This window comes from Carassius gibelio, chromosome B25 (genome assembly GCF_023724105.1).
Source record: "Carassius gibelio isolate Cgi1373 ecotype wild population from Czech Republic chromosome B25, carGib1.2-hapl.c, whole genome shotgun sequence".
In the NCBI taxonomy this organism is placed as follows: domain Eukaryota; kingdom Metazoa; phylum Chordata; class Actinopteri; order Cypriniformes; family Cyprinidae; genus Carassius; species Carassius gibelio.
Window position 1 is genome coordinate 15,135,866 of NC_068420.1, and position 71,525 is coordinate 15,207,390.

The following is a 71,525-nucleotide window of genomic DNA, read 5'->3' on the forward strand; positions in this document are numbered from 1 at the left end:
TTCTTCCACCATTAAAGGCAGATTAATTTCTTGTCAATACTGATATAATACAGAGAAACAAAAACGTTCATTTTTTAATAGTAAATAAACCTTTTTTATTATATAACAAATATTAAAATAGATTACGTTTATTTAAAAAAAAAGCTGAAAGTGAAAATGTACAAGCACACTCTTGAATCAGAACATTTGACAAAATGTAATTTGGTAGCTTTTTCAGCTAATTATGACAATAAATACACCGTTCAAAATGAAGACAGAGACTCTTTGACTGTTTCTGGCTGTCAGTCTTTGTGTATCATGTTTATTGTTGTCATAATGAACTGCACCCGTGATCATTCTGCTGGGATATCTATGTGCACTTGAGAGGAAAAGGACTTCAGATGTAACTGGTTAAAAATAATTCAAGATGACTCTCAAATAATTGAAGTTAGTACAAAATAACTTAACAGATAACCTTTGAATTACAGATGTTGAATAACACAGACCACATCTTTGTCCATGAAATCCACTGGTTACTCCTCAAGCGTTCATTAAAACCTGTGATCCTCAGAGAAAGTTCATTCAGAGCACAAGGAGAGACAAATTATTGCTCGGAGAGCGGCAGATCAGTAGGCCTGAACAGTTATTGATAAACAAGTCCGTTAACATGTCTGTCCGTTGAGTCCATCATTAGAGTTCGATTCCAGAGTTTATGAAGTTTGAACTCGATATTTGACAGTCAAGAGGAATCCCAATCTTTCGATCAGAAGAAGGAGAGTCTGACTTCTGTAGTGAGCTGTAGCTTAATTCAGATGAACATGTTCATGATCATGGTTAGTCCTCAAGTGCTTTTTTTTCATAAATTTGTGATACACTGAGAAAGTCCAGTCGGAGCAGAAGTGAAGGGATCTTTGTGTTTGAGATCGGCATTCACTGATATTATCTGAAATGTGAGCTCTAACAGTGTCCGTCAACTTCGTCGAGTGTCAACAACAGTTCCGTGTTGAAGCTCACTTCACGTTCATAGTCAAAGCAAAGGACTAGTGCTCAGTTATTTCCAGAAAGAGATTGAGCGGAGCCTCCAAGAAACGCTGGTATCCGAGATCTGTGTCAGAAGTCTGTTGAGAGTGAAGTCTTTCTTTCTCTTCCTCATATGAATCTTTTGTGTCATGTGCTCCAGCAGGTTGAAGCTTGTATGCATCTGAGCACAACACAACACAGGGGTGGAGCTTCAGAAATATCTGCGTGGAAGGGGGTGGGGCTTCGGAAATCTCAGGCTTGGAAGGGGGTGGGGCTTCAGAAATCTCTGTCTTGGGAGGGGGTGGAGCTTTAGACTCGAAGATCTTCTGTGTCATGTGCTCCAGCAGGTTGAAACTTGTATCGTGTTCAGTTGTAGCAGGTGAGTCAGCGCACAAAGTTGAGTTGAGTTCAGTTTCCGAAGCTCGCTCATGTTCACAGCGGGGCCATCGGGGGTCAGAATTCGGCAGCTTTGGTACTGACTGGTGTACACAACTGATTTTGTGTGCTGACTCACCTGCTGCATCTGAGCACAACACAATACAGGGGTGGGGCTTCAGAAGTCTCGGCTTGGAAGGGGTGGAGCTTCAGAAGTCTCGGCTTGGAAGGGATGGGGCTTCAAAAATCTTGGTCTTGGGAGTGGGTGGGGCTTCAGAAATCTCGGTCTTGGGAGGGGGTGGGGCTTCATAAATCTCGCTTGGAAGGGGGTGGAGCTTCATAAATCTCGGCTTGGAAGGGGGTGGGGCTTTAGAAATCTCGGATTGGAAGGGGGTGGAGCTTCATAAATCTCGGCTTGCAAAGGGGTGGGGCTTCAGCAATCTCGGCTTGGAAGGGGTGGGGCTTGAGAAATCTCGGTCTTGGAAGGGGGTGGGGCCTAGAAAAATCTCGGCTTGGAAGGGGGTGGGCTTCAGAAATCTCGGTCTTGGCAGGGGGTGGGGCTTTAAACTAGTTATAAGTTTAGCTCCGGAGATGAATAAAACTGGACTTGACATGAGAGAGTCAGGTGGAGCTACAAACTTTCTGTAGCTGTTAAAGGGGCAGGACAAAGCAAAGCCGCACTCCAGACATTATAAACCAAGAGTTTACACAAGCTCAGCTGTTCAGCTATAACTCTGAGAACTTTTTTGTTAAAGAAACTGCACTATAGAGACTATGAACTCCTTCACAGTGAACTTGAATGCTCAAATCTTTGTTACTATCAGTGCACTTTCACTCAGACACTTCAGACATGTTGATGTTCATATAGTACAGAGTCTTGCAAAAGTATTCATACCCCTTCATTTTCTTATGTTTTGTTATGTTGCTGCCTTTTATTATCCTGCTTTAATTGAATTTTTCCCAAACATTAATCTACACTCCATAAACCATCATGACAAAGCAAAAACAGAATTGTCACAACTGCATAAATTTATTCAAATAAAAAAATAATTAATAAAACAAATCGAGCGCAGCATTAGTTCAGTCAGGCCATGGAGGCATATGCTGCGACCAGCTGATGCGGTCAGCTGTCAAATCGCTCCAATCACTACCACTCACTTATTAGACTCAGGACTTGCAACCCTCCCTTCCTCCCCATTATAAGCATGAGCATATTACCATGCACCTTCTGGTTCTCTTCTTCTTTGTTTCAGATCAGCTAGATAGCTGGCATGGACCTTACTGCTGAGAGACATTCATCTTCATAACCAAGCTACAGGATAGACGTCCCGCTGCCACATCTACACGATTACCACTGTTCGCTTTTAAAGACATTATTAAGTGTCTTAATTGTCATTTATTTCCAAGCTGATGGTTCCGGGGGTTAATGTGTGCTTCCTGTCCGAACTGAAATAAGTACATTGCACTAAATATTAGCTAAATATTTAGGTGAAGCACCTTTACAGCCTCAAAATTTTGGTGCATTGAGTGTTTCTTCTACTCTGATGAGTCCCTCAGTCCCTGCTGCTGTAAAACAGCCCCAAAGCATGAAACACTTTACTTTTGGGATGGTACTCTGCAGGTGATGAGCAGAGCTGGTTTCCTTCAAACATGATGCTTGGAATTGAGGTTCATCAAACCAGAGTATCAAGTTTCTCACAATGTGAGAGTCCTTCAGGTGTTTTTTTTTTTTTTTTTTTTTTTTTTTTTGTGTGTGTTTAAATTCTTAGTGTGTTTTTATGTGTCTTCGCTGAAGAGAAGATTGAGTTTGGCCACATTGCAATAAAGCCCAGATCGGTGGAGTGTTGGAATGATGTTTGTCCTTCTGTATATTTCTCCTATCTCCACACATGATGCTGGAGCTCAACTAGAGTGACCATCAGGATCTTGGTCAACACACTAACAAAGCCCTTCTCCATCAATTGCTTAGTTTGGCCAGGAGGCCAGCTCTATGAAGAGTCCTGGTTGTTTTAAACTTCTTCATGCACTACATGCTTCTGTGAATCTTCAATGAAGCAGAATACTTGTCTGAACTCTTCCACGGAAGTGTGGCTAGACGCAAACCTGTTTCTGAGCTCTACAGGCAGTTATTTTGACCTCAGAGCTTGGTTTTTGCTCTGATATGCATTATGATCTGTTAGACCTTTTATTAAGACATGTTTGCCTTTCCAAATCATGCCCATTCAATTGAATATGCCACAGGTTAACTTCACTTGAAGTGTAGTAACATCTATAAGCAAAATGAATACTCCTGAGCTAAGTTTGAACTGTCCCAGATAAGGGTATGAATACTTATGCAATGGAATCATTTAAGTGATTTTAGTAAATATACCTTTTTTATTTTATAACAAATATTAAAATAGATTACATTTATTTTAAAAAGCTGACAGTAAAAATGTATAAGCACACTCTTAAATCAGATTTGACAAAATGTAATTTGGTAGCCTTTTCAGCTAATTATGACAATAAATACACAGTTCAAAATGAGGACAGACTCTTTGACTGTTTCTGGCTGTCAGTCTTTGTGTATCATGTTTATTGTTGTCATAATGAACTGCACCGGTGATCATTCTCATGGGATATGTGCACTCTGCCACAAATCAGTGGAACATGAGCTCGATCTGTGAACATGTGTTTCTACACGCTTGTACATCACTGCTGGATCACATCATACAAATGCTCTTCTAAACATCACAATACAGAGATTTCTGACAGAGAAGAGCTGGAGAACTCAATCAGCATCTACTCATCCGTCTATGAAACACAGTTGAACTAACGGCTGTTTTCTGGATGACAGAGAATCTACCATCCTTAAAATCACTGAAACTTTGACCCAACAAATTGAATTATGTGATTCTTTTAACAAAACCAATAAAATAATGTTACACCACTATTGTTGTTGGTGTTTATTTCTAATAAACTGATTGCCAAAACAGTTTTGTGAATTTCTTAAAAATAAAAATAAAAAAGGAAGATGAAATCTCTAGACACTAAATTAATAACTGAAAATCAAGAAATTAGACAGTAAACTTTTGGAGGCATTGGCTTCTTAATAAACTGGGGAAAAGTTTAAAAGCCAGGTTAACATCTAAACAAAGTGATATATAATACATTTCACTTTAAATGTTTCACAAGCTATATAAACTTTATAGGGCAAAACTGTTGAACTAATAAATATGTTTTTGTTATATTAATAGGAGGTAAATAGCCCTAATCCTCATTCAGATTCATATTTCTGTTGCTTGCAATAAAATGAACAATAACTAAAATAAAATATGAATAAACTGTGTCGTTACAGCTAATTGCCTTGGTAACCGTTTCATTTACTTTAATGTACTAACATTAAATTTAATTAAACTAAACCAAGCAAATAAAAAAATAACAAATAACACAATTGTAAATAACATGCCTCATCTTCGTTTAGCCTGCTGAAAAGTTTACTTTGTTACAGAGCGACCTCTGCTGAGCAATTGGCTAATAGATTTTTGCAATGACATTTTCCATTAGTTAAAAGCAAGAATGATGTTCCCGTTAATCCCAGTAAAGCTGCTTTTAAAACGATCTGTAATGTTTTGTTTAAAGCGCTATATAATTAAATCTGAATAGACACATGTGGGATCTAGATTTACTTTGCTTTAGTAATGACTTGCTACGTTTTAAATCTGATACACGTGCTATAACATTCTTTTCTTTACATTAATTTTGCAGTATTTGCACATGCATCCTACATTTCTTTAAAAATAAAATCTACTTTGCATGTTACTGTAAATTAAAACATCATGCAAACCCATTCTAACGTACAAAAAGTTAGGTAGGACTTTAATGCATAATTGCTTTGATACCAACAACATCTCATGATTTCACTTTGCTTAAGTAATAACTTCTATATCTGATACACGTGCAATAACTGTCTTTTTTTGCATTCATTTTGCAGTATTTGCACATGCAACTTACATTTCTTTAGAAAATGTATCTCTCTCTCTCTCTATATATATATATATTTGCATGTCCCTGTAAATTAAAACATCATGCAAACCCATTCTAACATACATAACGTTAGGTAAGACTTTAATTCGTATTAGCTTGGATACCAACATCTCGTGATACCAAGCTGCATGCCCTTCTTCCATCCCATCATCCCGTCTATTCTTCGCATGGAAGGTTCCAGCGCCGGAGCTCGAGAAGAAATAAATTATACTTGAGTTGACACATGTTGGATCTAGACTTAATTTGCTTTAGTGATGACTTGATACGTTCTATATCTGATACACGTGCTATAACTTTCTTTTCTTGTTTTGCATTCATTTTGTAGTATTTGCACATGCATCTTACATTTCTTTACAAAAAAAAAATCGATTTTGCATGTAACGGTAAATTAAAACACCATGCAAACCCATTCTAACATACACAAAGTTAGGTAGTACTAGCCTACTTTAATTCATAATTGCTTGGATGCCAACATCTTACTTTGCTTTAGTAATAACTTGCTACGTTCTATATCTGATACATTGCTATAGCTGTCTTTATTTTCTTTCTTTCTTTTTGCGTAGGCTAAATTTTTCAGTATTTGCACATGCAACTTACATTTCTTGAAAAAAAAAACTAACTTACTTTGCATATCACTGTAAATTAAAACATCATACAAACCCATTCTAACATACATAACGTTAGGTATGACTTTAATTCATAATTGTTTGGATACCAACATCTGTTGATACCATTCTGCATGCCCTTCTCCCGTCTATTGTTCTCGTGGAAGGTTCCGGCGCCGGAGCTCGAGAAGGTTCTGGAGCACCGCGGTTTATATAAGAGCGACAGCGCGCGCTGCGCTCAGCAGCAGTACAACAGTCACACAAGCAGAGAGACGAACCCAGCGACACAGCGAGCCGGCTTTAACTCTTCCTTTATTCCTGTGAGTATCCTCACACTCATAACGTACACGAATACAACCACGAAGATTTATTTGAGGTGTTCTCTCTAGAGCCATTCATTAGTGTAAAGGACAGTTTGAGTACCACGTTAGCTTTCAAGTAATAACAGTCCGTTGTAATTAAAGTGACCGCGTCTATTAACCTTCTCTAATATTGTTTTATGCGACCTTCTCTAAAATTGTTTTATGCGACCTTCTCTAATATTGTTTTATGTAACACATATATGTTTAGTGGCATTATTAAACACTGTATTCAGCTTTAATGTCTTTTAACTGTCCTAGGCAGGACTGTTGATATGTTGTGTTTCTGTACTCTGTAGCTGATTCTGTCAAAGATGGTTCGAGAAACCGGCTTCTACGATCTGCTCGGCGTCAGTCCCAAAGCCTCGCTGGACGAGATCAAGAAGGCATATCGGAAACTGGCGCTGAAATATCACCCGGACAAAAACCCGAACGAGGGCGAGAAAGTAAGCGGAGGCTGTGTCATGTTTCACGTCGACTTCTAAATACAGCGACAGAAACACGAGGAACCCTCTGGAAGTGTCCTGAACACTCCTGCGAGATGCGTTTCTAAACACGGCTTTGAGACCCATCCACATATATGGATGCAAATAGTTCATGATTTGTATTTGTGTTATTATTAGATTTTTTTAACCTTTTTATTATTTTGAATGAAGCGGTAAACGGTGCAGAATCCATTGACAGTAATGGAAGAAGATAAAACAAAACAATTTAATTGAAGTATTTTGTTTAATGATTATATTTTATCTTATTTCATGTTGTTACACTGTAGTATAGGGACCGATTCTCACTATTTACTAGTTTCTCATTAGCATGTCAATTATGAACACATTGGCTGTTTACTAGAAATTATAAAGCACATATCTTTCACATTTCAGGGTTTCTCAGCAGTGGAAGTCATCAGTTGGGATAATTTGAAATTGTCAAATTGACCGTCCCTCCCATAGACACTGCATTAGAAACACCCTCACTTTAGCGTTAACTAGTCATTGCTTTTTTTGTTTTTATTTTGTAATTTGATGCAAAGGTGATATAATGCAAAGTATAGTGTTATACATGTACATGCATGCATTTAAAAAAAATCTAAATATAAAAAAAACTAAAGGATTTACGATGCTGATGAATGTTAAACGCGTATATTCAGTCTTGTGAAAAAAAATTAACATCTATAATATTATAGATACTTAATTTTCAGGAAAGTTGCTTTGCTAACAATTTGAATCATAAAAAGCACTATACAAATAAAATTGAATTGAATTTCATAACACTTGCATAACACAGGCAGCAAAATAGGAGATTAATTACAGCAAAAGTTGTAGTTTACCTTAAAATAAAGTGTGACCATGTTGTCTTACTTAGATATTTGTTGGGATTTTAGAGAAGGAGACATAAATAAAAACAATGGCGAACAAAATTACAAACAATCAAATATATGAATAAATACAAATATTAAGTAAAAAATTAAGCAATTTAAAAGATAGTATATAACAGTACAGGATAATAGACTCGTGATGGGAAGTGGGTTTATGCATGCATTATTAAAATGAATCTCTTTCCTTTCCTCCAGTTTAAACTAATATCACAAGCCTACGAGGTCCTGTCCGATCCCAAAAAGAGGGATTTGTATGACCAAGGAGGCGAACAAGCCATAAAGGAGGGAGGCATGGCAGGAGGAGAATCTCCCATGGACATTTTCAACATGTTCTTCGGCGGCGGAGGCAGAATGCAGAGAGAAAGGAGAGGTATTTAGTCTTAAATACAGTTTATGCACTTTAATGTTTCAAATCCTGGTGGTTGGTAGCTAATACGGCGTGCTATCTGTTTTCTTTATTCAGGTAAGAATGTGGTTCACCAGCTGGGAGTCACACTGGAGGAATTATACAATGGCTCGACAAGAAAACTTGGCCTTCAGAAGAACGTGATCTGTGAGAAATGTGAAGGTAAGAAGGTTGCAAGAGTTCCTTTAACGGGAAAATTGTTCTAATAATATTGTAATCCAAAATGATCTGTCTTGCAGGTTATGGAGGCAAAAAAGGCACAATTGAAAAATGCTCAACTTGCAAAGGAAGAGGGGTTCAGGTCCAGGTGCAACAGATCGGACCGGGAATGATCCAGCAGATCCAGAGCATGTGCTCCGACTGCCAAGGACAGGGAGAGAGGTTCAACTCCAAGGACCGCTGCAAGAACTGCAATGGACACAAAGTAGAGCGCAAGAAGAAGATTCTTGAAGTCCATATCGACAAAGGTAGAAGAACATGACGTTTGCTGAATTCCAGGCGCTTCTGTAATCTAATGAAGTATACTAATAATGGTCTTTATCACAGGTATGAAGGACGGCCAGAAGATCACATTCAGCGGAGAAGGAGATCAAGAGCCTGGACTGGAGCCTGGTGATGTTATAATCGTACTGGATTTGAAAGATCACCCCGTCTTCCAAAGACAAGAAGACAACCTGATGATGAAGATGAAGATCAAGCTGGTGGAGGCGCTCTGTGGGTTCAAAAAGACGATCTGCACGCTAGATAACCGATCGTTGCTCATTCACTCACCTCCAGGTATGTCCTATATGCTATTTATACGTGCGTAATATTCAAGTGATATTTCATTTGATATTTAGGACATCAGATTTCATTCTTCTTTTTATTTTTTAGGTCAAGTAATAAAGCCTAATGATCTAAAATGTATTCATAATGAGGGCATGCCTGTGTACAGAGACCCTTATGAGAAAGGGCTTCTCATCATAAAGTTTGAGGTAAGTCAGTACTTAATTACATTACTTATAACATGTTTTATTATTTTTATTTCAGTAATTTCAGTAAGTGCTTGTTTTTTGTTTGTTTTTTAATGTCGCTTTGCATCTTCAAGAAACAAACCATAAATGAATTACTGCCAAAAAAAAGTAATTACTAATAATTAATTGAAATCATTATGGGGGGAAATAGACAATTTACTCTGATTTGTGATCATTAAAAATCTTACTATTATTATATTTTATTCTATTTCTTTCATTACTATTTGGACTTAAGTTTTGCTGTGCAAAACATTAAATATACTTCTAAAAAACATTACATATACATTTAATTAGCTCTAAATGAATTAGACAATCTATTATACTGAAAAGAACGTAAAAAGAAATGTGTGATTATCATTATATTTATATATATATATATATTTGCATCTTATAGGAACAAAAATTTCTTACGTCTAAAAAACCCATTTCTAATTAAATAAAGTTATTTAATATAATTAAATTTTCATCTCTTATTTTTATTTTAGAGTATTTTGCTTGGAATCTTCTATTAAAAAAACTAAAACAAATTGCTTACAGCCAAATCACATTGGAGATAAAAGGTTTAGTAAATATATAATAAATAATGGAGGGAAAAAAAGATCACGTGTGAAAGCAAACAGTGACTGAATTATAATTTGTGCTGGGAGCATCACATCTTACTGAAGCCTTTCTGTTCTCTCAGATCGAGTTCCCAGATAAACACTGGCTACCTGAGCACATGCTGCCTGACCTGGAGAGGCTACTTCCTGTCAGAGAACATATCATGATGTCAGATGATATGGAGGAGGTGGACCTGTGTGAAGTAGACTATGAAAGACAGGAGAGAAACCGCAGCGGGGAAGCCTACGATGAAGACGAAGGGCCCAGGCATGGTGGCGTCCAGTGCCAGACTCAGTAAACGTCATGGAGAAGAAACACTGGAGCATTCCTCGTGTCGCTGCACATGTAAACTCAATATTAGGCTGGTTTAATGTAGTTCGTGCGGAGCTATACGTACAGCAAGAGTTTCCTCACCAAGCCTTACGAAACGGACCACTTTCTTTCATTGCAATTGTTCTTTCTGAAGTGTCCGAGGAGGAACCAGGAGTGTTTGGCAAAAAAACACCAGAAATGAGTATTAACGGACATTCAATTAAAGCAACTATTTTGGATAAAAATGTCATTTACAAATGGTATTTAATAGTGACGGAAATGTGCATGTAAACTATTATTTATGTTCGAGTATGTTGACTTTTGTATGTTAATCTATAGATGTGCTTTGGTCAAGAGCGGGGGACGCGTTTTTCTGCCAGTTGAAAATCTGTATTTGTATATTTTCTAAGAATGAGACACACCATATATTTAATGTGTTGTTTCCTTCTTTTCACAAATCAAACATTTCATTAAAATTCATCCTTTAATATACTGTACATAATTGCAACTGAATAAAATCAATCTCAAAGATCTTTCCAATGTAAAAGTCTGTTTATAGTATTCTAGCTAATTTTATATCGTACACAAACCCTCTCATACGATTTATAGCCTAGGGTCGGTGAGATAATTATAAAGTTTTACAAGAAAATACACAAGGATACATCAAATTGATCAAAAGTGATATTAAGAACAAGGAAAAAATCCACTTAAAGTGTTTTTTGAACTTTCTATTTAAAAAACAATGAAAAATAGCTTCCACAAAAATATTAATCAGGAACTGTTTTTTTTTTTTTTTTTGTATGTATAATATGAATAAAAAGAAAACTCAAAATGATTTCTGAAGGATCTTGTGACTGAAGACTCGAGTATTTGATACTTAAAATTCCATTTTACATCCCAGGAATAAATTATATTATTAAACAATTTACAATATAACAATTTTATTGTAAATTATAATAATATTTCACTATATGTCTATATTTTTTATCAAATAAACAGCCTTGCTGAGCACTAACAGAATTAAAATATCCTTGTTATCCTCTAAAGTTTGAATGATAATGTTGATGGTTTCTTAACCACAAAATATAGATGTTAAAGATTACATAAGATGAGATCATGGAGCATTGCATGAGCTGAGAAATGAAACTGCACTGACTGTTCTGGAAATGTTTGAATTCAATTGGAGGATGCAGCTGTATCATGCAGAAGAAACTTTATTCAGAAGCACTGAACTGATAGCACGGTAGAAAGAACCTGCCATGCACCATTCATTATCACATTATTCAAGATCATTCATTGTAATCAATGAAAAGTAAGGCATTAAGAAGATGCACCACACCTTCTTCATCCTCCTCAGTGTTGCTTTCTTCTGAAAGAACAACCTATTTGAAAAAAAAGAAAAGAAGTAGCTTAAGATACTGTATCAATTATTTTGATTTCTAGACAGGCTGGATGTTATACAATCATTCAGCAAACACACACCTTCGGTCAGCCTTGCTTTTCCTCCTGTGGGCTGGCAGAGCACTGTTGAACACCCAACGCACAACACAACCGTCTGCGCATGACTGAACACAGTCGTGATCTTATAGCAACCTGCGTAAAGAGAAGCAGAAAAAGATTACATTTCCTGCAAGTGATAAGACAAACAAATGGTTCTTCTAAAGATCTCAAACCTGGGCACTTCACATCCATGAAGTACGAGTTGGGACTCTGCACAAGCCTTTTCTTCTTATGCTGCCTTCTCTCAAAATCAAAGGACGGGTTCAACAGATCTTTGGCCAGCTGGCAAAAATATAGTTAAAATATTATTCTTATATATATATATATATATATATATAAATAATGTAAACATTTACATTTTCAATACTTTTAGTTAGAATTTAAATATATATATATATATATATATATATATATATATACACACAAAGCAGCAGCAGAACATATAATATATAAAAATATATTAATATTTAAAATTACACAAACACACAAATATATATATATATATATATATATATATATATATATATATATATATATATCTGAAAATATTGACATTTTCAATTTGAGTTTTTGACATTTCAAATATTTACATAAAATCACATTTAAACATTTACGTAATAAATGTATGTCAATTATATTTCATTCACACACCCCATAAATGTTACTAATACACACACACACACACACACACACACACACTCACTCTCTCTCTCTCTCTCTCTATCTCCAACAATATGACAGTCATTTTACTCTCTTAGCTATAAAATCTACAATCTAGGCAACACAACATTTATGAAGGCACTACCGTAATATCATTACAAACTGACACTGTGTTTCTTTGCACACGAAAACAACTGTTTAACAGCCATATTGATCACTCCCATCACTGTCAGTCTGAAAACTATAAAACCTTACTTTTAAAAAGACAAATAAGACATGAATCTTGTCCAGCCTCGCGTTTTACTCGGTGCCCTGAAACAGTTTAAACATGTCTCGTGTCAAGTGAAACATTAGGCCCTCTCTGAACCTGCGCAGCGCCACGTGAAATCACAAACTTTCCCATGTTTACCGCACGGTTAAAACAATCAACAACCGGAACAGACGACAGAGCATATATGAACAGCTGTCAAATGCGAGAATCGTTGTCTAGTTGAGCACACGCACTTACAGGCATTGTCGGGAGCTGCTGATAATCGCATTCGTGGCTCTGCTGCTTTGAGTATTTTTCCTCGAGTCTCTAGATGACTGCAAGAGTTGCCAAGTTCAGCTTCATAAAGCACATCTGAAGAGACATGCCCAGGCATGCTCCACAATAAAACACGCCTTTATACATTAGACCCTATAAAACCTGACAACATTACAGGGATTTCCCGAATATTACATCAGCTCGACAATAAGTGATAGCGAAATGATGCTATCGGTCACCTTATAGGCTATATCTCAACAAAGAACACTGACGGCCATCAGCTCTGGGACATGATGTGATGATTATATTAATAATAATAAAAATAAGAAGAAGAAGAAGAAGAAGCTGTACAATTAAAATTTTGTAATTTAAAAGAAAGAAAGAAAGAAAGAAAGAAAGAAAGAAAGAAAGAAAGAAAGAAAGAAAGAAAGAAAGAAAGTCAACCTTGTGGGTGAATTGTTCCCGTATTGGCAACCTTGATAGTCATAGTGGGGCACCTACTGTTTTTATTAGCAGCCATCCACACGGGATGCATTTCGTGGTGAATTTTTTGTTTATTTATTTATTTTTGCGTTATTATGTATTCTTATTCGAATGCAGTGCAATATTTGAGTATCCCTGTACCTACTATTTAAATTCAGCTGGCAGATCTTGTGACTTCGCCCCCTAACGGTTGTTCAATGGCAGCACCATTAGCATTATTTTCAGTTCTGGACAGTTAATGTACAAGAACTGTTATCGAATATATGAAGCACATGATCCATTTGTTGTGTTTATTATTATTATTGATTCATGAGTTGTATATATTTGGAAATTGGAATTTCTACGTCTTAATAGTATTAACAAAAAATTTAAATGCAATAGTTAAAGAAAGGGTATGAAAAGATCAAATACATAAAAGCTTTATAATAATTTAATTATTTTTATTTAAACAGTAAAAAGTAATTATTATAAATGTGCCTTTAAAAAAATAAAAACACTTACTGGTGTGCATCTCGAGACAAAACAAAGACACTTTTATTTCGTTGAAACATCTAAGACTTACATTTTAGTCTGGGACAAGGTTTAAGCCTTGTCTGTGAAACCGGGGGTTAAGACAAAATTATTTATTCTTAGTGTTACGTATCAAATCAATATATCAGTATAACATCTTTAAATATGTTTTAAGAGTCTACACTAGAATAATTCTTTTAAAACCTTTTTTTCTTTCTTTCCGTATCACTGACTGTCCTCCTAGAAACTACACTGACCAATCACGCAGCAAGCACGCGCTGACGTCACACCACGAGGCTCCGCCCTTGCCAGAGACGCATGACTTGTGTGTCAGTGCCTCGAACAAGGGAGACTGTGCACTGTCAGTCAATAAGGAAATACCGGCTCGGTAAATGGCGAAGACCTACGATTACCTCTTCAAACTCTTGCTAATAGGAGACAGTGGAGTGGGAAAAACATGTCTGCTGTTCAGATTCAGCGAGGACGCGTTTAACACCACCTTCATCTCCACAATCGGTCAGTTCACCGGTGATCTGGGTTGAAGGTATTGGACTGTGTCCCGTTATGTGCAGGACAGTAGTGCAGTAAATCTGTTCTAATTCAGTTTCTAGGGGCATTTGTATTGATAAAGTACGTTTAAAAACCACCTGTGTTTTTTTTAAAATCAATAATGTGATTATGTGTAAAACTAAAACATCTGGATTCATTTACAAATGCATAGGCCTTTGAGTACATACAACTGTTAAGCTTGTTATTGACAAATACTTATTACACATACACACACACGCACTTTATTTGTTTAAATTAGTAAATCTGTATCTGTTTTAATATAAAACTAGTATTAATTAGTATTAGTATTAATATATAGACATCTATATCTAGACATCTATCTATATTTGCCTATATATATATATATATATATATATATATATATATATATATATATAGATAGATAGATAGATAGATAGATAGATAGATAGATATGAGTTAGGTAGTCTGCTCTGGAAACAATGCCGTCAGCTCTGTAAAGGTGTGAGAGTCATATTTTGCTGACCAGAGCTGTATCTACTTTTATCCTGTGAAACCCGTTCACTAGTGGCCTTACAAGCTCATACAGGAGACTACACAAGGGAAACATAAACGGTGTATTGAGTTATATGTATTCATTTTGTGTTCACACTGGTGGACTCAAGCCACTCAGTACATTGCTGATAGATGTTTTGTTGTAGACCTTTTTAGAAAACTTCTGGTTCCAAATGGGGCTTTTCAAAGCAGAAAAGAACCATTCTGGGTTCTTTAGTGAACAGTTCTTTAAAGAACCATTTTTTTTAGTGTAAAGAAGATTTTAATAATCTTAAGAAACCTTTTACGGTATAAAGTACTGTGAAGGTTTTTTATGGAACCATGGAAGCTGATAAAGAACCTTTATTTTTATGAGTGTACAGTATATGATTAAAATGACATCTACTTTTAAATAAAAAACAAGTATAAGTGTCAAAATTATATATTTTTAATATCTTAAAGAAGTACATTTATCTTGCGTTAAAGATTTTTAGACAGGATACTGCATGAGAAAATAATTTTGCAGTGTGTGTGTGTGTGAATGTTGCACAGTTGTCTTTCGCCTGCCTGCACAGAGAGTTTAGTCATTTCCTTTGTCAGTTTTTCCATCTGATTAAAACGTCACCAACGCCTTCTCTGCCTTTGTATGCAATGCTGTCTTGCAATAGGGTCTCTGAGCCTTGACTTTCTTTCAGACTTTAGTTGTATTTGCAGCCTGTTTATCAGTTACAATCCCTGGTGAAAAGCAGCAGTTTTGCTGAAAGTGTTGATGTTGGGATGCTAGAATTCGTCACGGTCAGTCTGCATGAACAACATTTTGGTGACAACATCAGGACGGGGTGCTGGGGAAAGTACGGTTCCTTTGTGCGAGGTCATAGTAGACTTGACCATGAACAGAGGGCTGTACTGTTTGAATGCCCATCATGCTCTCGTGATGTTCACTCAGCCCATCTCAGCATTCTTCCGCCAATGCAGCCGAGCATTTGACTGGCATCTGCCTTCTTGTGCCAGGACGTCCATGACCCCAGTTGTGGCCACTCTGCATTCTTCCCCGCACTCCTCTGAGCGTCCCACCTCCGCTTCCTGTGACTGCGTGTGTGTCTCTCAGGGTTGTGATATTGCTTAACAAAGTTGCTTTGGCTAGATAAGTGAATGTAAATGTCATAGCTATGTTTCCACCCACATATTTGTATGCACATTTTTGGATATCGCATACAAAATCTGGATGGAAACGCCAAGATGCACATAAATGTTTAAAAATGTGCAATAAAAATGAATGCACTCAACTAAACCTGTTGAAAAAAAAAAACAGTTTAGGTATGTTTTGAAGAATGGCTGCTGGTTTGAGCTGGTCCTAAGCAACTGGCTCCTACTCAGGACCAGCTTAAACCAGTTCATGACCAGCTAAGAACCATCTTAAACCAGCTCAAACTAGCAGCCATGCTTCAAAACATACCTATCCAGCATATGCTGTTTTTTGTTGTTGTTTTTTTCAACAGGGAAGTAGGATACATTTCTTATCCAGTATGAAAACATGTGATGGAAACACTTTAACCAAATAAATTCCATTGTGCACATCAAAAAAGACGTGACTTTGCGAAGGGACATCATACCTGGATCTCATTGATGGATTTCACTGCGAAGCATCTGAAATGATAGTTTTGTCATTCTACAATGCTTAGTATAGTCAAAGTGCTTTGTTATAATTAACTCCCAGAACTGCGTTTCCAAACATCAGGCTCCGAAAATAAGATAACATGACCGCGTTTCGTCTGCATGCTATGAAGCTTGTAATTTTTTTGTATACAAACATAATTATATATACAGTGCCTACTCCTACTGAAGCAAATTAAAAATGTCTTTGTGATATTTCGCGCAAGTTAATCAGGAAGTGATGGTTTTGTTCTTTTCAACTCACTGGAAGGAAACGGTGCTTTATTTGCAAATGTTTTATGCAACATTCCAATTGTCCTAAATATTTCTACAGGGTTTTAAAAAAATGCTGGGTAGCTAGTGTTTTGTAAGCGTTTGGCCAATCAGTGGACCTTTATTTATCTCTTTGATTTCTCTTTGAGTTTCTACTGAATGCCACATTTTGCATCATCTGAATCCTCCATCTTGATTGATTTATTGATTGGAAATCGCTCATCTCTCAACACCATCAATAGGCTTGAGATGTCATATATACAGAGCAACCTAAAATGTTGAGTTTGTTGTTGCGTGGCACACAGCATTTGTGTGAAGCAACCTGGAATACAGAAAAAAAGCAATTTTCCACCAACCAGCAGGGCAAAAGATGTCTAGAGGAGCAGCTTAACCCCAGGAACTGGAAACAAGTCATTATATCTTCACCACTGCCGTGCAACATTGATTGTACCATTGATTCCGTGTGGTGTCAGTCACTGAAGATCTGACGATGTTTCTCTTTTTCTCTGTTGCCAGGAATTGATTTCAAAATCAGAACTGTTGAGCTGAATGGGAAGAAAATCAAGCTGCAGATATGGTGAGGTGTTTGTCTGTCATGAGTATGCAGCGATAAGTCCTGTTTTATTTGCGTCCCGTTATGTCATTTACACTTCATCTTCAGAGATATTTAAAGCTGTGTAAACTGTTGGTGTTTTATTCACATCTTAAAAAGACTGCCTGAATATAGGGAACTCAAGTTTTTGCCCTTAGGCAGAGTTTTGTTGCTTGTAAGTAGCTCTGAAGCTATTAAGCTATTGTAGGCTTCTAATAAAAAGTTTAAGAAAAGACACACTTTTTAATAAAGCTGTGACTTAAAACATTTAAAATATATTAGCTTTGTAATAGCTAAATGTACTATTAAATAAGTCCAGTATATAATCAAGTACAGTGTAATCAAGTACTTAAGTAATTGTGTACTTTTTAAAGCACACCAAATAGTAATTAAATGAATGATTATAACTAAACGTACGTTAAAGTAAAACTTTTAATTTGACTTCATTACAGAGTAAACCTTTTGAAAGTGTGTTAAATTCACTTAAGTGGATTTTTATTTCAGGAAGATTATATTATCTCCAAGTAATATACTATATAAGTGCACATTCAGTACGGTTAAGTGCAGTTTCTTTCCCATCTAAACTACACCTTGCCTGTGATTAGCAAAAACAATGCTGATATATCAGTTAGAACTCCTAAACACAGAGACCTGGTGAAAACATCCATTAAATTTTTTTTATATGTCAAATAGATGATAATATGTAACTATAAATGGTCAAATACGTAAGTAATTTATCATTCTGGATTCCCATTGCAAGTTAAACTGTTAGCAGGGAAGCTTTGTGTAGCCCTCCTCAATTCAACTGCTAGCATACCAGTAACCTGCTATCATAGCATTTCACAAGCCCATTATTTTGCTAGTTTAGCATGCCATTAGCCTTTAAGTCAAATTTAGAAATTTAGACAAACTTAGACAAAGCTTAGCATACTTTAACGACACACAAGTTACTAGACTACACTGGCTAACATGCTAATATAGCATATGGCTAGCCCATTAACCTGCAAACTCTTAATAGTCTTTGTTCGTTTATTTGTGAAGACTGATGAGTAAGAAGGAGATCACATTACACATTGTGGCTGGCCTTCCTGCTAACAGTCATAATGCGCACGCACCCTGTCCCGTTAGGTGACTAATGAAGGATGAGACGTGCAGATGATAGTGTCATGGACAGGCTGTACATCCGTACCGCTCTCTCTCTCTCTCTCTGTCTACAGGATGTTTATATTAAAAGCTTGCAGAGAGCAGGGTGGGATTCACTGTAAACGAAACTGAAGTGTTGAGGCAGAGCAGGGTGACCGAGCAAGGAAGGAAGAAGGATGCATATACTTTTTGTGTGTGACTGTCTGTTTGTTTTACAGGGACACAGCAGGACAGGAAAGATTTAGGACGATCACCACGGCGTACTACAGAGGCGCTATGGTAAACACCACTGGCTACTACTCATGTATATGTGAAAGTGAGGATCATTGAAGATGGATGTTTCATATTTCCGCTTGCTGTGTTTTCAGGGCATTATGTTGGTATATGACATCACCAGTGAAAAGTCATTTGAGAACATTAAAAACTGGATCCGTAACATCGAGGAGGTAATACTGAAGAGGGATGTATTCACATATTGATTTGTGTTGTGTTTAAATTTACATTATAAAACAGATTCGGTCCTGGTTTCTGATTACTGGTTACTACATGGCTGGTCAATCATATTAGGGGGCCATTGTATAATAGGATTGTTACCCACTCTATAAGTTTATATGACATATTATTAATTTGATACGTTTGTTAGAGAATTTAACTTGAAGGGCTGAACTTCTCAATTATTAATTTCAGCATGCATCGTCTGACGTAGAGAAGATGATCCTCGGAAACAAATGTGACATGAACGACAGGAGACAGGTGTCCAAAGAGAGAGGAGAGAAAGTGAGGCCTCTACTTAGAGTTTTCTGTACAAATAATAAATAATTAAAAAAGTAATTTAAATAAATATTTTAAAATAAGAATAACAAATAAAATGTGTAAATGTCATTCTTGTAACACTAGCTTTTTATTATAGATATAGTAATTTGAATCAGATATTCAGTATTTTGAGCGATACTGGAGCAGATTTTAATGATATATTTAGTATTTTTATGAAATATTTTATCTAGTAGTTTTTGTTTTGTTTCTTGTTAATAACTTTTTTTTTTTTTTTTTCCAGTTGGCAATTGATTACGGGATCAAGTTTTTGGAAACAAGTGCAAAAACCAGCGTAAATGTCGAAGAGGCCTTTTTCACCCTTGCTAGAGACATTATGGCTCGACTTAGCAGAAAAATGGTGAGTATTTCTTGAAGTTTTTTGTAAAACTGGCATTAAAAAAAAAGGAATAGTATTTTTCTAGTTAGAATTTATAATTATTTGTACAAAGGATTTATATATATATATGGGTAAAAAAATAAAAAAACGACATTATTTTATAACTGGTTATAACATTGTTTTATGATTGTACTTAGTTTGATTAAATGGAAACCCATTTCAGCCACTAAATAAAAATATTAAAAAGGTAATGGTGAATTTTTAAATCAAAATTTAAATCAAAAATCGCTCAAGTGGTTCTTTGATGTCATACACCGATCAGTCTGTGCAGCACCACTTCAAAGCCAACGAGACTATGGCCAGTGGTTCAACACGCCAAAGGGTTCACCCAGTTGGTTCAAAACGTGGATTAAGAAATGAAATGCCGCTGTGGGTTGCTCGGGTTTGAACAATTCTGATTTGTCTTTATCTTCTGGTTTGGCAAAATTGAACAAAACAGACAACATTGTGTCTAAAATAACACAATATTAACTTCTTAATGAACTGTTGTATGAGTATCACATTTGAACTTAGCCTACAGCTCGTGTGATCTTTCTTAAATATGTAATGTAAATATGAGACAAAATTTCAAAGGGGGCATTTGCCCTATATCTTGAATTTAAAGGGGGGGTGAAATGCTATTTCATGCATACTGAGTTTTTTACACTGTTAAAGAGTTGGATTCCCATGCTAAACATGGACAAAGTTTCAAAAATTAAGTTGTATGATTGAAGGAGTATTTCTGTTCCAAAAATACTACTTCCGGTTTGTCACAAGTTTCGGAAAGTTTTTTTCGAGTATGGCTCTGTGTGACGTTAGATGGAGCGGAATTTCCTTATATGGGTCCTGAGGGCGCGTCTGCCGGAAGAGCGCGCGCTCCCGTATAGCACAGCACTGAGAGCAGAGACATTCACTGATCAGAGCGAGAGCGTCGCGAAATGACACAAAAGAAGTGTGTTTTTGGTTGCCAGGGCAAGACAACCCTGCACAGATTACCAAAAGAGAAACAGCATTAAGGGACCAGTGGATGGAGTTTATTTTTACAGAGCATCAACGGAGTTGTGCAAGTGTTTTTGTTTGTTCCCTGCATTTCGAAGATGCTTGTTTTACAAACAAGGTCCAGTTTGACGACGGATTTGCACATCGTTTATTTCTTAAGGATAATGCAGTCCCAACGAAAAAGGGTCACAATCGTGTGTTGGAACCGCAGGCGGTGAGTAAAACGGCTTTAAATATCTCTGTGTTGTTAACTTAGCTATCAGCGCGTAAGCACATCAAGTAAACAACATGCGATGTTGTCATCAAACTACACTTTCCACATGTACAGCTTAAAAAAAAAAAAAAAAAACGACAAAGTGCAACTTAATCATTTTCCAAAACCGCTAAGCAAATATATATACAGTTTCAGTACATACCACATAGAGCCGCTGTTGTTGCTGCTGCTCTTGTTAAATTTCAGCCTCTGGATCATAAATATACGCTGAATCTGACTGTTAGCAATGGTTTGTTTTGGTTGGTTTTGTCCTCAGGTAATGTCACAGCTTCCAAACGCTATCAGCGCAAAAGCCTATTCGCTCTCGTGATTCTTTAGCCCCGCCCACACGTCACGCCTACAGACGCTCGTGTTTTTCCGGAAAAAATCGGTACAGACTATCTTTCTCTTATGAATATAATAAAACTTTATAAAATATAAAATATAAAAAAGACTTTTTGGAGTCATGAAGGATGCAGTACTACTCTATAGGTACTCAAGATTAACAGGATATTGAGTGAAAACGAGCATTTCACCCCCCCTTTAAGGGATATTTTCTAGGCTCAATCATGCATTAAGGTGTTGCCCTGCCTCATATTGGTCATCAATCGACTGTATGAAATGGCAGATGATCCACATAGGTCTGGGACGGGGAAAGTGCGTTAAATGCGTTAATCATTTTAACACGTTATTTTTCTCCATAATTAATATAATTAACGCGTTAAATTACCAACCCTAATATATATATATATATATATATATATATATATATATATATAATATATATATATATATATATATGTGTGTGTTTTACAAAGCCAAATTAAAATGTTTCTATCTTTCTGTTGACTAGAATGAAGGTGGTCAAGGAGATCGTGGAGGGCCGGTGAAGATCTCAGAGAAGCGCTCTAAAAAGCACAGCATCTTTAAGTGTGCTCTTCTGTAACACTTTTACGGCAAGTGTATACAGTACGTTCACCTCGCTGTGTGTCTGCAGCAGCCAGAAATGCTCTGCTGGTATAAGATATCACACGAGCACCTGCAAAGAGCTGGACTGTCAGGCTTAAGAACAGATGAAGGTTCTTCTTTCCAAGCCCTTAAAGTCAAGATGGAACAGAGGAACGATGCAGTTTTGAGAGATTTAGTCAGTTCACTCAGTGGTAGAGTCACAATGGGAAACGTTTCCATTGTTGTGTGGTGATAATCGTGATGATTGTGTCAAAAGATGATGGATCAAATACAAATTTTTTTTTTTTGTGTGTGTTATTGTAAAATATTCTTATATGGACACAGCAACGTGCTGTCTTAAAACATTTGCTGCTGAAGGCTTAGATGTATCATGTACAGTATTTCTGAATTAGTCAGTGAATCTGCCTTGTTGTAATATGTGTCTTTTATACAGTATACACACTGTGTTCTTGCACTGGTTAAAAAAATGTAATAGAGAAAATCTGTAAATGCCATTTTTATGACCCCCAGTGGGTTAAAGCACTTGTGTTTTCAATGAGCTCTCCTCACAGGCACGTCCATGTATAGCACAGACGGACATCCATCTGCAGGAAGGTTTCAAAGAACGAACATGATGGCTGTAGAGCAAGATGGGTGAAGGAACATCTTCAGGTCCGGTATCAAAGGGAACACGTCTTACTTGCCAAAATCACAGTCACTCATAGAAGATGTGTGTCTTGACAAAGCTAAACCTGTGAAATTGTTCCTGTGTTGTACTGTAGAAGTATAGCGTATATATTCTAATTCAGTCTAGCACTTATTTGTGACTATTTGTGACCTTTTTTGAATATGAAAATGATCATTAACTATTTAATTAGCATTTAAATTGAGGTTTTAATTTGAAAACAGTCCTGCTTGGCCGTGTGAAATCAAGTATAGAGACTAGCGTCTTGTGTCAGTGCTACAGTATGTTTTGTATTTTGTAAAACAGGATAACCACTAACGCATGTTTATAAAAACTTATTAACGAAAACTGACCTTTCCTATTCCAACTTGATATTTTTAATTTTAGCTCTTTTTCATTTTTTATTCAATGACATCCAATGCATAAGGTTACATACTCAATGTACACGCAACCATTATTTACTGTTTACAATCTTTCACCATAGGCTCTTAAAAGAAACACACTGTTGCCAAAAAGTGGTATTTTGTGCTTTTAAAATTTTTATTTTATTAATTCTTTGCTTGTAATGTGATTGTCTAGTTGTTTTAGTCAAAGATTGCAGGGTGAATGCAACTGGTTAATTCAGCAACGCGTGAGACATTTTCGGTCTACTGTTTAAACTGCACTAATAGTTGTATCAGAAGAAGTAGCATAGATTACAGCAATAAAACGTCCCCATTTGGGAATTGTCTCCTCTGACTACTTGTGCTGATGTTGGGGACCTTAATGCCTTGTAACTGGATCTACTGTATTACTCTGAGTTGGACTGTTTGAATCTTCAAAATACATTTTTGGGCGATTGTCATATCACTTTGACAAATGTAGCATTACCATGACCACCGATATTCAGATGGGACCATTGCTATGCATGTATTTTCTTTCATATTTGTGATTGTATGACCGAAGTTTTAAGAGTTGATGTGGTGTAATTGGACTATATAATGCGACCTGTTTGCTGAAAAGCTACAGTATGCTTATTTAAACGTTGAAACCTTAACAAAGAAAATGTGAACAAGAATTTGAAGTGTGGTTTTATTAACTGTAGACTTTTATACTAGATATAACCAAAGTAAATACTGTATAAACTTGTCTTCAGCCTAATTTTTTTTATCTTGTGTAAAGTTCTTCTTTTTTTCCCGCAGTTCATCATCCAGAACAGCAGATGGTGCTATTACACAGTCTTATTCCCACAATAAACAGAATGCACCACTCACACAAACACGCTAACTCCAAACATTTAGCATTGAGGTAGACACATTTTTTTCCTTTGACTAGTTCAGTTTGCATAGCCTTACTTTTTAGCCCATAAAATGTAATAATACTGTCATTTTACCAGTCAAAAACATCTAAACCATAATATATAAAAGTCACAATGAAAACCAGAGCAGTGAGCAGGGATACATACCGTCACATAATGTACTTTGTAAATTAAATAGACATACTGATGGAAATACATGAAGTGCAAGAACACAAATAATGGATCGTTGATACTACGGCTTCAGAGATTTACTACTCGGTTAACTTGATCATGACACCTGAGTGCATATTGTAAGTATATAGTGATATAAGTGAATATACAAAATTGAATGTGTGTGTCATTCTTGTCTGTTGAATTTCTGTTCTTACTGGCCTCCCTCTGGAGTGTCTGGTCACAGTTTGTTTGATGGTGCATCGTCTGTTGTCCTCTGTGCTGGTTTACCTGGATCATCAAAAGAGTCCCCAAATGTTCCAGCAAGGTCTCTTTCACTGCTTGATCCGTGGGCTCTTTTCAAACTGTTTCCTAAGGACTTGCAAGGTTTTTGTGGACCAGCTCTTAGATCTTCCAGGGAGGAACATTGTGTCTTCTGGCAGAAACAGGTGGCTACCATCAGCTTGGACTTCAGAATCAAAGGGACTTACACTTGTTGGTACATCCTCTGTTTGCTCTCTGTCTTGCTTCTCTGAACTCTCCTCCTTTCCAAGACCTCCTTCAGGATCATCTGGTTCCTTTGTCACGTCCTGCTCAGTATCTTTCAGGCATTTGTCCACATTGTCACTCCCTTCTTCTTGATATACCCGATTTACTTCAAGTGATGCCTGTCTTCCAATCTTTCCCACTGAGTGTAGCTCTTCACCCTTTCTTATCCCATCTTCAATAAATGACTGACGCCGTTCATGATTCACCGATCCACCCGACCTGTCCATTGTCTTCTCCCCGTTTTGCATTCCCATCTCATCTATACTGCGTCTAGAAGAAACTCTTAGCATTTTTTGCTCAGGCAGGTCAGAATGTTGGTCTACCTTAAAACTGTTGCTAAATTGGTCAACCTGGTCTACCAAGGGTCTTACCATTGATACCTTTGGCATCTGACCAAACAGACTAGGGTTTACCTTGTTCTCGTAGCCAGCACTCCAACGTCTTGTAGCTGGAGACCCACCCATTCCTTCTCCTTCTTGATTTTGTTCTCTTCTACATACTTGATCAAATGAGGTTGTGCTCCAATACCTTCTTACAGTGGACGGGGATGTGCTTTGTATTTCTTTAGGATAGTATTTAAAAGCTTTCACCCTGTCTAGAGGGTAGGAGGTAGTGGCCTGAAGTTTTGCTCTCTCCATCATCAAGGCTTCTTTCACTGTGGCTCGATCTGAAGAATTCTGGTCGTCTGGAATGGTAGATTTTGTTGATTCTGGCTTTGTCCCTTCAACCTCGACTTCCTTATCACAAGGGAAGATTCGAATGTCCACACATGAGCCAAGGCGTCTTTTTACCCCTGGAATATCCACCTCTAGATTCTGGCCATATTCCTTTGTGTTGAGGTTTGTAGTGCTTATTGTTTTACTCAGATCTGCCTCTTTCTCTTCAGGTGGACGGTCATCAACACCCAGGTAATAGCGGTAGAGGGCTGTACCCATCAGCACTGTTGATGCTACTGTGACGTTGGAGAGAGGAGGGGTCACAAATAGAGGAGGCCGATGAGCGTGTCCGGGTGAGTTCAGAGTGGTCGATTCCCACCAGTCTTTCCAAGGCATTCACCATACGGCCATTAATGTCCTCTAGCTGGGACAAACGAAGGTCCACTGTCTGAAGGGAAGCCTTCATTGTGTTCTCCCTCTCATTCACCTCCTCAAGGCGCATGGACATGTTCTCCACCCTGAGCATGAACAAGAAGACTGTGTAAATGTGATGATTGAATAGATAAGAAGTTTGCCGACTGGGGTTTAAGAGATGTACCACTATTCCTGTACTTAAATCACCTTTCATTTGTAACTCTGATGCGCTCATCATTTGAGGACTGTTGCTCATCTTCTTTCTCCCTGAAATATTCCTCCACACATTGCTCCTCAAACTCATACAGCATCTTCAGCTCTTCCGGGGTAAGAATAAGCTCTTTATGCATAAAAAAAGACATAGAATACAAGCAAATATTTATCTCATGATCTTTCACTACTAACTTGGAACACCTGCATCTTGATCATTTATAATTTGGTTTAATTATTATATGAAACTCACTCAATCCTTTATCCTTTTCATCCAGTTCTCCCTCCTTTTTCTTGTTACAGCGGCAGCAGAGTTTGCGAATAAGGATGTAGAGGTGGCTAAAAATAATCAGTGGTGGAGGCAGCACAGGCCTGTCGTGGAAGGTCATGATGAGCTGATATCTCTGAAACTTCCACACCTGGTTCGAAATGGACTTAACCTCAAAGAATGTGTTGCTTTAATGAGACAAAACACAGTAGTGAATCAGCACCACTGAACTGTTAAAAGATATACACCAATGAAGACGTTTTTTTGTGAAGACCAATGGCCACAAATTGTTTGTTTTTTACATGCTACAAATGAAATAAGTCATCAAACCCATGAAATGGTGGCATTCTTACTTGAAGACAGCAATGAGCAAATTCACAAGCAGGATGTTGGCCACTAACAAATAACAGGCCATGATGGCTGGAGTCAACCAGGCTCCCGGGATGCAGGGTGGAAGCTTTTTCCCATCCTCATCATATAAGTTTTCTCCACAGGGGGCTGTTTAAAAAAGCTTTCTTGTTACATTTTAGCATCAACAATCAATCCGTTCTGCATTCACAACAATTCCAATGCCGTTATACCAAAAGTAAGGTTATTTTTCATGAAAACAGTGTTTATCATTGTGTCAAATGTTTATAGTTTTTCTTACGGTTTATTTCCATTGCATAAACTTGAGCACATTCCAGAAGAGCAGAATAGACACGAACAGTCGGATAGTGGAAGTGGAAACCAGAAACAAGAACAAAATATGCAACAAGAATTAATCAAATCCAACATCTTAATCAACAGACAGGCAGGGTAATCAACTAGAAACTGCTGGGATGTGTATGGCAAAGTAATGGCACACACCTTGAACACAATTTGACAAAAAAAATTCTGACTCCAAGTTTGAACATTACAAGACTGAATTCTAAAAACGGTTCACACAAAAATACAACAAGAAAGGCACTAGGCATTATGTTATAGGGGAAGCAGCAACAAACAGCAGGATCACATAGGTGATGGAGATAATAGTGAGGTGTTAGGAAGGTGGATCAGACTGTTAAAGGCCATCTATCTACCCTGGAGGCAGGAAACAAAATCTTACTATAAATTCTAGTCTTACGGTCTATCGAATCTGCAAACACCTCTCCATAGATCATCCAATAAGGCATGTAGAAGATATTGCGAGCTAAGCGCCATGTGGGCTCCTCGTCTGGGTGGAGGATAGCCTGCCGTGCCACGCCGAAACTCATCAGGACCACCAACATGATCACCACAAAGTACAGCATGTCAATCATCTGCAAAGCAGATGGCAGCTTATTGAAGTCAAGAGTCCATACAGTTAATAATCAAGTGTACAAGATCTAAAGCTGTAATAGATTGAATAAAATAAATTGCATTACCATTTTCCCAATCATCATGACGTAGGGTCCTAGGTACTTGTTGACTCCAAATATGTCCAGTACGCGGATATACCAGAAGATAATGTCCACGCAGTAGATCACACGGCCATAGCCCATGTAGGGTTCACTTTGCAGCCTGAGTAGGAGGCCAAGCAAGAAGGTCGAGATGGCCACCAGGTCTGTAATGTTCCAGTACTCTTCCAACCACACGTTTATCTTTTGCTTAAGCTTGCCTGGTTCTGACATCAAAATCTGGAGGAGATAGTACCAGATACAGGCTACAAGCTGATTCTTTGTTATAGGGTTTGGGTTGATTGCACTGTTTTTGAATCTATTTCTAGAGATGTGGCTGCAGTGGGGTTTTAAGGAGAGATTTACATCTTTACCTGTCTAACTTTCTCCAACCCCAAAGTGATGATGTATGAAATAACGATCCACTCTTGTAAGGATGGCCAACGCTCCATCTTCACCAGTACTATGTAATTGTACAGCATGAGATAGCCAAGGTAGGAAATCTGTGCAATGCAAACCGATTTTACATTTCAATATGGTTTCAAAATAATATAGTAAAAATATTCTACTCAATCCTTTCAGAGGTATTTCCTGCATATGGCCCAAGATACTGGGATAGACTGCCCTAAATAAGACTCGCATTTTTTGAAAATGGATGGATGGATTCGTTTTTTACTCACAGTATTGAACCAAAATTTGGTGAAAGGGGCATTGTAGAACTCATAGATCTTCGTTCCAATAGGAATCCGTCTCATTTTCTTATTACCTTCCTCCTCATCTCCTTTCTTAGAGGCTGTGTCTGCATTGGCATCCTAAATGTACATGAGGTGGTTTAACAACAGTCAGAATTCATAGAAACAGCATCCTCTCGAAAATCTAAATCGCCAAATCATCCTGGATTTGTTTCAAACAGACCAAACATAAGATTAAGAAGCCGTTTGATGCCGCATTAACCTCTGCACTAGAATTCGCGTACTGTTTTTCCCCACAGGACAAACCATGAATACTGCGTTTTTATGGACTGTGAAATAATAGAGTATCTGCAGACTACATATGGTTTCTATTATTTATTCCTTCCACTTTCTGTCTACATCATGTGTTGATGTGTCACTCAAGACCTGTGTTTACAGATGGATTAAGCTCATATTATGTCTGGTCAAAAGCTTTCCCTTATGTACGCTACACTGATCAAAGGAGTTGTGCAGTTTAAATAGAATGAGTGGTGCAGTTTTTACCCGGACAGACTTATCATCGTCCTTGGTCTTCCTGTCTTCACTATCTGCAGTGACTTGAAGAGACACATCATCACCCAGACGGAAATCCAACAGCAGAATAAAAGGTGGGAAAATGAGGCTGAGAATAACCTGAAATTTTGCAGAAACCAAAGAAAAAGGCATATCACAATCAAGAAACAAATTATCTAGACATTTGTATGGGAAAAAACAAGACATAAATATTCTGAAAGATTTTCATTTGTTGCAGTACATGTAACACGTAATGCAACAATAGGACTTCCTGCTCCAATTTAAGATCAACTTAATTAAAGGGACTCCAGGAAATCTCAAAAGAAATGGCCTCACCTTCAGACCTGGGTTTTTACCCATCCTCAGGCTGCCCATCCACATGTCAGTGAGGAGCATCTGGCTACAGGTGTGGGCTATGAAGTCTCTGTGCTTGGCAGCCACGGCCAACTTCAAACAGGTAGAGTTGCTCCAATTCTTTAACTCGTAAGTCAACAGTTTCATGGCTAGCTGCTCATCATGTTTGTAGGACTGATCCAGCAACTCATAGGCCAAGGTTCCAAACTCCCTAAAATTACCAGAAGCGTAATTTTACAGTGTAGAAATCTTTGCCATATTTAGGTAATAAAACCAATTGTTTTGATTAAACACTGTAAAACACTTTTAACTTAGTAACATTTTAGCATTTTGCCGTTCCCCCTCATAGGTACCTGTATATTAGTGAACCAGACTTAAAAGGGATTTAACATCCACTTACTTAGAGTTGTTATCGAGATCCTGGGATATGTCATCCACCATCTCACTCTGAGACGACTCATGAGCCATGGCTTTGAGGAGCTTACAGGCCACCAGAGCTTTAGCCATACCCTCCTCGCCCCTCTGCCACAGGAACAGAGCCATCTTCTGCCTTTTCATCAGCACTGCCCAGATCATCAGCTCGTGGAATGGATAATGGAAGCGGCTAACCTCTGGGTCATCCACATCAATGTCCTCCTCTTCTTCTTTCTTCTTCTTTTGCTTCTTCTTGCCTTTTGGCCTTGGCTCGTCATCCTAATGAGGTGAACAGGTTATTTATATTAATAGAGATATTGGGTGATCTTTCTTGGAATTTAATTTAAAGAAGTTTAAATATTTGATGTGTACCTCCATTCCAAGCAGCTTTAGGGCTTTAGGCTGGAAATAAAAGGACATAAGATTACTAAGACTCTTTGTGTGTACTTTTAGTAATTTGATTAATTTAGTAATTTGATTAATCTTTATGTTTTACCCTCTTTAGTCCATAAAGATTGTTATAAAGTGCTCGGAAGTTTTTCCTTGTGTAGTTACAGCGATAGGCTCCCCCCATCAGGTACTCCACCACCAGTCCAATGTCGATCAATGTGATTTGGTAATCTGGTGGGAGATTCCCCTGAAATCAGAATAAGTAAAATGTATTTCTCATGCATAAAATTGCATAAAATTATATTTTTATATATTCTTTAGAAAACGTCAGAAGTGAAGTCGGATTAACCAGAATCCAATAGTCAGACAGCTTTACCTTTTTAACATCTCTTACGACAATATGTAGAGTGTTGGCAGGACCAAGTTTCTGATAAACACAAAACAACACAGATTGCATATGATTGAGTAATAGAATGATGAATAATAATAAATAATATGACAGCAGGTTCTGTCTTTTTTTCTGTGGATTAATAAATTGCTCTCATGCTCTATTGTACATGCTTTGTGATAAGCTCCAAAATGATAATGGTTACAGGGCTTACAGTGTTGTATAACTCCTCTAATCGAGGAATGGTTAGAAAATGGTGAATGTTTACACCATTTTCTAGCAGGAGCTTGACAAAATCCACTCTGTCCAGAACCAAAGCGTCAATCATGGCTTGCTCGAGGGAGTTCACCTGAAGAGGGCGACAGCGAGCGAGAAGTTAGGAAGAATGCTAAGGTTGCTGAAATACTAAATTTAAAGACAGGTAGCCTACTTCATATATATATACATACGCTACATTCATTTTCTGGATTAACCAGTTGTAAATGTAGGAAAAGGTGGACTATAAACCGTATCTCACTTAACTTGTACCAGTGTTTACTACAGATTGTGTGCCACAAAATAATGATATGGAAGCTACAAGGGTGGCATAATTTGATTCCTGAACAACTGATTCTTATGAGCCATCTGTTGAGGGAATCAAAAACCTACAACACAAACACTAAAGTCTAATTTACAATCAAGTGACTCTTATGAGCTGGTTCTTTTAATTAACTGGTATCAAAGACTCTAACACTCTGGAGTTGCTAGATACAATCTTTATAAATCTTTTACGCAAGTTTTTAGGAACCACTTTAGGAATACCAGTAACACTTCATATATAAATGAAAGGTGAATTGAAATGAGATGTATTATATGAGAAACATAATACATTTAGGGAAAATCTTAGGAAAAGAGTCACACTGTCTTACCCAGTTCAGTAATTCTATCTTTCTAGGGTCAGTTTCCTCTGGTTGTTCTGGTTTGGCTTTGCCTCCTTTGCCTTTTTTTCCTCTAGCCTTTCCTTTGTTACGTTGAGTGGCTCCCTTCTGCTTTTCATGAGATGGTGCTGCGCTGGTGGAGATGGCAGCAAGGGCGCTTGCAGGCTTTGAAAACAAACAGTTTGACTTATGAAAGTCTCTGTGAAATAGATATTGTCTTATTTCTTGGATATAGTTTATTTAACATACTGGTAGATTGTGTCCATACACAAAGATTTGGTTGCGTGCTATATCCACTCTATTCCAAGCCAGAGCCAAGCTCAGCTGATCTGGAGCTGATGCATTTGTTCCTGAATTACAACGAACACACATTATAGTTCATTTCTAACCATGACCGAATCTGTGGTATTTCAGTAGGCCTGTGTATTCATGATACCTTTCAGTAACGCAGTGAGGATAGCCATTTCAATGTCATCTTGTCCCTCAGCACCCATTCGAAACACTGTTATCTACACATACCAAGTTAGACAGGGCAGCACAGTTTTAATATATATATACATTTATTTTGGATGAGGATGATGAAAGAATTACTGTGGTGGAAGTGAATGGAAAATGTGTTTTTAGGATGAATGCTTTGCTTAATTTTATAAGCATTAGCAAAACACTCTTATTCACACTCTGCATAACTAGCTTATTTCCCTTTCAAATTACGTAATACTGCTTTCCTTGTTTAGGATGTCTGGTATCAAATGCAATTACCTTTGCAGTTGCAGTCACATGTACGTTAATCTTAAATGTAATCACGTTGACATGTAGTTTGGCCCTGTTTTAAGACATTCCTGTGTGTTAGCATGCATTGCTAATGAGAGACTTATGGTGGAGTATGTGTTTTTAGATTAGTACCTCATGGCTGCAAAGGGAGGGGTGATATATTAAATTGAACTCTTTATACTGTTTTTAGAATGAATGCTAGTTCATTTCCTGTTTAATATCTTGGTTTAAGTAAACCACATGGACACAGATGGATTAGGGAAGCACTAGCATGCTTACATTCGTAATAGCATCTATTAGGCTATCAATTCATGTTTAATAGTAGGCTTGAAAGTTGTACATTTGTCCATATAATGGAAATGCTTATGTATGTATGTGGACATTTGAGCTCTTAACATACATTAGCATTGGCATTTAATGTATAAAAAACTGTTGTGGAAGGCCATGACCCTATCTAATGCCAGACAAGGAGATGTTCAGTGCGGATTAGAGAGAAATGGATCCACACTCTCTCCCCCCATCAGCTCATATTCAGGAACAGGGTGAATGGACATAGCGGGTCGGCTAGAACAGGTGGCACTACACTGATCCTAGTCCAGATGTGTAGAGCAACAGATTATCTCCTGTCCAGTATTACTAAATACTAAACACATCACTTAGCCTCAGTTAAAGCTGCACGGGCACACAAATATTACCATTAACCAAGCTTCCAGAGTGCACTGGGTCATTCCATAGGTGATATAGTTTAAAGGCAAGTATTTAGTGATTGTGAAGCAAGTTCTAACATATGAAGTCTGAAAGCACTTGTTAATCACATGGTCTTATATGTAAAGCAAAAAAACGAGTCGCTCCTGATATGAAAGGATGTGATGCGATCAGATGTTTTGTACTGGTTAATACAACTAGGGAGAAAATGCAGATGGATATATGAAAGAGACACATGAACAAAGACACATGACAAAATGAATAATGAATGGAATGTTTATTGATGAAAGGTTGCACAAAGAGTATAGATACCCCCCAGATATAGAGTAAGAGTATATATTTGAATACATTGAAAAACTCCCAGCCTGGTCAAGTTGCTCTTAAGTTGGTCTCCAAGCTGAAAAGTATCCAAAGCCAAAAAGACCTGACCAGAATGAAGAGTCCCACTAAGACTATCTTAGGTTGGTTTGAGCAGAGATTGGGTTTGTGTCGATGGATGTTGGTCTACATCTGTTGCATGATCTTACATTACTGTAGATACTTACCAACTCCCTCTTCTTCATGCATTCAATAACCATGAGCAGAATTTGCCCTGACTGCATTTTGTTGTAGTTAAAGGTTTTCTGGATGGTGACCAGCAGTTGCTCTTTTGCGTCCTCGTTTACCAGTCTAAAAAATACAATTTAGTTGTCATTCTATTAAAGATGGGTCAATACTAGAAATGTATGGGATAATGTGCATCTGGCTAGTCATTTCTAGACATAAACCCCTACATAGGCATCTGGATCCCTTCAGGGTGAAGCAAAAGGTTCAACTAAAATTAATTATTTAATTATTTCTCAGTTAATTCGATGTTTCAACAGTTGAACAAAGAATGTTGTGATGGATAATTTAGAATGAAGCATTCTAGAGATCTGTGTAACATTGACTATTAATACTCACCCTTCAACCTCAGAATATTTGTGGGCGAAGGAAATAATGTCAGAGGCTCGACCACTGCCATCGCAAACCACTACAGGCACTGGCGGTTCCTCACGCAGGCTTTCCAGGACAATCGAGATCACATTGGGACCCCCCTCCACAATCAGACATACCACCGGTACACCCTGGCCCAGTCCTAACATGCATTCACAGAAAAAAAAGCAATTCACTTACCTACATGTTTTGAATTGGTACAGGGATTGTGCACATATCAATATATTACTATTACATTAGCCTGAATGTCTGAACCTTTTAGGTGTTTTGCACTGTAATTACTCAATTACTCAAAATGCATGCACATTCAAAATTTAAAAAGCCCTTTTATAATTAACAAAAGGAGAGGTATTTAAAAGTCAGAGAAGTGGAGAATACAATCATTTTAATTTGACTCTCCCGGGTCTGATCCCAGATGACGATGTGAGTGGTGACAGCTGAGCCTCCCTTTGCTGTCCCTGCCTTATCACGAGCTCCAGGCATAGGATGACAAAGGGAAACCCACAGGTCACAGACACCAAAGCCTTGATCAAATCTAGAATGGCAAGAGCATATCTCCACTGGTCCCTGACCCCATGGACTCCATTACGGATAATCAGGATGTATCTCACATCATTCAAACCCTTAGCATGCTTTCAAATATGCCCTCTTAGGATCAGAGGTACATTAGACCTAAATCAGATAAGATTTGCTGATGCTACCGCACTTACGCGTGTTAATCTTCTGAAGGGAGATGTGCTTCTCCAACTGCCTGCGTAGTTTGACTTCTGCCCCGTATTTCCCACATGTGCCGTTATCAGATAGTATGAAGTGCGAGTGGCTATTGTTGAGTACGGCAAGTTTGCTCAGAGGATTGGAGATGGCTTGGTATGGTTTGTTCACCTGAAGAGGAACATACCAATGCAGATGTCAGTGACAGACAAGTATGAAGCTTCAACTGTTAGATAATGTAGCATAAGTTTATGAGCACCATCGTGTTTTGTATTATACACCGATAGTTCCTGCTTACATCTTTTCCGATTAGATCCTCTTTGCTCTCCAGGATTCCCCATGGAGCGATGCCTATAGCACACACCTTCCCTCGGGATTTAGAGGAGTGATCCTTCAAAGCATCTCCAACGTGACGGATCACGCCTACATTATGAACGTAATATAAAACAGAATAGGAAACCTTATTGATTATATCTGATAACAAACCAAATTGAATATGGATCGTGAACCATGTGGATTGGAATTATACTTGTTGACCTGGGTCGTGGAGGACCACTGTCTTGCCTCTACCTTTTCTAGTAATCCTGAAGCTTTTGAGCTGATTTTTTTTTTTTTTCTTAGATATGTTTGAGTGGAGATGGAGCTAAACTTTGCAGGGTAGTGGCCCTTCAGGACCGGAGCTGCCCATCCCTGTTGTACTCAAAAAACACCTACCAGTGCTGACTCCACCAGTGAAGATCCATGCTCCAGTGGTCACGGCAGCCTTGATCAGGCCTTTCCCAAAAACTTGCTTGAGTTTGGGCTGCAGGTCAAAGTTCTGAAGGCCACCATGAACTGATATAAGCAGCGTGGGCAACTCCAGTTGCCATTCCTTGACCATGAGATGCAGCAGGCTGTCCGGCTTAGTATCATATGACACCCGAATATACTGTAAGAGACATTGAATTATAAGTTTAATGTCAGATTTAACTTGATTTGTTCTTGAATGAAATATGTTTATTTCCTGACTACACAAACTATGCTAACAATTATTGGATTAATTAGACTTCAAATCTCGAGAGGGAATTAATGGAGAATTTCGCCTACAGGTGGTTATCAAATCAAACTCAACCCATAATGTTCAAAATACCATGGCTTTGTTGATAAATCCACCTCCTTGAAATTCGATGGTACCATAGGCGTCTGTGGGGACGGTCTGGGTATGTCTGACCACCGACCATTTCTCCTGAGGAGGGTCCACTTGGACAAGCTTGTTCTCTTCGGAGGGCTTGTTGGTGGCCGTGTGCTGAGTCACTAGATAACCACAGGCGCACCTGAGGAAAATCACAGCATAAGTAATGCTGGAGGTTTGTTTTATTGCATGCAACAGGATGTTGCTTACGTAACTCAATTAGCTGACATTTGATCATGAAGATAATTTGGTTTGAGGGTACTTCCTGTTTTTCTGTGCACGTAGACCACCTATCAGGGCTGTGTCTAAACTGCAGTCAATGTTCAATGGGTACATGCATCAGTGCACACCCTAGCATCCCTTCACCGACAGGAAGTGTGGTGGACTGAACTACACTGCCCCCCTCACATCCAGCCTTGAGACATGCCCACACAGTGATCTGTGAAAGGGCTTATGATGTCACACATCACCCCTCATTACATAAGAGTCTAAAAAGCCTCAAAACAGAATGAGTCATAGAGGTATTTTGTTTCGCACAATGGTGTCATTATATGTAGTTACGTGTTCTTTCGAAATTGTTCAAAATAGGAAAGCTCACCGCGTTGGGTCCTTGGCTGGAAATATGTGGATACATTCTCTTTTGTAAAATGTTTTCTCAATCCAAACTTTCTGGCCCTAAGAAACAGACAAGAAAAGAGTGAATAAGCCATCAAATAAGACGCAGAAAGGTAAAAATAAGTCAGAGGAAAGTTCACAATTTAAATAAATTCAAATGATTAAAATAAAATAGTAGCTTTGTTATACAAGCACAAACCTATATTAATATATCTATAACATCAAATACAGCAAGAACTGCTTTTAGTGCCTTGAAGTTGCCCAGAGTGAATAGAGCAAATCCTCTTTGCGATGATAATCCTTACTAAAGTATGAGTGGAACATTATGCACAAGCCGTAGATATACAGAACACATGGGATAGAAAATATGTAGATATCTAAAGTGATTAACTATGGAGACCTCTGGTGAAATGCATTTGTTCACCATTACCAGTGATAAGTGTGCTTTTAGGAATACACTAGTACAAAGATAATGCTGGTCTTTTACAGTTCCCATAGTGAGCTGCTAAAACGGCAAAACAACGAACTGTTGCTTCAAGATGTGTAGATATGTGTTGAATGCAAGAAGAGTCATTGACTAGATCCGGGCTGTAGCCTGTTTTGCAAATTATTAGTGCATAGCAAATTAGAGTGCACACTCTGCTCCAGACCATTTGTCTCTTTTTTTCTGTTCTGAGAAAGTGCCATGGAAACCCACCAACATTTTTAGCTTTCGAAAAAGATTCTGTCGTGCCAGCTTTGTGCTCCAACACTGGCCGAAAATAACCTTTGGTTCAAAGCAATATCTGTCTGGGCTTTTGTTGGTTCAGCCCTAATTAAGACGAAAGCTTCTGAGGCAAATCTCCCTCGAAAAATCAGTCAGAGAACATTAGAAATAAGAAAGACAGAACACATTAGAAACCTACAAAACCATGGCTGTCCATTGCACAATTATAAATATAAATCAATAAATTCATAGTTTATAAAGTTCACCAATATCATTATTTTTTTTTTAATCACACATTGTTTAGCAAAGATAACGTTTTATTGGAAACTGCTAATTGTTCATCAAGAGAAACAATATATATATATTAAATCATTCCCAATATTACGAACTCAACCCAATCCTGATCATTCCTACCCCATCATCACATCAGTAGACCACAGATCCCTGGGTTCCTTCTGGTCACCCAGTGTTAGCTAGCCAGGTTCCTACCTGTAGAGCCTCTAATCGACATTAAGAAGGTGCCAAAGAGAAACTTTCGGCATTAGCGATCCCTCCTGGAGCTCTGCTGGCGAGGGGTGCTCTTTCCCAGAGCGCCGGTGCCCAATGAATCCCACAGGACATGAAACTTCATCACTTTATGAGGGGCTGTTCATATGATGAGCATGTGAGCAGGCTCTTTGTTCGGGGCACGTCCCATGACTCCAGTTCAAGGTAATCCTTTTGGGAGTCCCATGACCCCTCTCTCCTTGCCCACAGGGTATTTTCATCCCTCGCTGGAGCAAAGCACAACAAATCTACTTTGATAGCTTCACAATACCCGTGAAATGCATTTCTTAAGCTCAGAAAACCTTGAGAGACTTATTTCCTACCACAAAAAAACGTCTCGCAAGTTGATGTAGACAGTTAGGTTTGTATCTAGAAACGGACAGGAATGGGAACTAATCAAAGCGTTTTATTTGAAAGTGTCACCCTCTTCCGACCACTTTGATTTCAAGCCCAATTTGCATAATTGAGAGAATTGGGCACAGGCATTCTTTTGAAAAGAGGCCTAGTTAAGACATGACAGGACTCCATTTGGGGGTAAGGTCATCGAATACTAGTTGTTGTTAATCTCTATTTTCACCAACTGTGTTGTGTGGGGGGGGGGGGGCAGTTCTGACGGACATACAATCACATCTAAGAATTGGTAACATTAATGATTTCTATTAGTCTTTTACACAAAAGAAGAGCAGTCTTTAAGTAAGGAACTTTACTCAGTAGATGGTGTTTATCAGTTGATTCAAGAAGTTACATTTCTGAAGACATTCACAACTCATTTTGAGAGTAAATAGTAAAAAAGTAAACACTCAGTAAATCAGTCCAAGCTGGTGTTTGCTTGGGTCTATTATCATGACCAGCTTTAAAATGCCCTCAAAACAGACCAGACTGACTCATTTGGCATTAGGCATGGAACCTAAAACCACATTGGTTTAAAATCTATTAAACAGCAGGGCTGCTTGGTCAACCCCTGAAAACATGGGGAGATTCCACCCAAAATAAAGATGTCCATTTTGCCCTTGTTGGGTCAAATTGAAATGGTGAGATCATTGGTTTAAAGTCTACTTTCAATGGGTTCTTTCCTCAACCATCTCAGTCTTTCAGCAGTTCAGTGCTGTCGTCAAAACGCACGTGGACAACTGGTAATTAAAGCTCTTGAAGACAAAGGGCTCTTGCCACGGCAGTAGTTCAGCCAGTGTGACGCACGTAATTCGGCTAGTTTAAACTCATTACCCACAGCAATTAAAACTCAAATCCGCTAAGAGCTCATCAGCTTTGTTCAGAAAATGCACAAAAGCTCTCTAGGAGGAGAAATCAGATTTTCTTGCTTAAATTAACAAGGCCAATAGCAAACCTGGCAACAATCAACACTATTGAGTCTTTCCACATCGTCAGACATCTTGCATGTTGTTGCTCAACTAAAAAGCTATTTGTTCATAAAGAGGACTGCAGCTGCGATTTGTGAACAATGAAAGGTGGAAATCGGATTAAATGTTTATGCAAATCTTTCCCCCAGTTTTTGTACAAGTCTGCAATTTCACATTTTAAAAGCAAAACCCTCAAAGATGCAGTAATTACAATAAATACATACTGAAATTTAGATATGGCATTGTCTGTTCATACACTGCATGAATTGTATGAGCCTCTCCAAAACTAGAAACTGAAGATCACATGAGAGGGCAACAGTCCGGTGACCCATTCCTTTGAACTAATGAGCAGTGTGAGATTTGATTTGTGCGCACAGTTCAAGCCACATCCTTGTATAAACACAATGTATATATATATATATATATATATTATACAGTACAGACCAAAAGTTTGGAAACATTACTATTTTTAACGTTTTTGAAAGAAGTTTCTTCTGCTCATCAAGCCTGCATTTATTTGATCAAAAATGCAGAAAAAAACAGTAATATTGTGAAATATTATTACAACTTAAAAAAATAGTTTTCTATTTGAATATACTTTAAAAAATAATTTATTCCTGTGATGCAAAGCTGAATTTTCAGCATCATTACTCCAGCCTTCAGTGTCACATGTAACATCCAGTCTATCGCGTGATCATTTAGAAATCATTCTAATATTCTGATTTATTATGAGTGTTGGAAACAGTTCTGCTGTCTAATATATTTGATGAATAAAAGGTTAAAAAGAACTGCACTTATTCAAAATAAAAGAAATCTAATAATTAGACCCCAAATTACAGACCAGTAATGTATATTGTTATTACAAAATATTTATATTTTAAAAACACAGATTCTTTTTTTTCTTTTTAGTATCCTAAAAAAAAAAAAAGTATCACATGTTCTGAAAAAATATTAAGCAGCAGAACTGTTTCCAACTTTGATAATGAATCAATATATTAGAATGATTTCTAAAGGATCATGTGATAATGATCCTAAAAATTTTTTTAAAACAATTATTTTAAATTGTAATAATATATCACAATATTAAAAATGTTTCTGTATTTTTGATCAATTAAATGCAGGCTTGATGAGCAGAAGAAACTTTTTTCAAAAACAATAAAAATAGTATGTTTCCAAATATGTTTTTGGTCTGTACTGTATATATATTGTTAAAATCTAATTATCTATTTATCTATCTAATCAGCTCTTTCTTTCTGTCTGACTATCTATATGTATCTATAATAAACAACTAGCAAGAGAAGGAAAAATCTTAATACATATCTTACTTGCAAAAAAAATGGATAGTTTTAAGTTTTATAGAGGTTATACCAGTTCTGGAGACAAAAGGCATGTGGATCTCTGGGTAAGTTTAACGTATTTAACCTTTTTAAAACAGTGCTTTCCCCTTCTTACTCTGCCTCTAAAAAGACTCATTGTCTCTGTGGGTTTGAAAATCCAGTTAGCCATCATCACATGAGACCAACATGTCACTAATTAGCCTTGAGAGCACTTAGTCATAAGACACATTTTTTAGACAACTATGTTTGTGCGAGTGTTTTTGTCTGTTTTTGAGAGAGGGAGAAGGGGCATAGACTGAAAGAGAAATGACTGTAAATTTTGGGGGATGCATGCAAACGTCAAAGGAAGTGTTTTAGTAACAGTCATATCCTTCTTTCCTCATTTACTCAGAATGGACAATCATCCCTCGAAATTTAGTTTGCACGTCTATTTGCATGTGCAGTCATCTTTTTCAATAAAAACCCCGTTTTACTGTACAGAAAATAATTATGGCCTTACTTATGATTACATTTATTCACTGAACACTGATTTCTAAGGTTTGTAAATCTTCTTCAGAATTGGATTTATGCATTCAGACCTGTTTACCCACTACTGGAAGATACTGAGTAAACTAACTTGCTTTGACAATTCCTACATGTATTACATCAGAAAGTGCGACATTCAACATGGGCGAGAGTTAGTGTAAAGATATATTTGATTCCTTGGGCAGTTCTGAAAGCTATATTTTCAGTCTTAATCACATGAAAGCAAACATTTAGAAAGTAGGGAAGTAAAGTGCTTAATCTTGCCCAGCTGCTGGTGCTCATATACTGGGCATATTGGGGATTAGAGGCAGCGGAGGAGCATCAAACCACAGAGGTGCTGCTCATTCTGCTGCTTGGGCTGGAACTGCCCTTTTGCTTTCACTTGTGATTAGGAGTTGGATTAGTAAGAGATTTATATTCAAAGATGCAAATCTGTTTTATATAATTCATCTCTAACTTCATGTTTTGCAACATTGTATGAAGTAAAATTTGTTTTTCCAATTCTTAGCAGTGGCCGTTGTTAAAGCTACAACTGTAAAGATAATCAGCAAGTTCTAAAGAGGGAAGAAATGTATTTTTCACATTATCCCTTTCCAAAAACTTCAACAAAGTTGTAAGTATAAGTGGAAAATGCAATGTGAGCTACTATATGTGATCCTGGACGACAAAACCAGTCTTAAGTGTCAATTTTTTGAAATTGAGATTTATACATCAAATGAAATCTGAATAAATAAGCGTCCCAATGATGTATGGTTTGTTAGATAAGGACAATATTTGGCCGAAATACAGCTATGTATCCTACGAGATACAGAAAATGTTGAATCTGAGGGTGCAAAAAATAAATAAAAGTAAATAAATAAATTGAGAAAATCGCATTTAAATCGGTCTAAATGAAGTCCTAAGCAATGCATATTACTAATCAAAAATTAAGTTTTGGTATATATATATTTAAATACGGCAGATTTTTTTTATTTTTACATGATCTTTACATAATATCCTAATGATTTTTGGCATAAAATAAAACTTCGGAATTTTGCTAGAACTATACCCATACTACTTATGACTGGTTTTGTGGTCTAAGATAACCTATTATATTATATTATATTATTATTATATTATATTTGAGTGAAGCCTTTGAAACTATTGACCATGACATCTTCTTGAATTGACTCAAATGTGTAGTAGGGGTTCAAGGCATGGCATTACAGTGGTTCACCTCTTATTAAAGGGTAGGAATTTTTCTGTAAATATTGGGTCATTCACCTCACCTTCTGCGCGCATCCCTTATGGTGTTCCTCAGGGTTCTATTCTTGGCCCTTTATTGTTCTCGCTCTACATGCTTTCCCTCGGCTCCATTCTCCAGAAATATAATATTAACTATTTTTGCTATGCCGATGACCTCCAACTTTACCTTCCAATCAAACTTGAAAATGACTCGTCTTTGCAACTTTCTTCTCTCAACTAAACACTGACAAAACTGAGGTGATTCTGCTAGGCCCCGCTGCACTCAGAACTAATTTTACAAGTAGGTTAGGTTCCCTTAGTGTTAACTTGCACCACCATGTAAAAACATCTAGGGGTCCATTTCGATTCATTACTACAATTTGACAAACATGTAAACATGGTTGTAAGGAGTAGCTTCTTCCACCTCAGATCTGTTGCGAAAGTAAAACATTTTCTCTCTCGAAAAGATCTTGAAATTGTCACCCATGCACTAATCTCTTCCAGGCTGGAGTAACTCTCTGTACTGTATGTCAGCCTGGAACAGTTTACCCCTCATTATCAGGGCCTCTCCATCACACTGTGTTTTTAAATCAAACTTAAAGACTCATTTTTACACCCTAATTTTTACACCCTTGCATTTGAGTTATACTGTGTACGGTACTGATTTATGTTTTAGTATATATATATATATATATATATATATAAACATTTTGATTTAATTGTTTCCCCCTTTTTTGATCTCTGTTGCTTCTTAAGTAACCTTATTGTAAAGTACTTTGAATAAATGATAGTTGTGTCTATATAAACTGACTTGAGTATTATATTACATTATTTCTAAAATATAATTGTTGGTTGCACTTTATTTTACAGTACGTGTACTAACATGTACTTATAGTGTACTTACAGTGTATTTATCTAAGAAAATTCTGGTGATACAAGGTAACTACATGGGGTAGGGTTAGGTTTAGGTGTAGGTTCAGGGTTAGTACCTAGTTATTACATAGTTATTGTAATTACTATAATAAGTACATAGTATGTAGATGAGGAACAGGACTGTAAAATAAAGTGCTACCATATATTTAGTGTCGGTAGTAACTAGTTACAACTTAGTAATTAAATTACAATTACTTATGAAAATGCTAATGATTACAAAAGTAGTTACATCTGAATATTTTTTACACACACACACTGTTCTAAAATATGAGACACCAGTGTTTCAGAAGCTTATAGGACACAGAATATATTCAATCACCTCTTGATCACAAAATCAAATCCAGGGTAACAGCCTAGTAACAGACACTCTTACCTTCTGAGACCCTGATGTTGTGCGTTTGATGGAGGCCCGTTTGATGGAGCCACTGGCTCTTCTACCGCTCCGCTCCATGTGTCCCGTTCACAGATTCATGATCGTGTTGGACCCTCTAAAACCCTCTTTTGCTTGGTCTCTAAAGTCCCTGCACTATCAGCACTCAAACTCATCTCCCGATGTTCATTCTTTGGGTTCCCCTGCCCTTAACTGAAGATAGAAAGAAACAGATGAGGATAAAACATCTCTCGATGACACGCTTGACACATAGACCCCGTTTCCTCCAACTGACAGCCTGTAATCAGGATTAATGCAGCCAGCTCTTGGAAGCTTGCGACTTTAATGGGGTAGAGATTTAATAAATGGTTATTGAAGGTAAATCTACTTTGGAACACTGTGGGCCAAAAAGGTTTTGAAAACATGCAAACTTCACGAGGATGTTTCTCCTGGACTTTGAAGACTTGAGTTACAATAAGAAAACAGGCAGGCCTAGAAACTAACCACGATATGCCTGACTTACTTTGGTGAAGTTTGAAAAGAAAGTATGTGAAGACTGACGGTTTTGCAAACCATAATATTTACCTCACGGTGATTTTATTCCAAACATGCTGATATCCTTTTTTGTTAAAGGTAAGCGAACCATCTAAATAGTCAAACGAGCAGGGAACATCACTCTGCAACCAAGGGATTATTTTACATGAGGATGCAAATTAAATGAATTTCTCTCATAATGCACACAGAACTAAAATAATCATTCAAATGAAAGCTGAAACAGATACGCACCTTCCAGATCTTTCAGATCAATTACACTGAGAGTAACCTTTCAGTTTTTAATGTGACGTGAACATCTGAAAAGTAGAATACTGTCCTCTTGTGGTTATTGTTGTAATCGCATTTGTTCACAGTAACACTTCATCCCATATCTCCATTTCTATACCATATCTACTAATCTCCATGCATATTACACATTTTCTAGATTACTAAAGCATTAACATTATTATTTTTACTATTGTATTATATGTATATAATTAAAATCACACAGTAACATGCACTAAGTAAAAAGAACATTACTAGTAAATTACTAACAATCACAAAAAATTACTAATTATTAATCATTTAATTGTTTATATATATATATATATAGGGTTAGGTTGTGTCATGCTGTGTATATGTGACAACGTTTATAACATCTTGTGTTACTTTAGTATAACTGAGATTATATTTTAAATTATATTTAAATTATGTTCAATTAAAATAAAATAATTGTAATTTTAGTTAATTTAATAATTTTTGTATTTGTTTTTTATATTTATTTTGTATGTCTATATAGATTTTTATTGGGTTTTTTTCATAGTTTGATTCATTTTTTATTTGTTTTAGTTAATATTTAATTTAACATTTGTCTGTTTTTTTTTTTTTTTGGTCTCTGAGTAAAACGGCTTATAAATATTTTATTTTTTATCTAAAGTAGCAGAAAGCTTTCTGTGATGGGTAGGGTTAGGATAACAGGATAGAAAATACTGTTTGTACAGTATAAAAACCATTACCTCTATAGTGTGTCTGTGTGTGTGTGTGTATTTGTGTGTTTAAAATGTATTATTTTTTCTTTGTGCATTCATTAATTTCCTATTTTATTTGACACATTGTCTGAAGACGTGAATATAACAAGGTCATGTCAACCCGGTGAACAAACGCGCAGCTCCTCATCTCATTATAACAGGATGAAAAGTAAAGTAATCCATGTCAAGTCAAGAACACCACAGCTGATGCGAATACAGCTACTGCTCACCCAATGGAGAAAAAGATGTAGAGTTGTATCAGTTTGTTAGAAATGAACAGTTTGTAGTATTACATAAGAGTAGTGACCCACTGATAGCTCGGTTTTGTGTTATGTATGAGGCTCTGTGCCTTCTAAAATGACAAATATCATAATTCATATAAATCAACCCCCCCTCCCCCCCAAAAAAATGGCCTCATGCATGAGGGGAATTAAAACAAGCCAGGACAAACACTGATTTGTTTTCAGGCTAAAATGAAAACATCTACTAATTCCCCCGACACTTTTGATTAAATGCCACAGATGAGTGCATTTGCTAATTGAATCCCTGACATACAAGAAACTCACAACAATAACATTCAAGTACCTACAGATGAGTCTACAGCGTGCGTGAACTCTAGACATAAACACACTCTTACCTGTGACGAATTCTGTGAACTTCACAACAGCGGTCATCGTGCTCTAAACAATGAAGGTTTTCCTGAAACAGAAGTGCTTGCCTTCCAGGAAACAATACGCAAAGTGTTTGCATTGCTTTAAGAACAGATAATGCATAATTTCTCCTCGTAAGCAGACACAAATGAGCTTTATGGGCGCAGATGGCTCGGGGCGCACATTTTAATTCCCTGCAACTCTTGAGCCTGTTGTGGAGACCACAGCTCTCTTTTTAGCACACTTTTGTAGCGTTGAGGAATATAAAGAATCACTAGCATTGTTATTTGAAACAGGCAATGCACTAACACCTTGTTTTATTATAAAATGTCTATTTCCTTTGACCAGCCTTGGCTGTCCTGAATAAATAAAGATCAGAATGTATATGAGCTTGAGTGTATAATACACAGCCAGTGTAGGAACATAGAGGACTGTGTCTAAGTGAGAATATTTGATATGTGAAAACAAGTCAGTGAGGCAGCCGAGGGTTTGCACATGATCTCCACTTTCAGGAATGTGCTGAAACTCAATCCATCGTCTTAAGCTGGATTTCCATACACTAATATTACCCACAGAGCTCAGCAGACCTTAATTGACAATGCAGGATTATGAGCATGAACATAATTTCATCTGCGCCGCTGGGGATCATATCAAGTGACACATCCAATTTCAAGACTGCAGACTGATGAGCTGTTTTATATAAAGATTAGCAAAAGATTACTTAATTTAGGGGGTAAATCACACCAGATAGATAAATAGATAGATAAATAAACAGACAGGTAACAGACAAACAGATAGAGAGAGATAAATACAAGAAATCAAAATATTCAAATAATATAAAATATTTTGCAAATATTAAACAAATGATTCTGGTTTGGTATTTTAATATTATATAAATTTTTTATCTTTTTTTAAATATTATTTATGCTATTATTATGGTTACTGCTAACAGGTGGCATTATTTTCCGTAATTATTATTTTTGAGTTGTTATATATTTCTTACCACTAGATCGCGCTCACACAACATTGTTTCTCACATAGCTTACATACTCTTAACTAGAAGGAGCTGGCATGAACTTTCACATCCTGGTCTCTTTGTCTGCCTGATTTGCATAAGAGATAAGTTTTAGGTCAACAGTGCTGGCTCCCGACGATACTAATTTGCTTCCTGTTTGAACGTCTCCTCCTGTTGCACGTCTTGTCAACACTTTTTTGAGTTAAGCAACCGTATGAAAATGACTTGTATGTTTTCAAGCATTATATCAGGTATCATTACTGCCTGAAGCAGTTATCACACGCATCTTGCAGGTGGTCACGTCCACGATTTAACATAACCTTTCTATTGACAAAGGCAGACTGCAGAGGGTCACATTCAAGGTTTCTAGGAACTGTCTGATGGACTCATCAGATCTACTCGAAAGCTCATATTTAGGCCCGTTAACCTTTCCGAATCACTGCTTGGTCCACATGGAAAAAATCAATGCAACCAGACACCAAGCCGACTAAACAAACCTGCGCAAGCACGACGTTTATCGTGTCGTGTTGTAGATGGCCAACAGCTGTCATGAACGCATTGTTTTGTTTTCTACTAAATATTTTTGCCCTGACATTTTTCCAAAAAGAGGGAAAATATAGTAAACAGCTGGCCTGCAGGTTAACCTCCCCCCAAATTAGTTCCATATGTGCTTAAACACTTTATAGAAATGTATTACAAGGTCAATTTAGTTCGAGAATAAAGGACGTGGGTTCAAAGGAAATGTGGAAGAGTAACTTCACAGTCTGGCGTCAAGGGATATTTGTTCCCGTGTAGTCAGATTACAGGCAGCTACGCATTGCAGAGATGAATAATGCAGCAGGTGTCTGTCCTACCTGGAAGCTGACGGCCCCACCTGGTTACTATAGTGACAGACAACAGCGCCAGAAGGCACAAAGGTGTGCGTCTCCGCTCTTTACTCTCCCCGCGTGTGTTTGGAGGAGGGGGAGGTGGGAACCAACGGTGGATCACGTACACCTCATGTTCTGAGAGAATAAGGGACAAGAGACGGACAGGTGGCACCATTCATGCTTGGGTCTTTCAAAATTCAAGCCATCTTTTGAAAAGGGAAACGTAGGCCAGACAAGCACCAGAGAGAAAGGAAAACTTTAGCTGATAGCAAAGCATGCCGAGGCATGTCGATTTCTCCCAGCAGAGCTTCTAGAGACAGGAGGATTTGAACCTGTGGCTCTACTAGTTCAACTAGTCAATCTTGAATGAAGTACAGCAGAACATACTGGATATGTCAAAACAGACAAGGGAGAGACTGTTATGGTCTTTAGAATCTAATTCTTTACATGTTTTTTTTTTTTTTTTTAACTCTTTGTGCGTGCTTTTATACAATTAATCTTTTTACTGACAGTCATTACAAAGTCACAGTATCACATGCAGTGAGGGGCGCACCCGTTGATTACCACATCACCGCATGCCTGAAGTGTGAGTCCATCACAGACACGTGCTTCTCCTTCAGGTAAACATCACTCACAGTTGGTGAAATTGAAGGCAGTGACCTTTATTTGGCCTTCTTGAGACTTGGAATTAAGAGGTTGGTTTTATGCAAATGAATGGCATTTGATACGCTCCACGCTATATTTCACATTTATTCGATGCATTTACATCATTTGACATGAAACATTTTCATTTCTGGCACTGTTGTCAACTCATTTTAAAGGGATAGTTCACGCACATATGAAAATTCTGTCATTCACCCTCACGTCGTTCCAAACCTGCAAGTCCTTCGGTCATCTTCGGAACACAAATTAAGATATTTTGATAAATTCAAAGAGATCTCTGACACTCCCATAGACGTCCCAAGCATACTACCGCGGTCAAGGTCTAGAAACGTAGCAAGGACATCATTAAAATAATCCATGTACATTTACATATTTAGCTGAGGCTTTTATCCAAAGCGACTTACAATTGCTATGTATGTCAGAGGTCGCACGCCTCTGGAGCAACTAGGGGTTAAGTGTCTTGCTCAGGGACACATTGGTGTCTCACAGTGTATTCAAACCCGGCTCTCTCATACCAAAGGCATGTGTCTTATCCACTGCGCAAACACCACCTTTTTATGCGACAGTGTTTCAACTGTAATTTTACAAATCTACGAGAATACTTTTTGTTCGCAAACAGAAATAATGATTTTATTCAACAATAACACGCAGATATGTTGCATGCCTTGATTTGAAAGAAAACAACGTATCCGTGTGTTGTGGCTGACAAAGAACAGCATATGTTGTTTACATTGAGTGGATACTCTCTAAAATGGCGCCAGGGTGATGCGGAGGAGACGAACTGTCAAATAAAGTAGGTTTTTTTCATATTCTTTGTGCAAAATTACGGTTGAAACCAATGATGTCACATGGATTATATTAACTTTTTAACTACGTTTCTGGACCCTGACTGTGGTAGTATGCTTGCTGTCTATGAGAGGGTCAGAGATCTCTTGGAATTTATAAAAAAACATCTTAATTTGTGTTTCAAAAATGAACGAAAGTCTTACAGATTTGGAACGACACAAGGGGGAGTAATTAATGACAGAATTTTCATTTTTGGGTGAACTATCCAATTAATTATTCAGCCTCACGTCGTTCCAAACTCGCAAGAACTTCATTCATCTTTGGAACACAAATTAAAATATTTTTGATGAAATCTGAGAGCTTTCTGACCCTCCATAGACAGCAATGGAACTGACACATTGAAGTACAAGAAAGGTAGTAAGGAAATCATAAAAAATAGTCCATGTGACATCATTGGTTCAACCATAATTTTATGAAGATACACGAATATTTTTGTGTACAAAGAAAACAAAAAATAATATCTTTATTCAACAATTTTTTCACTTCCATGTCAGTCTTCGACGCATGCAAAACATATTCTTGTAGCTTCATAAAATGAAGGTTGAACCACAGACTATTTTTACAATGTCCTTACTAACTTTCTGGACCTTTAACATGGTAGTTCCATTGCTGTCTCTGCAGGTTTGGAACGATATGAGGGTGAGTAATTAATGACAGAATTTTCATTTTTGGGTGAACCACCTCTTTAAAAGGAATCCATCACTTTATCAAAGATTTACTTTGAAAAGTTGAAATGAGTGAACATTTTGTGAATATTTAATCAATAAAATTATTGTCATAGTACATTTATATACCGGTTTAGTTTTTTAGATTATTTAGTTTTAGGGTAGGGGTGAAACATATATTATAGTGAAAATGTAAATACATCTACAATTGTGAAGATTGTCTAAAGATTATTTAAATTTCTAATGCTGCCCATATCTAAATACTTTTTCACCTTTAAGATACAGTCACTTCCATGGTGTATGTTTTGCACATCAAAACGTTCCAAAAATTGCATGTGTAAACATTATGTATGAATACCTATGAATACTACTGAGATCAGGTTGGAATTACTTTGAAATACTTTTTCCTTAATGGAACAATAAACTATATTCTGAAATATGTACATACTACATTTTCCTATAAAAAAATAAAACTACTAAAATATCTAATAGAAAATTAATTTACTAATTGTCTCATTTAATGTTTCGCCAATTGATGCTCAACAGAGCATATGAAATCAAGTTCTATAATACCTCAAAAGATGTCCATTTATTGGTTAAAAGAGACTTTAAAGAAAACTATCTGCTGTACTATAATGAAATACTTGCTATTTATATGTTGTTAGGAAATACACAAATATTCTAAATGCTCTTTAAATGGAGAAAGGCTGGTTGCTAAAGGTAAATATATTAGCAATGGCTAGCTAAAAATGCTAACCAGCCCTGCAGTGCCTCATACTGTTGTTTACGGTTTAGACTAGCTCACATTTCTTAAGGCATGTGGAAAGCATTAGGATTAACCACAGTTTTCATGTCATGTCATCAGGACACACAACATTACTGATGGAGAGGATTTCATTAATTTAAGGATGGAGTGATGGGAACGCTTTGTCAAAGGTTAGCACTGAATGATACAAAACATTGTCAACTGGAACACAGATGTGAAATTCAAGCCTTTCTCATCGAACAAAATGTGAAATATGACATGACAGAGTGCTTTGGATGCACTGTGGGATTTATAAAGTGGGCCAGGATGCCTTTTCCCCCCTATTCCTATAAGAAAAAGTGTTAACACTTTTAGATTTCTCTATAGCACAGATGCAATCTTTTTTTATTGTTGGGTCTCATAATTAACCATTTACCTCAAATCAGTCTTTCCACATAGTTGTGTATGTACTCTTTGTGCCAAGACTCCCATTTTAATTGTCAGATGTTCAAAAAAGTGGTTGTGTTGACTGAGCACAACTCAGCAAGCCCTAACAAAGCAGTAAAAACAACAGTAATGAGGATTACAGCTTGTTTCCTGTGTGGAATTGTGGGGGCTGGGACGGGTGGGAGGGAGCGAACACGGGAGACGGACTGGGAGAGGTGTCATATCACTCTCATGAGAGACCTACTGTAATTACACAGGATGTTTTGTGTAAACAATGGTGCCGTTTCCATGCTGATCCTTGGTGTTTTCTTGCTTTTTATAAGTAGACTTTCTTCTGATACTCACTGTGTTGATGAATTGTCATACTTCAATATCTCTTCCAATGAAACTCAAGATGTCCAATATGATTTTTGATGATGCCACTGCTTAGCCACTCATGACAAAGATGGCCGATTGCTGTCCATCTAAATTATTCATTTATATAATTTGGCGATTAAGAGTTTTATAAAGTCTACATGCTGCCAAGTAAAGCATCAACTTCCTTCTCAGCTTCTCAGATGCTAGAATTTTACATTTTCTAATGAAAAGCCCCAAGTCTCCATGATATTGTAGTCCTTAGATAAGTCCTGATCTATTATTTCTGATGAGAACCCCCAAGTCTTCATGATATTCTCATTCTTAGATATGGCCTGATCCCTCCATCAAGCTTACCAGGTAGATACCGCAAATCAAATCTCTACAGTTCGTCCAGTCTGTAGCACCATGAGCAACTGAAATAGGGATTCATGCCTAAGCAACCGCTTAAGAAAAAAGAAAAAAAACATATTCTTTAGATGATATGTAGGTATTTTAATGACTCTCCTCTGTTCCTAACCCTTGCTGAGGGGGCTGAACCATCAAAACATAGCAGGTGTTCTGCAATGACAAGAAACATACAAATGGGTGGTGTCCTTTCTGTTCTGCTCCCAAGGTGTAGCCATTTACATGTCCTGCACCAGATTGGTTGGGGGCTGGTGTCTCGAGAGCAGAGGGGTGGTGGAGGAGGAATCAGCAGCCTAACCAACCACCTGTCTCTGGGTCTTGGGAAAAAGGGGATTTGCCCCTGAAACCATGAGGCCTCATGGGTGGAACAACCTCAATGTGTCTTTGCAGGACCAACCTACTTCCCTTTCTTTTGCTCTCTCTCCGCCTTCAGCACTGTGCAGCGCTCACGTTTAGGGTAAACACTTCTTAGAAATTCTCCCTGTGGGTTACCTCATTCCATGAATCCCCCTCTTTGAGTTTTGGAAAGGGTGAAGGGGAACCCTAGTGAGCCGTGTAATTGTATGTTCCAATCCCTTTCTACTCGGAGAACAAAGTTGGACAAAAGGTCATGCCCCCAAACAGGACACTTGGCTGAGCGAGGGAAAATCCCTCTGTAGAGGCTTCCTCTTGCTCACTAACTTGGAATTGATGAGTTGTGAAAGATTTGATGGCTAGTGAGTTGTGGGAGCCCTTATATCTGGAACTGGAGGCTCCTTCTGTGAGCCTAATAACTTTTTAAGTAAACAAAAATAACATCAGATGTTGGTGTAGGTGCCAATGGCTATTAACCTAGAAGTCCTCTGACCTGTCACCTGTCAGCAATGGAGTGGCTTCTCTCCTCAGTGTGAAGGTCTGCATTAAGCCCTTCTCTGTTTTCTTTCAGCAGTGGTCTCTTTGGTGTTAGATTTTATGCTAACTAAGTCTACTCCTAAGGTTCAATTCAGGGTGACGTGCCTTGCCGAAATGGGAGGAGAAAACTCTCAGGCTTTTCATCTCCAAGTAAGCTGTGTAAACTTCTAGAATCAAACTAACATCTGCAGTCATGAGAGCCAGATGTTATATCCAAGAGGGCTGGACTAAACACACTATTTTGCGTTTTTTCTTTCTCAGCTCTGGTTTAAAGAGATTTTGGAAACTGCCATTTCAAGATCTACCAAATCATGCTAAAGAGATATTTCTGATAACTTCCATTACCATTTACTATTTCCAAATTTCTTTCTCCTGTGAAACATGAAAGGAGACCTTTTTGAGACTGCACTGGTTGCTCTTTTCCAGTCAATGCCAATACTCAACAAGAACTGAAAAAATGGCATAGAAGTACTTCATACGACTTGTGTACTATATTTTGATTATTGAATCAGATATAGCTCAAATGAATTCATTTGTTTGTGTTCTAAACAAGAAACCTTTTTTTTTTTTGCATTCGCACCAGAGTTACTACTCGACTGATGTTCATATCACCAGCTGACTGCTCTGAGCAACAACAAATCTGCTGTATGGGTCATTTCCAAGAATGCAAGACAACAAGAGGCAAAAATAGACATGTCTGCTGTCTGTTACTCACGAGAGAGTCATATGGCATTACTACACATGTCTATATCGCACATGTCTACACTAACCAGCATATAGCATCCTATAACTAACCTAAATTACTATGAGACAAACCCCATTTCAAACCACGGCCAAGCTCACATGCATTTTACAGTAACAAACTCTCCATTATATGACCATAATGTAAATGAACGTCAACAAGAGAATATAATCACCAAAGATCTGTATCAGTCTCTGTAATGCTTGACTGGCTCACAAGACAAAGACTGACTAGACTGGGATTATTGTGTAAAACAAAGCATGAGCAGTCAATATTTGTTCTGCCTAAGCCAAATGATGTTGTCAGCTACTAGAACTAGCCAAATAAAGCTTTGTCGTTAGGTTACAGAAGCTTTATCATTCTTAACATGGCATCTCAAAGTCCCATAAATATTACAGAACTGCACTCCAACTGAAGTATGATACCTCGAAACATTGTATATGCCATACGCAAATAATCAATTAAGATGTTTCCAGTTTAGCCAAGGATTTCATTTGCTAAATGGAGGAGACGAATGTGGGTCAGTGTGTTGAGACTGCAAACCACATAGCTCAGCTCGAATTCTTGGTGATTTGTGGTGAGCCTCAGCGCCATTTGGTAGATTACACTACATGTTAACAGAACAAATCTGAAATGCAGTCTTATGCTTTATTTCACATTAACACAATCTTGTTTACATGCACCATTTTATTTTTTGCTGCTTGTTACGTACCATAGTTGTTGACAAAGACGAGACCTGCAATTGAACTTTAAAGGTTGATGTGAACAGATTGTGACTGCAGAGAAACCCAAGTAATTGTGGGTCCGCTGAAAGCCCAAAACGCGAAACAAATATGCCTGCTGTCAAGATGGATGCAGGAGGGTTATTATCTAGTTCTTAACAGAACATTTGGGTGGAGAAGACACTGAAGTCAATTGTTGTTTATCGTTGGAGCACCAGCACCGTCTCGGCAAGCAACAGTTGAGATGAAACGATAAGAAACGAGGGACATGCAAAGAAAAAAAAAACAATTGGATATGCACAGAGGAAGATCTCTAGTCTGATGAGGACTGAACCTTCATCCTATTTCTCTGTTGCCAGTATTGCTCTTTATCTGGTTTGACATATTTGTAGTATTTGCAGATGAAAGAGCAAGTCAAAATATTGATTTCATATTCATGATTGTGATTTTGTGGCCTATTTTGAATGTTATGCAATAAAACGACAGTGTACTGATGACAAGATTGCATTATATTGCATCGTCCTCATGGGCTGCATGAAAAAAACCAAACATATTTAGTCCAATTCATGGAATCATATGAACTGATTCATTTTAGTGAATCGAATACAAATGGCCGGATCAATATAATCTAATTGATGAACAAATTAGTGACTCAAAAACAAAACACAACAAGTGTACATGTATTTTCACAACTTTCCACTTTTTTATTGAGTTCTTGTTTACTGAAAGTTTATCTTTTTTTTCCCAGAAAAATTGTTTCATCAGCTGAACAATCAGTATATTGTTAAACAACACTGAACACACTGTACTTCTATCTCTCATAGCCTCATTTTAATTCATGTCAAAAAAAAATTAAATATGGCACAACACTGGCTAAGGTCAGTTCCAAAACAAATTCATTTTGAGGCAGTTCTTTTCACGAATAGTTCAAAAAGATGAGTTACTGGTTTGTGTCAGAAAAACACTGTGCTGTATAATTTACAGCATTAGCGGAGAGTAGACTTCTTTCGTAAGCTAACAAACTGGACAGTACAAATGAAATGTTCTCAGATGAACTGGAATCAAATCAAAGCAGTTTAAATATAGAGGGCTTGTAAATCAGAATCTAATTTAAATCTGCAAAATTGTACCGATATCCAGTCCTTGCAGATAAAATGCATTCATCAGATACTGAGGTGGATCAAAGGCGAATAGAACTACACAGTGAAAAACACTGCGCAGAAACTAGGGACATTCATAAAACATGTCCATCTTTAAAGCTTAGACTTTGATTCTACATTTCAAATAGAACAGTCAGCGTAAAAATGCAAGGCCGATTTCATCCGAGCCATGGATTGGAGTCGGTCTGTTAGCATCTGTTTAATCTTGCTGATGATAGCTGTCTTGCCTTGTATTTATGGTACCTTATCTGTGGATGTATTATCTGAAGCACAGATGGTGTGTGTGAGAGGGGGATGGGGGTCACAACAAATGGGAAGGAAATGTCGTAATTGGCTATGCTTCAGTAGAGTGGACTGAATATACCTGCTCAAGTTGACTATGGGCAAAGGCTAAATGAGATTAGCGTGTGCCATGTGGTATCTGTGGAAAGGAGACCCAATGTACTTGATTGTTTTAGCCTTTAACTGAACCCTAAAGCTTGCATTCATGATATCTAAATATATATCTAAATATATATATACATACACACACACAAACAGACACACACACATACACACACACACATATTCAGACAAAATAACACATTGAGATTTTGTTAGTCATCTGCATGACTAAAGGCTGTCCCTGTTCACAAATATTTGACCCACTTTCACAATGTCCTGAACGTTGTGCACTTTAGAAGAACCTAGCAGAGAGCTAGCAGCAGCATATTTCAGAAAGAGGAATTCCCAGTGACAATATTTAGTGTTTAGTTGCTATGCAGCCTAAAAGGAACACAAATTTTCAAATAACATTTTGGATATTCCCATTACTTAGCAACTCCATTTACTCTGAATCTAAATTGTATCGAAACAGTAGGCTATAGAATGAATAAACCATGTAATGCATTATTATTGCTATACTAAGAGTTAAATGAACACCTGACTACGCATCAATGTTAAAATGTTTAATTATTGATAGATATTTATTGATAGATTTAATTTTATATCAATATGGCACAACATTATCCTATTTAAAATGAACAAGTTAGGTCAAAAGTAATCAAAAAGTAGTCTGATTAAATTACTTAAAATGTATAATGTATTGAAATATAGATTTGATCATGTAATTTGGAATCAGAAATGGACAACAATTTGTAAGCAATCTACACATTATGCATCGCTATCCTAACCCCACAGATAAGAATGATATTTCAAATCATGCAACTTTTTGAGAAGAAGTGTGCTATTACTTTTTCATCAGACTTGTGATTTTCATATGCAAGATCATAAAATAATCCCATAAAGATTGTGATTGGGATCTTTTAACATCTGGGCACGTACAAAAGCACCCAAGACACCCTAGTAACACCCCAGCAACATGCTAAAAACCACTGTACTAATACTATAGCAACAACCTACAACTACCGGTACCTGACCTTGTGGCCGCAAGTTCTGGACATTAAGCAGCATTGTATTTTCTACAAAAAATCTACAAATTTCAACAGACTTCTTGTGCAACACAGTCTCCTAATGTTCAAGGACAGGAACTGAAAGTGTTGCAGTTTCCATGAGAAAACAAAAAGCAATCTAATCAGTATTGAGTCAAGTGACTACTGTAGCACTGCACATCTATAAGAGATAGCAACCATTTCAGAGATGAGTCTTTATTTATTTTTATTTTAATTTTCTTTATAACTTTACAACCATTGCTTTTTCATCCAACACACATTCAGCCTGGGTAGTTTTATTTTGATATGACAAAGCATTGCTCAGATATGATCCAGAATCTAATGGCAGTACAAAACGGCCTCATGGGTAATAAAAAGTGAGCCCCATAGGCAGAGCCTCTGCTTTTCGTGACTCAGAAGACTCATCACAGAGTTGTCAGTCCTGTTCTACTATTTGTCTGGGTCTGCTTCAGAGGGACACACTCCTTCCGTAGGGGCTCCTGTCTCACTGGTAATTGTAAGTGGGTGTGTGTTTGGGGTTGTGCTGTAATTTGCATGGTGCCTGTTGTCTGGGTGAGGCTCTGACTGAACTGACTGAACTGAGACCCAGTGATGTTGGTCACTTCCATGGGTCTCATAATTGCCGGTTTGCTAAGAGAAACAAGATGCACTGTTTCTTTATGTAGACATATGTAGACATGGGGTTGTGAAGAAGTGGAGGGTCTCCTGCACGTAAGTTTATTTTACACAAGCACAATAAATTATCTTAAAGACAAAACACTAATGCTAAAATTATTACTAAAAGTGTTTTTGTGATATATAAACCTAAAAAGTGATACATAATGACGGTTGTCAGGCTTAATCGATGTACCGCCTGAAAAGGAAAACTTTAAATATATTTATACTGTAAATTTATATTCGGTTGAAAAAATGGTAGCAAAAACTCATTTTAAAAAATTGATGGCCAACACTCATGTAGATGGTCCACAGGGTCATACAAGCAAAGACAAAACACCTTCAGGGAACACAGGGACACAAAATTAATCCTTTAAAAGCCTTAAATATCAGAAATGAAACACCCTAATATACATCACGGATAAAATTATTTACATGAAATATAGTCATGTGTCACACAAGGACTTCTGGGAATGTCATTTTGCTGGTTTTCACTTATATAGTAATTAATCATTTTTACTAACAAAAACTAAATATCAAATTAATTTAGAGTAAAATAAAATAAAATGTAATGTGAATGTGAAGTTAACAGAATTTACAATTTGCCATGGCATAGGTAACTTAAAAAAAAAGGTTTTCAGCATTTTTACAGTGACTTAGCAAAAATGTTCAGATGAGCCAAGACTATTCAAACTCCAACTGTCAAAATTCAAATCTAAACAAACTGAAGCCCATTAGACTCAATCAAGCTTCCCTTCTATGTACTTTTTCTAATCAATTTAAACTCATTCAAACTCATATAATATTTCTAATCAATCTATCTTAGCGACAAGCTAATCATAGAAGTAACATACTAACAACATGCTAGTAGCCTGCTAATCATGCTAGAATCATGTTAGCAACATGCTAGTAACTTGGTGAGCATGCTAGCGACCTGCTAGTAGCAAGCTTATCATGCTAACAACATGCAAATGAAATGCTAATCATGCTAGAATGCTCATGCCAGTGGCATAGAAATACACACCTGCATACTCTCAGTGCATTGACTGTGCTAACTTCCTACTGAAGTCAAACAAAAATATCTAGGTGAGTTGTTTGTGACTGAATATGTTTGTCTGTATGCAATAACACACAAGGGGAGCCAAGTCAGGTTTGTCTCTATGCAGCAACACCCCAAACTCCCTATAGACTACAACGCTGAACCCAGCAATTGAGAGATCCACCTCCCTCCTCTGTCTGTCTCTCTCTCCCTCCTCCTCTCTGTCTGCTATCCTCCCCCTTCCTCTGGGGCCGTGCCAGGATCCCACTGCACCCGAGTGTAAACTCCAGCAGAAGCTGGTGAAAGGCGATCACATCAGCATTACTTTGCATCACGTTGTTATATTAGGCTAATGAATGATATCAGCGGTTGCTCTAATAATGTAACCAGATACACATTATGCAACGCTGCAACTGCAGGGCATGTTAGTACGCAATTGCAAACTGCGTGTGGCATTATGGTTAAAGAGTTTCCTGAAAACAACAGGTGTGGATGTGAATCACACAAACTGAAGTATGTTTACAAAGATCAAGAGTAATGCCAAAATAGGCTTACAGAATCATTTATAATGATATGGGGATTTCTAAGCATCAAGTGTTGATTTAAATGTTGGCTTTCACCTTGAGAGACACATGAGGATAAACATAATATTTACCTGGGTGAATCTGGAAAGAGATGTGCTTGACTGACATGACTTTGTCTAAATAAATGTAAAAAAACAAAACAAAAAAAAAAAACTACAAACTGAAATCATTTTACATGCTACAAGAGACTTTATGCATGTACAGTATTAAAAATGGATTCAAAATTCTATTTGACATTTGCTAAAGATTACAGTTAACAGTACTGTAAAATTATCCACTAAAATACTTATTTAGAACTGCTTTGAACTGTTAATGCTTGTAAACAGAGATTGATCTGTGCATATTTCTCTCCTGATTCAGCCGAGATGGCCTTTTCACCAGAGAAAGCAATGTTATGAATAAAAGACTTGTAGGTTAACAAGAATCAATGGTTTGATTATAAATCTCCCAATTATAAAGACGCAGCTTCACAAAATGTTGGACTGGGGTGGTGTGGATTACTTGTGGATAACAATGATGTTTTTATCAGCTGTTTGGACTCATTCTAATGGCACCCATTCACTGCAGAAGATCCACTGGTGAGCAAGCCATGCATTGCAAACATTGACAACATGACAGTTTAATGTTTAATGTAAGTTTAATGTCGACTCTGAAAGTAGAACATATGTCAATACTAGCACTAATGGATACAGAAATACTGTTTATTACGGCACTACAAACTATTTCTTACAGTATACTGACTAATGTATTGATACTGTACACTGGGACCTGTTGATGAGTTAGTTATCTACCCATTGCTCCCTCTAACCTAGTCTACATTTATAACTTTGCATAACTAAACTAACTTGAGCTTGTGCAACTTTCATTTGGTTTTGCATTTCCACACTAATAAGATTCTTATTTAAGTAGACTCATGAACTAAACAGAATAGGATAACCACTTCCTGGTAAGCCCTTCTGTAGAATCAATGCATCACGTATGACGTTGTGCACACGTTCCCACATCCGACCTAGACAGTCATCTGATGCCCGATAGATATCTCTTTTATAACGATGTTTGTTGGGAGTGCGAAATGGATGCTGATCGTTAGGCTAGCATCGCGTGTCTAGCAGACCAGTCTAGCACAATTTGGTGACGCAAGGGAGCTATTAATATCACAGGAACGGGATGTACTCACTTCTGCGGCGGGTCACTTGAGGACAAACACAGTGCACAACATATCTGGAACATTTAAGGTTTTGGTAAGGATGCGAGAAAAGATATAAGTTTTCTCGCTGGAATACGACACGTTCGTCGTGTAAGACATCGCGCACTGGGTTTGAGGAAAGAGTTGAACGCTGCGCAGCCCCGATGAGCCTCGCCCACTTTTGAACCCGTTGACACGCTTCACTCCGATCAAAACAACCATACAAAGAATGTGCACACGACGGGGGAGGGATTTGTTTTCGGTCTGAGGGGTAGAATACATATTTGTGGCTACCATTATGGTACTATTTGAAACTAATTGTTCATGGACGGTGCAATTAAAAAAATTCTATTTTAGTAGTATATAAATAATTTTAGGATTAAAGGGAATTTCAAATTAAGGGATAGTTCACCCCCGAATTAAATGTAGGCTATGGCATCACTTACCCTCTTGATCAAAAAGCACTTTGTTTTCAAATATAAATTGAAAGTGGATGGGGACTGGAACTGTAGGCTAAAAATTTGAAAAGTCCAAAGTAATGTTTTTGTTGTTGTTTGGTTGGAGATTTTTGTTGATGAATCAGATGATTTGGATTAATTACATATTTCACATGCATATTTTTCCAATAATAAATTAATCAATTCTGAGTCGAATGAAGCATGTATTAAAGCAACACTACACTATTTTTGAAAATAGGCTCATTTTCCAACTCCCCTAGAGTTAAACGGTTTTTGAATCTATTCAGCCGATCTCTGGGTCTGGGGGTAGAACTTTTAGCTTAGTTTAGCACAGATCATTGAATCGGATTAGACCATAACCATCTCGCTCAGAAATTACCAAAGAGTTTCTATATTTTTCCTATTTAAAACTTGACTCTTCTGTAGCAACATCGTATACTAAGACAGACGGAAAATGAAGCGAGTTGGAAAACAGTGGAGTGTTCCTTTAAACTCACCGCAACAACGATAATCCCAGTAGAATAGAAATAAAGCCATGGATCCGCATCCTCTCTTGTTTTAATATGTATTTCCCAGGACACAATATACAACATACAATTACCCCATCACATTAATAATGCAAAGGAGATAGAGCAAGTATTCTACTTATTTTTATTATTATTATTATTATTATTATTATAAAAAATGCTTTGTTAGACTAACTTAAACGTATTGCTCTTTTGTTGGTTTTGATTGCATATATTGTGCTCATTTTTGGATAACAGCTTTGGATAATAGCATCTGTTAAATGCCTAAATGTAAATGTAAGTAGAAAATACAATATTACTATAATAAGACTAATAATGATAATTCACGTTGAGGGTCATAATGCACAGCCAGCACCAAACGGACAGAACAGAAAAACTTACTGAATTATGCCACCATTTAAAATAAAACAAACTATTTGTGATTATCCGAAGCTGACGCAAAAAGTCGTGTCTGCACTTTGTAGCAGTTCAAGCATTTTCATAGTATCATTTGTAAAAAAGACTTCCCGATTCCCGAACTTATTCTTGTTCAGTATGGCAGCCGAAAGGATTGGTCACCTGGTTTTATTTTTAATTGCCACAATATGTTTTACAATTCTAAATTTCAAAGCTTAAGGCTAAATATTTTCTGAATAAATAAACAAACCAAAAAAGTGATCCAATCATCTCTGCTTCCTCCCTAATTCTCAGAGCTCTTGTTCAAGATAACAGACATTATTACCTGCTTATTTTACCTCACTGTGTTGTGCAACTCGATAACAGTGGTTTTGTGTACACTGCTTGATTGTTTATGTCTCCAAAGTCCAATTCTGAATGCAAAGAGCTTGTGTCAGATATAGTTGAGTGACTAATGAAGGCCATAATAACAAATACTTTACAACCTCAGCATGTGAGAACATGCAATGATACCTATACCTCCAGCACTCAGTAAAAATATGTCATAAAAACCATGCATTACACAACAAGGATGAGGTCAGCTAAATAATTCTGTGATTAAAGCCAAAGTACTGCTTGTTTATTGAAAAATTATTTTATGTGTATATTTCCCATATTAGATTTACCATTTCACATGGCTACTTACAAAGACTGTTTATCACCGTCCTTTAGGGTAATTTTTGAGCAAATTAGGCTCTGAAATTCAGAGCATTCACACATATAGCAGCTGCATTTCTCATTTTGGTTTCATAAGATTTCCTGACAAACAATATGTTTGAAAGCACAAATGCACACCCACTGCAATGGCTTCAAATAATCTAATTCGAAATATAGATTTTTACTATGCAGACCTATGGAGTTAAAGTTTCCATAAAGAGTCAGTGGTCACTTTATGTCTGTGTTTAGCCTAGTTTTATTGTGGTCAGTTGGTCTGCCCTCAGAACATTTTCTTAATGCTAAAAATCCCTTGAGAATACATCAATAGGAACAATACAGTTTTTTTTTTTGTTGTGATTTAAATAATGATCTAAATCTAAGAAGTTTAAAACATTTAAAATGTTATAAACAACATTTAAAAGTCTTAAAATGGATTTTGGAGTTACACTGATTTCAAATCCAACTGTTGACCTCTCTGTGTTTCAGAAGGATTTGCTCTCATTTAATGAGACCCTTGTCCATTCATTATCTGCTAGAGGGCACAGCTTGTTTGGCTTTCCATATGTGATGGGTATTGACATCCGCTGCAAGGTTTGAATATTGGAATATTGATGTCCAATTTTCAATTTCCATAGTCTATCCCACATGACAAAGTTTGTTGGGATAGATGCTATAATATGATTATAGATATGTGCCAACAGAGAGCAATTGGGGTAACAAAACTGGAGTAACAAAACTCTTTCTTGTAATAGATTTTAACATAAACATAAACTTTTGAAGATCCATAAGCTAGTTAAGCAGTGCTGACACAAGTCAAAATTATTAATGCACAGGAAATCATTAAAAAAAGGGGGAAAAAAATAGTTCTGCAAAGAACTACACTACCACTGATCAGAAGTTTACCAATCAGAGTGGAGAAACTGCCCACTCATGCAATAAATAAATCTCATCTCAAAGTACTTTTTATATTTATATAAGCTTTTACAAAAAGTGTATATATGTACACTGGCTTCCAAAAGTTAATTTAGATTTCTTTAATGTTTATCTTAAAGAATTCTCTGTATCACTTTACAGTAAGGTTCCAAGTGTTAATTATAGTTAATGCATTAACTGGCATTAACCACAATAAGCAATATATTTGTTACAGTATTTATTAATATTTGTTAATGCTAGTTAATAAAAATGCAGCTGTTCATTGTCAGTCCGTGTCAGCTCAGGTCCATCAAATCATAGATATAATTTTTGATTTTAATACTGTATTAATAAATGTTGGAATCAACATTTTTGGGCCGCCTAACACACCTGCACTATTCTTTGTTTTTCATACTGATTGTAGCAGTCAGCATCAAGTGCCATGTATCATTATAAAAAGGAGAACTTGAAGTTTAAGTCTAACTAAATTAAAGTCCCAATTTTACTTTTGTTTTCTGTAAGAATTAATTAAATTATAGAATTTTAAGAAAAGAGATAGAGATGTGTACAAAAACATTTAGGGAGTAAAGAAAATGGAAAGAGTGTTATATTATAACAAAACAAAAGAAAAAATTGTGCAAAGTATCTTCATGAAATATATAAGAATTATTTACTCAATATACATAATATACATTATCCATCCGCTGGCTGTAATCTGCGTCAGAGTTGAATTCACATACTAAACAGGTTGTATTCAATGAAAGCTGTATCTGCGCATTATGCCTGTCCTGATCTTAGCCCACCACCTCCCCAGCACCACCTGTCCAGATCTATGGGGGATCTCTCTCTCTTTAGCGACAGGAGAATATTTCCTTTTAATTTTATTATCTGAGCATTTAGCATTGAGCATTTAACTTGAAATCACTATGAAGAAAATGCATAGGGAAGATCCTGTAACAAAGGCTGCTGTTAAAGTGGGCGGTTACTGTTGAACTCCATTAGTAACAGTTACGTCTTTTGATAAAGAACAGGAAAAGCAACATTCAAAGTCCTACCTTGAGTACATTACATACATGTACCCTAAGGCCATGCCATTGTGTTATATAGGTTACATGAGTGTAGTGTACATAGTGTGCATGTACATACCACTCTTGAGTTTGAATAGGGGTCAGCTAGAGGCCCTCTATACATGTTGTCATCAAGTCTTGCTAATGCAGAGCCTGAGGATCAAACTGTGTGGTTGAAGGGAGAGACACAGATAGATGAAGGTTTCCTCCTCTTCAGCCATCAAACATGTCTTACCATCCACTGATTGATGCCTCATGATTAGAGCTACTCCTCACAGCCAGCCAGTTAAAGTGTGTTTGTTCCAGTTTGTTCTTTTTAAGCTGTATCGTGTGAAGCAGACAAAGCCGGAGTGGACTACTGCTAGCCTCAGCAAGCATCAGCCTCATAAAATCAATTGACGCTTAGCATGTCACTGATTTGTACTAATTTGCATAACTAATATGACCTCCTTTGGTCTGTTTTAATGAATTGGTAAATACAGTACATTCGGGTTATTTAACAATTACAATATTTGCATTGAAATCAATTGACAGCTGCAGGTTTGATTCCCATGTCAAAATATTTTCTGTTCAAACAGGACACTTTGCATTTATCTTTCTATCTATCTGTCTATTTATCTATCTATGGCAGATTGTATTTGTTGATGGGACTTTATCATTCTGAAGTTCATCTGACTGGACTTGATTGGAAAATCTATGGTGAAGGATGAGTCATCAGTGTTTTGTCCTGTTTCCCTATAAAACAGTGACTATACATTTAAATACCCATTCATGCAACATGTAGGACTGCACTGGCACATGGACTAAGGCATAAAACTAAAACCTACTATTTTCATTTCATAGGGTCATTAAACTGGCTTTATTACATTTCTATATTTAACTGTTATAAAGATTCACTGCTTTATTGAAATTAATATATGAGTTACTTGTGGCACATGTAACTTAAATATGTAGCTGGACCAAATCCAAGCTCTGGACATTGATTAAATAAACTTTGGACTTGTTTTTGTCTTTCAGAAGCATGAAATCCTTAATTTGTCTTTGCATGAGTCATAAATTACGGCTTACTCTCTGACATTTATGCTGCATTTACCTTATCGTCATTAGTTTATTCAGAACACCTTGGACTCGCTGTTGGTTGATAGCTTAACGTTTCTCATTGTGCTCTAGTCTCCTTCAACAGACAAGACAAAAGCCCAGCATCTGGTTAAAACTCAGTTCATGTACCTTTAAGTGAGATGGTTGTTCTGGGGTGTTTTGGGATACAACAGAGCAGAACAGAATGATCCACGGTAGTCATTGAGGTCAGGAATCTTGCCAAGGACATGGGCGGAAATTTCAACATGTGAAATGATTGACCAGTCAACTATGTTATGCAAGAGCACTGCTGATGTTATTCGGGAAGTTCTTGCAGGTTTTTGTTTTTGTGTGCTGCTCAAGTTCTCAGAGGGTTTTGCTTTAGTTGTCTTTGGGTGCTGATCTGAGACCAGTTCTGCGGTTTCTCTTTTGATGGTTACGATCAGAATTGGGCAGGGACAAAGCTGGTCCTAGATCAATATAAGAGGGCACTGTCTGAAGATGAACAGGAAGAGAGTTGTTACATGCATGATGGGAAATTATGTTTCCCAACTGCAAGATCAAAAGAACTAAGCTAAACCACAAGTAGTAAACAACATCTGAGTTTCACATGTGCCAGAGCTGCTGAAATGACATTTGAAGACTACAGTAACTTATAAAATAAAATACAAAAAAACTCATAATCGAAAGAAAGAGAGAGAAAAGAAATGGCAAACACAAGATCTTTTTACAGCAGTCAAGCCCTAGTTATCAGGCCATAATGACAGTGCAGGTCATTTCTAATTTATAGCTTCCATGGAAAGAAGACAAACTGAACTGTATTATGTGACCTTCAGTCTTTTGAGGTGTGTTTGCTAGTCAGATTTTCAGGTCACGATGACACATTTTTGGGAAGCGCGCAGTAAAGTGGTGATTATGAGAGACAGTAAGAGGAGCCACATTATTGTTCTTCTTTGTTTGTGCAGTCAGGAAAGGAAAGGAATCACATGCACAACCCACTTGAGTCATGACTGGAAAAGTATCAGTTTCTGCCCTTAATGACTTTGCTTAAAAGGCATCAGCTTGCCTAGGTAAAAAGTTGACAACTTGTCTGTCTACCTAACATCTATCTATCTATCTATCTGTCTGTCTGTCTGTCTGTCTAACATATGTGACTCTATTTACCTAGCCTTGTTTCTCTCAGAAGAAAATTTAAATCTACATTCATTCACTAAGGCAGACTCAGATCTCATCAAGTCATGTTTATATAAAACAGAAAAATAGAGAGTACACACTATGTATGGCATGTGCCATACAAGGAAACAGTCTAATCAGTCCACAGCACTACAAGTATATGGGCCTTGTGTCCTAGGACAGCATGGCCCTGACTGGTCTGTACCACCTGCTGGTGCGGTCAGGCTGTCCTCACAAACTGTTCCTATCCAATGGGATTACATCTCAAAACTCGAGAGAGGGCATGTGCAACAATCATCAGTAATGATGCAGAGTCCCAGGAGAATGGGATTTTTCTTAGTATAGAAGAATTGCTGAGTCATCTCACTCGTGTGGTGAAATTGAGAACATGATTCAGCCTACTTCTGAAACATTTCGGTGATTGTTGAGAACACAAATTATAATAGGAGAATGGTAGCGTGGGTTGTTCGGTGTGTGGGACGCTGAGTTTCATTTAAATTTTCTCACTGGTTGCAAAAAGGCATTTTGCAGAAGTAAAATTTGTATTGTGTGATCAGACAAATCAGTGCATCTCGCCATGTATCATTGAATAATTATGCTCAAAAATGTAAGATGTATCTTATACTGTGTGTCTACACATTTACAGAATTACATATAAAGAGCTAGGATAACTGTATAAATATGAAATATTATTAATATTAAATATCATAAATGTTTCAAATCAATACATATTAAAAGACAAAATAATAATTCTTTTTAGGTTGCATTTTCTTTCAAGTTTTAAGTTTTGTGAAACTGGAACTGCCGTCTTGTTGTTATGCTGTGATAGGATTTGCCTCAGAAACACTGCATGAAATGCAAGAACACCCAGTTCTTGTAGTGGTGAAAGAATATGTAAAGTAATACAACCAGATGGCTCTCTGAATGCCATGTAGCCTTGCTCTCAATGAACACTTGGAACTTTCCAGAGAAGTCTATTGTGAATGGGACTGAAAGAGAGTACATGCTTTCCCACAGGAGAATAGTGCATCGTTAGAGCTGGAGTGGTGGGCTTCAGCCCTTTCTTTCCTCCTCTCCTGCTTCCACATGAAAGATAATAAGTAACTTTTGAAACACCGATCTCAATTTTCATCACCACACTCTGCTTGTGAAATGCAGGAATATGACTATATTTTCCAATCTGGGATTGTGTCTGTGTGTTACTTATTTTGAAATATTACTGTATGTATGTCACTTCCTGGATGGAACCAACTGTATATTTTCAGGTCAACTTCAAATGCAAATATTATGGAAATTATGTACATTTGCAATTAATATTAAAAATGTAGGATTGGAGTCAATACAAAAAAGTTTTGAGTGAGTGGGTGAGAGGTGGAATATTTAACAATTTTACATGAAATAAATGAATATTACTTCAAACATTGGCTCCATTCTCACACCTACCAATGCATGTCTCATATATGCATTTGGAAATTTCTTTTATACTTTCTAAAAAGTTTGGTGGGGGCAAGTAAGGTAGTGCACTCCGGGACACGTCGCCATCCAATGAGTGCGCGCCCGCGCGGTGACGTTGCCAAACGCTACCGGCCGACACGCCCCCAGCATGGATACAATCAGCTCTAATCGGCGCACAGCATACTGTCACTTTAACGGTGTGAGGTCTACAGCCACGATGGCAGTTTTGATACTCAATCCAGACAAGTTTTCAGAGTTCGCATCACAAGAAACTTATCTCTAAATGATGAAAGCAGTCGGTGTGGCGCGCTCACGGCTCGATCTCGCATGATTTACATGCAGGATGTCACTGTTGCTGAAAAGCCGGTAAGATAGTGCAAAGTGAGTTTGCTTACGAGAGCTGCCTATTCAGCATCACACAAAGGGATCTACTGAGTTCAGTGGTCTACTGGCATTAGGTTTGAATGCCATAAAGAAACAACTTCTACTCTTCAACGAAATGGATCACTTCGCAGCAGAGTGCCTTGTGTCAATGTCCAGCCAAGCAATTGTCCACGGTCCGAAAGGGAATAGAGAGATCAAGCCCGAAACTGCGGCTGCACAGAGGAATGGAGAAGAAACCAAGGAGTCTTTGAAAGACAACTCGTCTCTTTTTGTGGTGGCGAGAATTCTGGCGGATTTTAATCAACAGACCCCCATCAATTTTGCCGAGCAGGCAAAAATAAAAGAGGAGAGCACGCCACCAGCAGCAACCCTAACCAGAGATGATGGGAACTCTGCCACACCTACCACCACCATCACCGGCGACTCTGCTCTTAAACAAAGAAGCAAACGATTTAGGGGTCGAATTGAACAAGAACCCCCACAGAAAAAGCACAAATGCCACTATTCAGGGTGTGAAAAAGTTTATGGCAAATCGTCCCATCTCAAAGCCCACCTAAGGACACATACAGGTCAGTTTCCATTCCTGCCAAGTGTAATGCCGTTTCGCAGATCCAATGTAAACAGCGCGAAATTTACGCGTTCGCACACTTTGGGCACATTGTGTTCCGCACAAGCTCAGTTGTTACGTGATGGGACAACGGTTGTGTTGCAGTGATATTCTTTATTAAACATGCATTTACTCTAGTAGTTTTAAAGGAAATAAATTGTTATTCAATGTAAATATTTGGCACGCCCACTATGAGGAAGCTATATGGTATACAGCAACAGTTCTTCTCTCCTCAGTGCCTCGCCTATATAAGCCAACTCAACACACACACACACTTATGTCCAATAAACCAGTTTCAAGTTCCAACTTTATTGGCACAATTATTCTGCGTACAATGTTGCCAGCACATAAATCCACACAATAAAACTGTAAAATGAAACAAAGTGGCAGGAATGTTAATAAAAAATAATAATAGTTGCAACAATGTACCATAAAATAAACATTCAACAACGATACCAACAGAAAGAAAAACTATTTACAACATATAGTGCGCGTGCTCATGCATAAACACATTTGTTCTACATTCAATACCTTCTCAGAAAAATCTGCTCGCAATTCAAATTAAACACACTGCTGGCGTAAAAAGAGCCAGGCACCCCATGATGTAATCGCCCATAAAGTCGTGTAGGCTATAATTTCAGGAGGCGATGGTGGTAGTTTGCGAAAAGTCACTGGCGATAGCGCGCGGCGCAGACGGCATACTACGGCTTTTAAAGTCCAGAAACAACGAGTTCGCGCATAATTTGGTTTTCTTTGCGTTAGTCCTTTAGATGCATGCAAAAGGGGTTAAAATGAATAAAAGATGGGGGTTGGTGAGACTTCTGCGGTTGCTTGTTTGACTGTTAAGCTCTTTGTTGTGATGTGCCACACCCCCGTCGGACAGACTGCCAGCTGATCTGGCCAGCAACAGACTCGACCAGCCGAGCGCTGAACCGCGCAGCGCACCCGCCCTCAGCGCAGACCTCAAGTCTTCGAAACTAGCATGAAAAATACGTTTAGAAAAGTAACTACACGTTTCTGCACCGCATTTTAACGCGTCGTGACGTCTATTGCCGCCGCTATCATTTATTTATGCCGCGTTTGTGTCACATCAGACAATAGAAGGTCCTCCTGACAGGAAACCTGCTCTAAATCGAAACGTTCTCGACACTTGAAGGCGTTGTGGCCTCAGATCAGAGATAAACCGCAGAAGTGTAAATAGTGTCAGGGTTTTCCGAAACACACCCCTGGTTACTATAAATGATGAATTCACACAGTGCAATATGTTTAATCAGGCAAAATATATCAGATAGAGTTTCTATAAGTCCTCTGGTGTCAAAGTGTGATGGTTAGAATGATAAACTCAGTTCTTTATCATTATCTCAGCTTTATGAAATATAGAAATGTAAGAATGTGTAGGCTAATTGTTGCTCATGTTGCCTGACCAAAGTTATCTGTTTGTTAGGCGAGGATACATGTCTATAGCCTAGTTTTGCACATTCATTAATAGATATTAATATAGACTGTATAATTAGATTGGTTAAGGTTCAGCTATTGTACAACATTTTTAGCTTTGTGTTAGCATTCTAATTAAAGCACTGCCACCTAATATATAAAAACAATATGTAACACACATCTAAGTAAACTAGTCATCTCAACTAATCCAAAACCCAACTAATCAAACATATGACTCTTGTGGTTAAGATTTGATATATAGTTGCTTATGATGACCTACCAGTTTAAATGGTTATCTTTGAAATTACAACAAAGATAGCACATCTCATCAGTCAGAAAAAAAAAAAAAAAACTGTCAGAATAATACAAAATGTACTACCGTGCCAATCTGGATTTGCTTCCACCATGAATAGCATATCTGACCAGGCAAGACTACCCCAAACCCTTACATTGACTTTAAAATAATACATACTGTGTGTATATAGTGTGGGTTGCCTAAATTTTCGGTACAAAGGCTTGTATATAATATATAACTTTGAGGCTTTGATGTACTCAGGGTGGGCGTGTCATCTAAACAGTTGTTCCTTTTAGTTTTTCCTTCGCTTGATAATAGGTTGGGTCACTTACAGTTTATATAATGACATGTTTATGTCAGAACACACCACATACCACCCTGTATTCAGGCATATTGTTCTGTAAAACCCCAGCTTCAGTTGCGGTCCAGTGTATGGTGTTGGTTATGTGTCTAGTTTTGTGTTGACATGTCAAAGTAAGTCAGATAAACAGCTCAATTCATCGTTTGTGGTGAATTTGTTTATGGTGTGTATTTAAGGCTTCCCTCTCATCCTGTCTTTCAGTTGGGCTATTCTCTAAATTGTAGACTTTAGATTGGGCTTTACTGTAGTCACCAGTCTGCGATTGGACCATGATTCGGTTAAACAATGAGTGTTCCATCTCATTTGTTTTGGTAATCAGAGAATGTGGGTCATTTGAGTTCAGCAGCCCAGGCTCAGTCAACCTGCTCAGTTCTGGTCGCCTTTCTTAAGCACTCAGCAGATTTGCCATCAGTCTCTACCAATGGAGCAAAGAGAAGATGGATCTTTCTCCCAGCAACGCACTGCTTTTGAACTGAAGGGGGAACACAGAGTTATAAAAACAAACTTGGGTAGCCAAAAGTACTGAGGACCTCATTTGACTTCAGCAAACGCCCTGAATTCCCTGCTGGTTCTGGTTTGCACCCTGCTTTGGATCATTATTCTTAATCCAGCAGGAATTGGGCACAGAGAGTTGCGTCCAGCTTTCTACTTAAACTGTAGTGTCGCCGATGGAGTCGTATACTGTAGCGGTAGGATAAAAGCTGGGCTCTGGGGCTTTCCTTCATGCGCAAAGATGCAGTCACGCTAGTCAAACTGCTTTCGTGAAAACGATTAGTAATTTCTGAAAAATGCAACAGGTCTTGATATGTTTCTTTTTGCATTTTACTGCCATGGCAACTTATGGATAAAGTGTAATCATTATTTATTTAATTTGTTCGCTAGATCTTTGCGG

The 71,525-nt window shown here is 37.4% G+C and overlaps 7 protein-coding genes and 1 long non-coding RNA gene across 9 annotated transcripts in view; 4 read left to right on the forward strand and 4 right to left on the reverse strand.

Moving 5' to 3' along the window:
- Positions 1-6,195: 6,195 nt before the first annotated feature.
- On the forward strand, positions 6,196-10,603 carry dnaja (DnaJ heat shock protein family (Hsp40) member A). Its single transcript, XM_052597206.1, has 8 exons — positions 6,196-6,325; positions 6,664-6,810; positions 7,932-8,106; positions 8,200-8,304; positions 8,382-8,609; positions 8,689-8,919; positions 9,016-9,116; positions 9,838-10,603. Exons 2-8 carry the CDS (start codon positions 6,679-6,681, stop codon positions 10,051-10,053), a joined length of 1,188 nt encoding a protein of 395 aa, XP_052453166.1. The 5' UTR covers positions 6,196-6,325; positions 6,664-6,678; the 3' UTR covers positions 10,054-10,603.
- A 660-nt stretch (positions 10,604-11,263) lies between these two features.
- Positions 11,264-12,898, reverse strand: rps27l (ribosomal protein S27 like). Its single transcript, XM_052597215.1, has 4 exons — positions 12,736-12,898; positions 11,741-11,849; positions 11,550-11,660; positions 11,264-11,449 (listed from the first exon to the last, which is right to left on the reverse strand). Exons 1-4 carry the CDS (start codon positions 12,739-12,741, stop codon positions 11,421-11,423), a joined length of 255 nt encoding a protein of 84 aa, XP_052453175.1. The 5' UTR covers positions 12,742-12,898; the 3' UTR covers positions 11,264-11,420.
- Positions 12,899-13,120: 222 nt separating this feature from the next.
- LOC128013993 (ras-related protein Rab-8B) lies at positions 13,121-23,671 on the forward strand. Its single transcript, XM_052597214.1, has 8 exons — positions 13,121-13,294; positions 13,991-14,262; positions 17,251-17,311; positions 18,688-18,748; positions 18,838-18,915; positions 19,157-19,246; positions 19,524-19,640; positions 21,764-23,671. The coding sequence occupies exons 2-8, from the start codon at positions 14,139-14,141 to the stop codon at positions 21,854-21,856; spliced, it is 624 nt and encodes a 207-aa protein (XP_052453174.1). The 5' UTR covers positions 13,121-13,294; positions 13,991-14,138; the 3' UTR covers positions 21,857-23,671.
- A 402-nt stretch (positions 23,672-24,073) lies between these two features.
- On the reverse strand, positions 24,074-31,994 carry LOC128014055 (transient receptor potential cation channel subfamily M member 1-like). The gene is given in 21 exon segments (XM_052597294.1): positions 24,074-25,462; positions 25,464-25,713; positions 25,817-25,949; positions 26,073-26,275; positions 26,441-26,585; positions 26,737-26,757; positions 27,193-27,367; positions 27,473-27,724; positions 27,859-27,987; positions 28,165-28,296; positions 28,720-28,848; positions 29,065-29,293; positions 29,483-29,775; positions 29,869-29,898; positions 29,993-30,133; positions 30,263-30,313; positions 30,489-30,623; positions 31,183-31,356; positions 31,441-31,541; positions 31,628-31,700; positions 31,951-31,994. Coding segments are annotated over 20 exon segments (3,918 nt in total). The 5' UTR covers positions 31,686-31,700; positions 31,951-31,994; the 3' UTR covers positions 24,074-24,325.
- Positions 31,995-32,929: 935 nt separating this feature from the next.
- LOC128013989 (transient receptor potential cation channel subfamily M member 1-like) lies at positions 32,930-37,660 on the reverse strand. Of its 2 annotated transcripts, XM_052597209.1 has the most exons (8): positions 37,335-37,660; positions 36,123-36,199; positions 35,483-35,666; positions 35,068-35,281; positions 34,652-34,776; positions 34,353-34,524; positions 33,610-33,784; positions 32,930-33,336 (listed from the first exon to the last, which is right to left on the reverse strand). In XM_052597209.1, exons 3-8 carry the CDS (start codon positions 35,483-35,485, stop codon positions 33,120-33,122), a joined length of 906 nt encoding a protein of 301 aa, XP_052453169.1. In that variant the 5' UTR covers positions 35,486-35,666; positions 36,123-36,199; positions 37,335-37,660; the 3' UTR covers positions 32,930-33,119. The 2 variants fall into 2 exon arrangements, with proteins under 2 accessions (XP_052453169.1, XP_052453168.1); XM_052597208.1 differs by having other exon boundaries at positions 35,483-36,199.
- Positions 37,661-45,784: 8,124 nt separating this feature from the next.
- Positions 45,785-71,525, reverse strand: part of LOC128013988 (annexin A2) — a 327,457-nt gene continuing 301,716 nt past the window's right edge. Inside the window, exon 14 of the transcript XR_008183471.1 lies at positions 45,785-45,795. The gene's annotated coding sequence lies outside the window, so the exon portion shown is untranslated. The remainder of the gene's footprint in view (positions 45,796-71,525) is intronic.
- Positions 67,721-71,525, forward strand: part of LOC128013992 (Krueppel-like factor 13) — a 23,098-nt gene continuing 19,293 nt past the window's right edge. Inside the window, exon 1 of the mRNA XM_052597213.1 lies at positions 67,721-68,505. Within this exon, the coding sequence (XP_052453173.1) occupies positions 68,052-68,505 (454 nt within the window). The 5' untranslated portion in view covers positions 67,721-68,051. The remainder of the gene's footprint in view (positions 68,506-71,525) is intronic.
- Positions 68,513-71,525, forward strand: part of LOC128013997 (uncharacterized) — a 13,179-nt gene continuing 10,166 nt past the window's right edge. The window contains exons 1-2 of the long non-coding RNA XR_008183474.1: positions 68,513-71,430; positions 71,516-71,525. The exon at positions 71,516-71,525 is cut by the window's right edge and continues 10,166 nt beyond it. This is a non-coding gene — a long non-coding RNA (uncharacterized LOC128013997). The remainder of the gene's footprint in view (positions 71,431-71,515) is intronic.

What these genes read in the sequence shown, in the direction of transcription:
- dnaja (XM_052597206.1), top strand. Translation starts at nt 6,679, where the DNA reads ATGGTTCGAGAAACCGGCTTCTACGATCTGCTCGGCGTCAGTCCCAAA. An exon ending in AATGCAGAGAGAAAGGAGAG is followed by an intron (nt 8,107 to 8,199) that starts GTATTTAGTCTT and finishes TTCTTTATTCAG; the next exon opens with GTAAGAATGTGGTTCACCAG. An exon ending in GCTCATTCACTCACCTCCAG is followed by an intron (nt 8,920 to 9,015) that starts GTATGTCCTATA and finishes TTTATTTTTTAG; the next exon opens with GTCAAGTAATAAAGCCTAAT.
- rps27l (XM_052597215.1), bottom strand. An exon ending in CATGGATGTGAAGTGCCCAG is followed by an intron (nt 11,661 to 11,740) that starts GTTTGAGATCTT and finishes CTCTTTACGCAG; the next exon opens with GTTGCTATAAGATCACGACT. An exon ending in AAAAGCAAGGCTGACCGAAG is followed by an intron (nt 11,450 to 11,549) that starts GTGTGTGTTTGC and finishes TTTTTCAAATAG; the next exon opens with GTTGTTCTTTCAGAAGAAAG.
- LOC128013993 (XM_052597214.1), top strand. Translation starts at nt 14,139, where the DNA reads ATGGCGAAGACCTACGATTACCTCTTCAAACTCTTGCTAATAGGAGAC. An exon ending in CACCTTCATCTCCACAATCG is followed by an intron (nt 14,263 to 17,250) that starts GTCAGTTCACCG and finishes CTCTGTTGCCAG; the next exon opens with GAATTGATTTCAAAATCAGA. An exon ending in GGATCCGTAACATCGAGGAG is followed by an intron (nt 18,916 to 19,156) that starts GTAATACTGAAG and finishes TATTAATTTCAG; the next exon opens with CATGCATCGTCTGACGTAGA.
- LOC128013989 (XM_052597209.1), bottom strand. An exon ending in CACTGGTGGAGTCAGCACTG is followed by an intron (nt 34,777 to 35,067) that starts GTAGGTGTTTTT and finishes TTCATAATGTAG; the next exon opens with GCGTGATCCGTCACGTTGGA. An exon ending in AAATATTCTGAGGTTGAAGG is followed by an intron (nt 33,337 to 33,609) that starts GTGAGTATTAAT and finishes TGTATTTTTTAG; the next exon opens with ACTGGTAAACGAGGACGCAA.